The sequence below is a fragment of the Mytilus trossulus genome, chromosome 13, assembly GCF_036588685.1.
Source record: "Mytilus trossulus isolate FHL-02 chromosome 13, PNRI_Mtr1.1.1.hap1, whole genome shotgun sequence".
In the NCBI taxonomy this organism is placed as follows: domain Eukaryota; kingdom Metazoa; phylum Mollusca; class Bivalvia; order Mytilida; family Mytilidae; genus Mytilus; species Mytilus trossulus.
This window is the reverse complement of record NC_086385.1, coordinates 30,499,782-30,571,870: the sequence shown is the minus strand read 5'-3', so window position 1 is coordinate 30,571,870 and position 72,089 is coordinate 30,499,782. Positions and strand designations below refer to the sequence as shown.

The 72,089-nt window shown below is 32.7% G+C and overlaps 5 protein-coding genes across 5 annotated transcripts in view; 2 read left to right on the top strand and 3 right to left on the bottom strand.

Annotated features, from left to right (window-relative positions):
* Window positions 1–5,569, top strand: part of LOC134694235 (trimethylamine monooxygenase-like) — a 15,005-nt gene extending 9,436 nt beyond the window's left edge. Inside the window, exons 5-6 of the mRNA XM_063555235.1 lie at window positions 3,683–3,860; window positions 4,447–5,569. Coding sequence (XP_063411305.1) covers window positions 3,683–3,860; window positions 4,447–5,121 — 853 coding nt within the window. The 3' untranslated portion in view covers window positions 5,122–5,569. The remainder of the gene's footprint in view (window positions 1–3,682; window positions 3,861–4,446) is intronic.
* Window positions 5,570–21,974: 16,405 nt separating this feature from the next.
* Window positions 21,975–23,123, top strand: LOC134694234 (4-galactosyl-N-acetylglucosaminide 3-alpha-L-fucosyltransferase 9-like). The gene has a single exon (XM_063555234.1). The coding sequence runs from the start codon at window positions 21,975–21,977 to the stop codon at window positions 23,121–23,123; it is 1,149 nt and encodes a 382-aa protein (XP_063411304.1).
* A 24,224-nt stretch (window positions 23,124–47,347) lies between these two features.
* On the bottom strand, window positions 47,348–57,054 carry LOC134694886 (glycoprotein 3-alpha-L-fucosyltransferase A-like). The gene is made up of 2 exons (XM_063555990.1): window positions 56,953–57,054; window positions 47,348–49,242 (listed from the first exon to the last, which is right to left on the bottom strand). Exon 2 carries the CDS (start codon window positions 49,230–49,232, stop codon window positions 48,108–48,110), a length of 1,125 nt encoding a protein of 374 aa, XP_063412060.1. The 5' UTR covers window positions 49,233–49,242; window positions 56,953–57,054; the 3' UTR covers window positions 47,348–48,107.
* Window positions 47,520–47,993, bottom strand: LOC134694233 (glycoprotein 3-alpha-L-fucosyltransferase A-like). Its single transcript, XM_063555233.1, has one exon. The coding sequence runs from the start codon at window positions 47,991–47,993 to the stop codon at window positions 47,520–47,522; it is 474 nt and encodes a 157-aa protein (XP_063411303.1).
* An 8,493-nt stretch (window positions 57,055–65,547) lies between the features above and the next one.
* LOC134694232 (toll-like receptor 4) lies at window positions 65,548–68,097 on the bottom strand. Its single transcript, XM_063555232.1, has one exon. It carries the CDS (start codon window positions 68,095–68,097, stop codon window positions 65,548–65,550), a length of 2,550 nt encoding a protein of 849 aa, XP_063411302.1.
* Between the last annotated feature and the right edge of the window lie 3,992 nt (window positions 68,098–72,089).

Here is a 72,089-nt window from a genome sequence, read left to right as displayed (position 1 = left end):
ATACAATCCTTTAAACGGACATTTTGTCAATCGAAAGTCCTAAATTATTCAAAGCTGCAAGGAATTACACCTGGTCTAAAAATAGCAGCAGTTGGGACTCACTTTTCCTGTTGATATTTAGTAAATCGAATATTTGTTTTAACAAGAACTGTATTTTAAATCAGACCCCATAATTCCTTGGACAAAAAGCATTTAATAGTTGTTTAAAATATATTTACTCATATATTTTATATTGGTTGACAGCATCATTCTTACATAGGAAATCAATTCATTGGATTACTTATCATTTAACATTGATGAATATTTGTTGAATTATTTATCATTGTAATTTTGATGAATACTGATACTTGATATAAAAAAATCCAAGCACATACGTTGTAGGATCATAATCATGAAATTCGACATTTTACAAACTGATGAATCTTGGGTAATTTTTAAACTATTTTTTATTAAAACGCCATTTTGAATTTAAAAATTGAACAATCTTGATATGACCTTGGTTTTTAGCTTAAATTGAAATAATTTTCGACAACTAATATTCTCAAAATTAATTTTATAAACGTCATCTTCCAAACTTTTGATGAAGTTACAGAGACATAGACAGCTTTCTTTGAGTTCAGTAAACTTTATCGAATCATTGTCGTTCAGAAATGTGAAGGTTGCATTTGGCAAATACATATGCATCTATTGATCCATTTATTAAAGGCTCTATGCGGAGACAGGATGTGAAAAAGAACTCCAAAGATAGGAAATTCAATAAATGAAATGAATGTTTGTTTCAATTCATTTAAGATATCAGGCCTATAATTGTGTGTCGCAAGATGCACGTGTCTACAAACGACTCATAGCGACGCTAAACAAAATATATTCAAAGGCCAAATAAGGCATAAAGCACAAAGTTGAAGATCATTGAGGACCTCCGATAACCATTCAGATTACTTTATATGAACATGGCTCTTTTTATTCTGTTGATGTTTTTTTACCCATTTTCCGTTTCTGCTGATTAAAAAGAATAACCAAAAACATTTTAAGCATACCAACAATGTTTTGTTAAGATTAATCTTTTGGCCTTGCGCAGTGAAAATTAGTCCATCATTTTGAATACTGTAGGTTAACATTCCCCATCTTATAAAATACCCATAATGCATCAGATTTTGAAATGGCGAATTCCAAGGTTTCACAAGAAGTCCATTTTGAATCGAATTTAATGTATATTTATTTTCTATTCCCTTTATTTGTGTCAAGGTCGATGTAGTAGAAAATATCCTCGAATGCAATGCATGATGGGAACGATGCACTGTTAAAACAACGCATCTAGAGTATACATTAAAGGTTCACGGAAAAGGTTACAGAGTCAAATATATGGTTATACTATATATATGAAGGACTGAGAAAAAAACTCATCTTTATACATGAAAAAATGGTTTAAAAATGTAAGTATAGGAAAAGAAAACCGACAAGGCTATATAGATCAAATCACACAAGGATTGGTAAGGTGGTATATTTTTTAACTAAAATATAATATTGTCGGATATTAAAACATTGACATTTAAAATTCATTTTCTGTCTTTAATAATCAACTTTGGAATCCGGGACGCTACGAACCAGCGAGATTGTAATGTTGGTCCTTACCTGGAAGTTGTTCTTTTATACCATCTAGTTTTGAATTAGAATGCACTGAAAGCAATTTGAAAAGAGAATTTTCATTTTAAAAATACGTAGATTATAAAAATCTACTAAACGAAGGCTCCTGAACTTTATTTACATATTAATTGAGAATTTTTCAACTGTCTACATCTAAAAGTACGCGAAAAAAATGAATTTTAAAATGTCAGCGATTTATATCTATATGATCATTGTAATCTAATGGAACGTTCATGCATGTGATATATTGTCTACAGAATAAGTTTTAATGTTCGCAATGACTTGCTTTTGAATATTTTATGTCATCATCTTCAATAGTTATTACTACACTTCTATCTTTCCTTGTTCATTAAAAAAAGACAACCTTTCACATATTTTGGTAATGGTATAAAATCATATTATGCGCTATCCTTGCTAGAGAAGTTTTAAGAGTAAAATCTATTCTTCCCGTAATTAGCAGAGCCCTAATTGGCATTATGCTGTTCCTCACCAAATTCTGTGGCGCAAATTCAGCCATTTTGACCGGAACCCTTATGAAACGTTCACATAATTAAAAAAGAAAAAGGGGGTTTCCTACCCACGGAACCCTCCCTTCGCGTGGATCCACACATTTTATATACCTGTCCCAAGTTAGAAGCCTGTTAATCAATGGTTATCTTTGGTTGCTCTTATAAATGTTTAGTTTATTGCCTTACATTACTTTAAGACATAATGATACGGCGGTTTTGTGAATAATTGTGCACATCCTGCTAAATAAAACATGGCATAAAGCTTCCTCTTGTATTACTCATTGATTTCAAATAGGTAGGCAATCTGAAAAAAAGTGCACCACTTCCGGTAAAATCCAATATGGCGAAAACATTATACTTTTAAGATCAGTAATCGTACTTCATTTCCTTACTTTTATTATGTAAGATTGAACTATAAGTGCTAACAAGGGCATGAATCCCCTTTTACAGATAGTTACAATTAGACTTTTATTTATTACATCAGCGCATTTTTCTTAATTCAAAGTCACCTTGAATACGCCAACACGATCTTACACTGGAAACATTATATGTGCTTCCCCTTCTCGTCCGGAAATATTGAAAATTATGATATCGTATCATTTCTCGACTCCTGTATGTTTTAAGCAACATATTTCCAGTCATCACACTTATCTAACCAAATTACCGAATGTACCCCGTAACTATCTTAGGGGTATTAAAAGTCTATAATTCACCTAACATTTTGAGGGGATGCGCAATCTCTCTTTCTTGAAAAACAGATTTTACCTTATCCTTTTATATGAAAATGAAATAAACAAAGAACCTTTCGAACAAGTTAGGGTCGGTGGCATATTATGTTTCAACTGTTTGCATGCGATAAAATTTGAAAAAAATACCGTATTGCCTCCAATTTTTGAACATAAAAAAAATCGGGTATCATTTTCTGACATTTAAGTTTGAAAATTAAAAACGAATTCATTCTTTATCAATATTAAGACGGTCGAATAGCTAGTGCACAAACAAACTCCGAAACGGCGGTTACTTCGTCTTTGCTGAGCTTCATTGACTTGAGGTTTAGCAAAGAGACCATTCGTCACAACTCGGCCGATTCCGTACCTTCATCTATCTAGAAGGAGAGTGACGGACTCACCCGAGGATTGCCGATTGGCAAAATAACGTCACCGCAGTTTCGGAGGTTGATGCACGTATCACATGTATGAAAATTTCAGAAACGACTCGGGGACGTTTCAAAGAGTTTTCCATCTCACATTTCATTAAAAATAAATTAAATCGAAAGTGAAAATATTTTGCAAGCGACGAATATATATTTAAATTATTTAATAATGCAATAGTATATTATTAAAACAAAAGGTGAACTGTTTAGGAAACAAGATTAAAACTTTTTATATTTTTTTTTTATTTAATTCCAAATAGTAATAGAAATGTGAGAGTATAATTTTAAAGAAACGTACCAAAAGTTAATCATTGTGTTCGTATTTGTTTCGATTCTTATGCACGTGTTTCATCATTTTTGAAATGTACATTTACAGGAACTGTGTTTTTCCAAATGTCCCGCCTTTTCCTGGGATCGATGCGTTCCAAGGGAGACTACTCCATAGTAGAGACTATCGACAAGCTGAAGAGTTCAAAGGGCAGAATGTTGCTGTTGTTGGTTCCTCCTACTCAGGAAAAGATGTGGCTAGACAGCTTTCAGATTTTGCAGATAAGGTAAAGACATTGACAAACTACTTAAGGGCCCGAAATGGGGTTTACATAAAAGAGAATAACTTGAAAAATAAGTATTGAGAAAAATAATAAAAATAAAATTAAAAGGAACGAAAAATAGACAGCAAAACCTTAGAAACACAAAGAATAGACAAACAAAGAGATGAAGATATAGAGAATAATAAATGGTTAAAAAAATAAAACAATGAGGAATTGTTGTCTAAAAATTCACGAATAAATAATGAAAGGAACTCAAATTTCATTTTGCGGCAGAAATAAAAGAATATCGGGAAAATTCAATTGAAGAGAAAAAAGTCAGACCGAGGTAAAATTAAAAAAAAATAACAGAGAAAGTAGTATAGAGAGAAACATACCACATATTAGGGAGATATATATCAGAAGAAGACAAAGGCTCAGCGTTTTATCCACATAGCGAAATAGTAAATTCTTTAAAGACATCATTTCAAGTTTTTTGGTACTTCGTTTTACACTATCAAGCATTATATATTTGCTTGAAATAATCGATAACTGCGAACAGTATACGTTTTTTTTGTAAATCTTATTAAAATACTTATATTTATTGTTATAGGTTTATTTAACTCACATTGATGAACCAATCAAAACAGTTTATGAAAATGGAAATGTCATAGAGAAAAATTTAGGCATCCGTGAAATTAAAGAATCATCAATAGTTTTAGAAAATGGTAAAGAGGTTCACCTTGATGCAATAGTAATGTGCACAGGGTACAAATACCAATTTCCGTTTTTGTCAGAAGATATAATCAGTATTCAAAATGAGCACGTGACACCGCTGTATAAACACGTGCTACATTTGGATTACAACTCACTATTTGTTATAACATTGCTGAGAAACGTGGCAACATATCCAATCTCGTTTAACCAGGCAAGATTTGCAAGATCTGTCATAGATGGCAATGCAAATCTCCCATCTAAAGCGGAAATGGCCGAAGACATTGCGAGCGAAGTTAAATGGAGAAGTGAAAACAATATGACAGGACCAATGTGGCATTATATGGATACACTTCAATGGAATTATGATAGCCATCTTGCTGACATGGGAAAGTTCGAACCATTGTCAGAAATGCTGCAAATCTATTGGAATTTTGTAGAAAATCACAGAGAAAAAGACTTTTGCAATTATTGGAAGTACGACTACGTAATGAATGGAAAGAAATCAATTGAAGCAATCAAACGTGACGAACATCAAGAGGAAGAACATCTACCATATAGAATGGTTGTATGATTTAGTTTGATATTAGGACAGGTAGCATAGACAAAGTCGTTTTCATACTAATTCTACATTGATATATAAAGTTGACAACGATGTTTTTGAACTTCGCAATATTTGTTCATTCATCATTCATAGAATTTTTTTGGGATACAAGATTCACAATTGAGACTGACTCTGGAAATGCATCCATTATTCCAAGTGAAAAGTTTTAAAACTAGAACTATTATATCGTTGATAGAACATTTGTCATTCTGGTTACCTTTGAACTTGTGAACATGTAAATATCGTATTCCTTAAAAGTGTTTTTGAATCTCAGTTTCCATTTACCATTGTTATAAATCAAAGATGCTTCATTAAAACAGTTCACGTCATCTGTTAAAAGTCAAATAATCATAAATTTCTTAAATATTTATTTTAATTTACAAATATCATCTGACATTGCAAAGAAATTAGCATTTCATAGTATTTTGAAGTGTTTATTTTTTTTTGGGGGGGAGGGGGGGACTTGATCCAAGTTTAGAATGGAGTTATAGTGTTTGTTAAAACACAGTTGTTTTCAGAGATTTTTGATATAAAAAAACGAACCCCAGCTGGAAAATTCCATTATAGAGAAAGAAGTCACTAGTTTTTGTGTTCAGCACAAACAGATTTTGTTAAATTTGCATTCATTATTGAAGCATTAGTGATAAAATGGGTTTTCAAATTGTGCATTCAGTGCATCCTGTAATTTGTAAAATAAAATTGTTTTTATTTTTAAAATTTGTTTAATGATATGAATAAAAGAATATTCTGGTTTTTAATTAAAAATGATATAATCCCAACAGACAACTAAAACAGATATCCTGCAATCGGCAATCCTCGGGTAACTCCGCTACTCTACTTCTCTCCGTTAGATGAGGTACGGAATCGACCGAGTTGTGATGAATGAGATATCCTGACATTAGACTGGTTTTCTGTCATTTTTTAGCTCAACTGGCCCAAAGGGCCAAGAGAGCTTTTCTCATCACTTGGCGTCCTGCGTCCGTCGTCGTCGTCCGTCGTCCTGCGTCCGGCGTTAACTTTTACAAAAATATTCTCCTCTGAAACTACTGGGCCAAATTTAACCAAACTTGGCCACAATCATCATTGGGGTATCTAGTTCAAAAATTGTGTCCGGTGACCCCGCCAACCAACCAAGATGGCCGGCATGGCTAAAAATAGAACATAGGGGTAAAATGCAGTTTTTGGCTTATAACTCAAAAACCAAAGCATTTCGAGCAATCTGACATGGGATAAAATTGTTTATCAGGTTAAGATCTATCTGCCCTGAAATTTTAAGATGAATCTGACATTCCGTTGTTAGGTTGCTGCCCCTGAATTGGTAATTTTAAGGAAATTTTGTTGTTTTTGGTTATTATCTTGAATATTATTTTAGATAGAGATAAACTGTACACAGCAATAATGTTCAGCAAAGTAAGATCTACCAATAAGTCAACATGACCAAATTGGTCAGTTGACCACTTTAGGAGTTATTGCCCTTTATAGCCAATTTTTAACCATTTTTCGTAAATCTTAGTTATCTTTTAGAAAAATCTTCTCCTCTGAAACTACTGGGCCAAATTAATTGAAACTTGGCCACAATCATCATTAGGGTATCTAGTTTGAAAATTGTGTCCGATGACCCGGCCAACCAACCGAGATGGCCACCACGTCTAAAAATAGAACATAGAGGTAAAATGCAGTTTTTAGCTTATAACTCAAAACCAACGCATTAAGAGTAAATCTGACATGAAGTAAAATTGTTGATCAGGTCAAGATCTATCTGCCCTGGAATTTTCAGATGAATTGGATTATCGGTTGTTAGGTTGCTGCTCATGAATTGGTAATTTTGAGGAAATTTTGCTGGTTTTTTTGTTATTATCTTGAATATTATTATAGATAGTGATAAACTGTAAACAGCAATAATGTACAGCAAAGTAAGAACTAAAAATAAGTCAACATGACCAAAATAGTCAATTGACCCCCTAAGGAGTTATTGCCCTTCATAGTAAATTTTTAATAATTTTTACAAAATTTGTAGATTTTCACTAACATTTTCCACAGAAACTACTGTTATAGATAGAGATAATTGTAAGCAGCAGAAATGTTTAGTAAAGTAAGATCTACAAACACATCACCATCACCAAAACACAATTTTGTCATGAATCCATCTCTGTACAATGTTTAATATTAACATAGACTAAGGTGAGCGACACAGGCTCTTTAGAGCCTCTAGTTTGTTTTGCTCTGACAGACAAGCTTGGGATGACTTAGATACCCGTTTGTTGCAAGGGAGAGAACCCGCCTTTTTTGTTGTTTATTGATATAAATAAAAAAATATTCTGGTCATCCCAACAAACAATTGTGCCTGTCCCAAGTCAGGAATCTGTTTTCGATTGGTTGCCGTTTGTTGCTGTCCATCATATTTGATTTTGTTTAGTGATCTTTGGTACAGTTTGTTCATGTGTTGTTCTGTTTCACCACTGTACGAGGTTTAGGGTAGAGTTTGGCGCTAGCTAACATGTTAAAACCCGCGAAGTTCTGTATAATTATGTCTTCCCCATGCCAGGAGCCTGTAATTTAGTGGTTTTCGTCTGTTGTTGTATTTCATATTTGTTTTCTGTTTGTTGTTTGTACATAGTTCGTAAGGTTTTTGTCTCGCTTGACGGAATCAAAAAGCAAAACAGGTATGCTGTTTCCGGGGTCAACAATATATTAGTTTATGATTAGGTCTAGTTTATGGTGAACCACAAGTGGTACATTAAAGATATTTGGTATGCAGTAATGTTGTATAAGTATTAGCACATCTCATTATCATGGAGATTATTTGGCCCCGTCCCCTTAGTTATGAACTATTGACTTTGAGATTTTTACTTAGTTTTCATGTATTAGTTTGTGATTAGGTCGGTTTATTGGGAACCACTAGTGGTAAATTAATGATAATTTGTATGCAGTTGTATAAGCATTGGTCTATCTCATTTCCATGGAGATCATTTGGCCCCGCCCCCTCAGTCATGGTCTATTGACTTTGAAATGTTGCTTAATTTACATGTATTTGGCTTGTGTTTAAGTTTGTTTATAGGGAACTACTTATGATAAGTCAATGGTATTTGGTATGCAGTTGTATTAGCATTGGCACATCTCATTTCAATGCAGATTATTCCGCCATGTACCTTTAGTCATGGTTCATTGATTGAATATTTGCAAATCTTACATGAAACTCTATGACAACAGTTTATGTTTAAAATATTTTCAATTTGTTATTTTGGAGCATTTTATAGCTCGCTGTGCGTTATGGGTTTCTGCTCATTGTTGAAGACCAAACGGTGCCCTATAATTGCTTACTCAAACGTCATTTGATCTCTGGTAGATAGTTTTCACATTGGCAATCATACCACATCTTATTTTTACAAAACATAAACGATATCATGAGATCACAATTATGTCTTCAATAGACAAGTGTCGCCTAATGGGTGAAGTAGTTTATCTTCTAGTTTATCAACGCTTTCCTCTTTAAATAAACGAGGAAAACTCTTAAATGTGACTATAGACAGTCACTGACAAGATTCCTGATTTAGGACAGATGCATAAATTATGTTATCCTTGTTTTTTTCCGCATCAAACCCTCCCTTTGTTAAAATATATCTGTGGGAAACAAAACGTATCATAGACAATCCTACAATAAATATGAAAAGACGGTTAGCCCCTTATCTAATGGCAGAATCAAAAGCTCAAACACGGAACCACTGTTGTATTCCTAACTTGGTACAGGCATTTCCTTATGTAGAAAATGGTGGATCAACCCTTGTTTTATAGTTAGCCAAACCTCTCACTCGTACGACAGTCGCACATAATTCCAATAAGCTGCATTTTATAAAGCACTTGACTGGTGAAAAACGGCATTATAAATATAAACAAGAACAAATGCACAAGTAAAGGGGAGGTGAATAATACCTTACTTATATGTGGTCGCTATTCCGAAAAAAGATATGCATACTCCTGATCACGTGATATCAACCCCGGATGTTGGTAGGGTTCGAGTTCATTCGTCAAAACTCGGCCGATTCCGTACCTCATCTAACATAAGGAAGAAAGAGAGTAGCGGAGTCACCCGAGGATTGCCGATTGGGTTCGAGTTTCCATCTCCGTCATTGGTTTTCTATGTAGTGTATTGTGGACTTGTTTGTATTTTGGTTGTTTTCTGCCATAGTTATATAAAAATAAGGAGATGTGTTATGATTGCCAATGAGACAACTATCCACTAAAGTTCAAATGAAGTGGATGTAATGCATATGATGTCAGTTTCTTTTCCACTTTATAAGTTTTGAAATTCTCGTTGCTATCTCGTCTTTTTATGTTTTTTTAATTATTGGACGCAAGGTCTTAGTATATAACCTGGTAATATAAAAAGTCATTTTCCGTATACATCAGGGTCTGTGTATACTTGCGTCCATTCGTTTTTTCGTTTTGAGAAATAAAAAATGAAAAAAAAAAGTATTTTCGTTTTTCATATTTGATGTCCTAAAACAAAAATTGTAAAACGTAAATTTTTTAAAGATCACAAATGAATTTTAGTATAAATTTAAACTCTTGGAAGTTCGGGGCATATAAATGTTAAAAATAGGCCGCACAGCCCTATGTTTTATTTTGATCTTTGAAAAAAATGTAGTGCATACGAAATTTCAATCTAGGATATATAATTTAACGAAACTTCATAGTTAAAAAAATGAAAACAACACGTTTAATAATTGCATGCGTCCGAAGCACTTTTCTGGGTTTACCCTCATCAGGAACACCCAAAGCCAATCATTTGAAATCTAATGATGTATAAGTACCGAAACCGTTTGCACAGTTTTAGCCGTAAAAGGAGTACCGGAACCGTTTGCACAGTTTTAGCCGTAAAAGGAGTGTCTATATTTACAGAAGTGCAACCTTAAAGGTTAGGTAAGGTTTTGAGGTGAATGACGACATTTGTGTACTTTGTATAGAATACTACCATAAAATATTAGATGCGAAATACCGGTAACAGAACGTTGAAGATGGCGTCCTTGTACTGATAATAACATTAATAAAAGTTTTGACAAGTTTGTGATATTGAAAACCCTGGTGTAATTTTTTTCAATAACAGATATGTCTATCGTTAAAATTAAATACGTTGTTACATACACGAACTAATCAAACAAATTGAAATATATAAACACGTAAGGAATGACTGTAATATTTTTTCTGTCTTTGAAGAAATAACAAAAAAGATTTGGTGCACCCTGAATAACGCGCGACGCGGGTTATTTAACAGTGTGCACCACATGTTTTATGTTATTTCGAATAGACAGAAAAAATATTACAGTCATTTCTTATAATTTAATTCTAAATTCCATTTTAAACCTTAGAAAACCATGAAAAAAGGTTGATGACGTCACGGTCACATGACTAAAATATGTTTATGGTTTGATAACAAAATAACGTCAGCCAATCAGAAGACGCGTTACCTCCAAAATTAAATTATTATAAGATGATGCCAAGGGAAAGTCGCCATCTTAAAATTGATAATTGATAAGACGGAAGGAAAATAATCTTTTTTATCGTAAATTTTAGTATTATGCTTCCCGTTCAAGATATTTTTTCATATATCAAGATCCAGGAAAGGGCAATGAGCATATGTTACAGTGAATTTGTATAATCAGGGATTATGTAGAATTCCTGATTTATCAGGGAATATGTAGAATCACTAAAATCGTTAGTTATTATATATAATCCCTGAAAATTACCAGTGATTTTACATAGTCACTGAACATTTAAATATTTTTTCTACAAATTCCCTAATATGATTTCAGGGATTATTAATAGTTTTAGGATCCTTTGTTTGATAAAAAAAAATGAATAAAGAAAAATTGTCAATTTTTTCTTTCATATTCCTTACCAGATGAAATAATATTGCTTTTAAAAACAGGATGATCTTAAAGATATAACCAACACAGGGTTTTGAGATAAGTTGAAGACTTCACAAATTTATACATGTACGGTTTGTTTATTTTAAAAAAGCCAGCGTCAAATGGATATTCATGTTCTATTTGTAAATACATCATGTTATTTGTGGTACATGTAAAACAAATGGCGAAGAAAATTATTGAACATCTGTTTTGTGTGGTTTTTTTTTATATATTTTTTTTTATTGTTTAAATGAACAAGAAATATTTAAACTGAGTGAACTTACGCACCTAAATGAATAGAAAAACAGACAGAACTAAGGATTTACAAATAGAACAAAATTTTAGAGGAAGCTGGCATTCTCATAGCAATTCCACAAGGTAAAAAGGAAAGGGGTACCCCAAAACATAATGGCAGTTGCACTTCTGATCGCATGACCGAACAACTGAGACAAACTCCGAAACTAGGGGCATGTCCCCGTTCAAATGCATTAATCGTAAAACAAAAGGGGGGTTCCAACCCCTGCCCCCCCTTGGATCCGCGCCTGGAAACAGTGGTATTGTCCTATTTGCTACGCTACGTTAACTTTGATAGTTTAGCGAAGCAACGTCACCACGCTACGTTGATTTTGATAGTTTGGCGAATCAACGTCACCACGCTACGTTGACTTTTATAGTTTAGCGAAGCAACGTCACAACTGAGATTCATTTAGATAACAAATTAAGTTTTGGTTCATCTGGGTCCGTTGACAAATGTGTTGTTGTTCTAACAAACAATATGATCTTTCTTAGTAGATATAGAAAGATGTGGTATGAGTGCCAATGAGAAAACTCTCTATCCAAATAACAATTCATAAAAGTAACCATTATAGGTCAATGTTATGCCTTCAAAAAGGAGCCTTGGCTCTCATCGAACAACAAGCTATAAAGGGTCCCAAAATTACTAGACGTGTAAAATCATTCAAACGGGAAAACCAACGGTCTAATCTATATAAAAAAACCGAGAAACGAGAAACACGTATAAATTACATATATAACTTTTTTGTAAAATACATGAAACCCTGACGGCTTAAAATGCAAACATAGTACATTGTATAAACAAGTGACAAGAAACATAATACACGATAAACAAACGAGAAACACGTATAAATTACATAAACAAACGACAACTACTGTACAATTGATTCCTGACTTATGACATGTGCAAACATTTGCAGCGGAATTAACCGTTTTAACTGTTAGAAATTGAAAGATATAACTAAACGATTTAAAAAAGTAGAAAAAACGAAGGGTCCGTGTGCTTGTTTCCGAGATATGAGCCATTGAAAAAGGAGTAGGTTCAGTAAGACCCCTTTTTGACCCCAAAATATAGCAGTTTTACAAAATTGTTAAAATGTAACCTTTTAGTTATTTTTTGGAAAGTATAATGCCTCTGCAACATAAATATGGGCGGTTTTTGGCATTTTAATGCACATATATCGGGTACTTGCATCATTAAGTCATGCTAAATTACTGAAATCTTCACAATTTCAGAATTTCAGTTAAATTTAAGACGGTTTCCGTCTTAAATGAATTTAGCCGCATTCGTGTTCATTCTTGATATTGAAATGTAATTTGTGTTTGATGATAACTTCCATTTTTGACAAAAACCATCTGAAAAGTGACAGTTTTTTGGCATATTTGATAGATTTTTCACATTTAAGCTAGAATCGGAGCGTTTAATGAGTAAATCAGTTAAAACCTTTAACAAAAAAATAATTGAATCAATTGAAATAGACACTTAAGTGTTTAAAAAGTGTCAAAAATCTTTCGTAAGATGAACTTGAAATTTGAGGCCAAAACCGGCCCTTACCGGACCTACTCCTTTGGCGAATAAAGATTTTCTCTAGATTTTTCATACAATTAAGGGACGACATCAAAAGATAGATGTAGGATAACAAACTTAAATCAAATAGTTTGGGGGTGGGGGTCAACATTGCTGCAAGTTTTGTTAATCCAAAATCGATTTTACATTTATTCCTATTGGTCAATCAATTGTTCCAAAATTAAGTTAAGAGGGGGGGGGAGGTCAGTGAAAAAACTATGTTTTATATCCTTCATTGAACTTTTGATGTCGACCCTAACATTGCCACCTTATTCTTTAAAAAAAAAACCTATCAAAATATTAAGGATTTTATAAGATTTTCAATTATGGCCTTTTAAGCTACACGTAATAAAATTATGAAAAGAAAAGTAGAGGTTAGCGGGCATTTTTTTAATATTACTAATTGGATAAAACCAGAGGGGTCCGAATATCTGGCAAAAATTCAAAAACAAGAGGACCGAAAATTCTTTAAGCTGCATTATACAGATTAATTTTACTTGTAATGAAAAAATCGCTAACAGAAGCTAAACGTTTCAGATAATTCTGTCAGACCTGTTTGGTTTTTACAATTAATGAAAAAAAAAATAACAGTGAATATTGAATTTATTGTTCGTAATGGACAAACGAAAATCTAGGTTGGATAGGTTTGTCACTTTTCACTATCGTGTTTTGTTCTAAACTTTTGCCAAACATCCCTTGCTTGATAAAACGCCCATCATTTAGAAGTAACAGTGAAAACTGACCAACTCGTAGTACACACGACACAGCATAGCAAACTAAAGAATAAACAACACGCACCCCACCAAAAACTAGGGGTGATCTCAGGTGCTCCGGAAGGCCGGGTAAGCAGATCCTGCTCCACATGCTACACGTAATAAAATTATAAAAAGATTAGCCGAATAGTGTGGTAAGATTGAATACTATATGTAAATATTTGGTACTGAAGATAAGCAATACTCAATTAACCAAAATGGTAAAAATGCACGTGTGTTCCCTATCATAGTTATTTTTGGTATTGCGTACTACAGTAAAACCTGACTAAACCGAACCCTTTCGGGACTCGATATTTTGTTCGGTTTTGGCAGGTATTCGGTTTCATCAGGTTCACAATGCATAAAATGTGATATGATTGGTCTTCAGAACAAGTTTGGATTAGACAGGGTTTCGGTTTGTTCAGGGTTCGGTTTAATCAGCTTTCACTGTATTTGCATCCATGTCGACATATAGATTCATTTAAAGTACATTTAGAACGATCATCTCTAATCTTTGATCGATTCCATGACGATCATCTCTAATCTTTGATCGATTCCATGACGATCATCTCTAATCTTTTATCGGTTGAATGACGATCATATATCGCCTTTTATTGATTTCAAATCTAAGTTTGGGTACGGTAGGTGAAATACTAAATCAATGGTGTCGGTATGAACGTTGTGTTCGAATGTGGGAGGATGTGAATTTGATTTCAGTCGGATCAAATGTTTATTTTGATATTTATATTTGCTTACACTGCTTATCCGCTATATTATAACGTCACGCACGCTGTTCCTACAACCCGTACGATTTCAAACAGAATCTTCGAAATTTCCGCCGCAAAACAAAATAAAATGTTTACAAACACTGACCACTATAAAAACTAATTCAGTATATGTTTTCCTTTGTGTTCTTATAGCTCTTGGGCATATGCTTAGACATATCTAGTACATTTGAGGATTAAAAAAACAAAGCTATGTGAAAAAAGCGGATGTCCAACGTTACATTTTTGAACAACTGTTTTATCTCTTATGTATAGTGATCCTATTTCTTATTCTCTGATCTTTCCGGAACTTGGCATAAGCAACGAAGTGTGTCAGTTCTTGATTAAATTAAAGCCGTTCTTTTGTCGAGTTTCGTTTGACTCGGTGGCTTCATATAAAGCTGGAACAAGAAAAATGTCAATGACGTTTTTCGTTGACTTAACGGCTGAAAGGTAGTTTTATAAGTAGGCATAGCTAAAAATGTCTTAAACATGTGAGATAATTATAACATCTTCTGAAAGAACAAACATTGGCCTCATTGTTCGTGAGTTCAAAAATTATAGATTCTATAAAACCATCTCTACACAATCGTTTTTCAAGCGGTAGCCATTTTGTTCAAGTTGATATTTCATTTGTCCAAGGATTTGTATATGAAACCAAACTTGTTTACAGTGTAATTTCCCCCCTTACATGCAATTTGAGGCTTTAAACATGGAGAAATAAATTTGGAAGGGGTATAAAAATTAATAGCAAGTATCCCACTGTCAACACTAGGGACTATATTTGTGAACGGTGGTCTCGGACCATATTAGTAAGTTGAAGTGACCAATTCTAATGCTTTTTGTCATATTTACTTTTCGTTATGTTCTACCTCGCTTTGCTCGTCCGAACATAAATTATTTCTTATTCTATATAAAGAAACAACAAAGACAAAAAAATATGGCAGGAGATACACACCAAACAGTTTTAACATAAAAAAAATTTGAAATACATGTATACCGTGCAATTGAATATTAATGTCCATACATCGTGCATCATTATATTATTTATATAATCAACTCAACTGTTCATACTAATATCTACAAAAAGAAAATTCAAAGAATTAGGATTTATACAAAGCATAATGTTGACGAACAAATTTTGGTGTGTGAAATCTCGATGAAATGAAAAGGGTGCGTCAAACAGTATATAAAGTCCGAAAACCGAATTACTCAGTATTGCGCAGCAGAAATAGTCATAAGTTACCTGTTACCTGTTACCTATTCTGTACATTCCACCTTTATCAGATGAACCACTTCAGTCGGAATATCCTCTTGAAGTGTAGAAGCCCTTATATTCACTATTGGATTAAAACATCTTCTTTATACACTTATATACACCGCCACCACACTTATTTAAAAGTATTCAAACTGTATATACAAGTCTCAAAACGAAAAGAAATATAAATTTAGGTCGTTGGGTGTTTGATTTTATAATGTCATGTAACACGGTAGGTATAGTGTCCGGCTGAGAACGTATTTTTTTCGGTTGATATTAAAGACGATCAGATCGATTTACTGCTTTTTCTCAAGTATAGTAGTTTTATTCATGGCTTCATCTTATTCTGGATACAATACATATTTTTAGCACAGTCAAACTACGCTCAATTTCCTTCAGTTTTTTCAATAAGTCACAAAACATATTACATTATTAATCATATTTTACAATTTTCCACTGAAAACAGTTTGTATCCATGCAGTATTACGATATATTTAGATATCATGCTTATTACTGTTTGGAGGAGTATTGCTTTGAGAACTAGCACAAGGTTACGGATAGTTACGTCCAATGTCAAATCTGTACTTTTATATACAGATCAGAAACCTGGATAGAAGCAGCTGCATCTATAAAAATCAATCCAAATTTTTGACAATAAATGCTTGAGAAACATCCTCAACATCAGATGGCCAAACAAAATATCCAACAATGCGTTCTGGAGAAGAACCAAACAACAGCCAACAACTCAGATAATAAGAACAAGAAAGTGGAAGTGGATCGGGCAAACCCTAAAAAAAAGAGGACACAAACATCACCAAGCAAGCCCTAGAATGGAGCCCCCAAGGACATCGAAAGGGGGAAGGCCAAAAAACACCGCGCGCAGGGTAATAACAACCGAGCTGAGTAAAATTGAGAAGACCTGAAAAGAAACAAAACGAACAGCAAAGGACAGAAAGAAATAGAGAGAAAATGTAGTCAAACTATGTCCCCCTTGGGACGAAGTGGATTAAGTCAAGTAAGTCATTACGATACACATATTGATTCACTGGGTGCTTTCCCAAACGGTCTTTTGAACCGAGTTTAGGGGACTCATAATCTTTTCAATTTCATTTCATGTTATACCTTTATTTTTACAGCCAGTTATTCTTTAATTGTGGATGTAACACGTTTTCTGATTGGTCTATCAGCGATATACACAATGTGTCATGTGACCGTGACGTCATCAACGTTTTTGTCATGATTTACTCCTAAAATATGGAATTTATAATTAAATTATAAGGATTAACTGTAATATCTTTTCTGTCTATCCGAAGTAACCTAAACAAATGTGGTGCACACTTTTCAATAAGCCGCTACGTGCGTTATCCAGTGCGCACCACATTTTATATGTTATTTTTTCATAGACAGAAAAAAATATTACATCCATACCTTAAATATTACAGAGGCGAACTCCTGACGGAAAAAAGGGTGAGACAAAACTACTGAATAGCAGTGAAAAATCAGAAAAAATATCAAAAAACACAAATATTCTACTAAAAGAGGCCTCCACCCCAATAATAAAATTACAATAACAAAAGAAAACCACTTAATACGCCCATGTACTATTTCCCATTGACATTTACATTTGAATTAAATGGAATATCCAATATAAAATTAAAACAGCACTTGATTTCATCAGTCCGAAGCACTTTTCCGGAATTACCTACATCCGGAACGCTAAAAGCTGAATATTTGAAAGCCGAGGATGTATAAGAATCGAAACAGTTGGAGAGCTATTGAACTCCGAAACAGCGGTTACGTGCTCTATACTACGCTACGCTGACTTTTAGCGAAGCAACGTCACCACTGTTTCGGAGTTTGAAGAGCTACATGACCAAAAGGGACATACAAATAGCAAAATCCAACTTAGTTCAACTTTGCCTGACAATCGGCATTCCTCGGGTGACTCCGCTTCTCTAGAGGTGTAATACCAACATTGATTTTCCCCTATTAGTCTTTGTTAAATTTGCAATTTTCAAAAAAATGTGCAGAATTAAATCTTTGTTTCAAATAAAGAAATACCTGGCATGAGTAAAGTTTTATCCTGTCCAGTTCTATAGAAAAAGTTTCACATGACATTTCATTGCATATAAGAAATTAACCATCATTGGAAGTTAACCAATCAAATGTCTCCCCTTATTCTATCTGTGTACAAGGTTTAGTCACCAGGTAACCTCAAGATTACAAAATTTTCTATAGAAATCACAAATAAAAAACAATGGTATTTTGAAATACCCAAGACATATTTTTATGACACAGAAATAGTTTTACTGCAATAAAATGTAGGATTAATTACCTACAACGGTCAAATTCAAGGGAATATATTTTTAGACCTACTTTCGTATGCAACCGGATGTGACGTACCATGATTTGGTGGTATTACACCTAGATGAGGCACGGAATCGGCCGAGTTGTGACGATAGCTTTGCCTGAGTGAGTTGAAACATCAGTTTCTTTAAAAAAAAAATCTCTATAACTATAATTGGACAATTTTAGATAATTGGTAGATGGTTGCTTAACTTCCAGTTGAAAATATTTCATGCGGTTCAGGGCGAGAACAAATTAACATTTAATACTATAGGTAGGTCCTGTAGTAGAGGCCGTTCGGAATAAAGGTCGCGGAAATTAAGACTTACACAGGAAAAAGGTGGTATATCAGATAGGGACAGAAATTTTGCCTTGTAACAGGCCATATATTGACGCCTCAAATATTTTTTGCAAGAGTTCTATGTTTAGAGAGTGTGGCACTGTCTCTTCGCGCCCGACTCGGACCGGAAGTGGCTGTGTACTTGAACTTTGCTAAGAGTTGATTGTCGTATAGCTCACAAAAGTGCAATTAACAAATACTCAGCTAGTATCCTTTAATTCAAAAAACGAATATCCCGTTTCCTTTTATTCGCTATTATACTAGCTATTAAAACATGTACTATTATTGAAGCCCCATCTTGAGGTATCTATGTCAAATATAGAGACATAAACTAGTATATGTAATAGAAACATTTAAAACATATATTACAAAGTTGACAAGTAAGTTCTGCATAATTATGATTAATTTATTTCGACATTCAAATCAATCGAGCCAGATGGTTATGTCTTTTCGATGGATATGCTAACGTCATAACAATTATTACAAAAATCGATCAGATTTAAATTCAAACAATTGAAAGACTGTGTCATTTGGACTGAAAACGTCCTTTTAAGTATATATAACAAGGTAAGGCTTTTATAGTTCTACAAACAGAAATTCTTAGGCAAGTCTTGGAGTATTTTAAAATTAGTTATTTGTTTATCGTTTTTAATATATAGCTAAAACACAACTTTCAAATTATAGTTCTTAATAAGTATTTTGTATTTCTGTTATCTCAAAATTACGTACCACATGAAACAAATTCATTGGTTTTGAAGTAAAAAAAAAATAGGCCGAAGATGCCAAAGTAAGGGAATCAAAATATCATAAGCCGCAGAAAAAATAGACAATAGTATGGCACTCACCATGTTTGCTATAGCAAGTTTAAATTCAATATTCGACAAAGAGTTCAGTTCCTTTCCGAACGTACTCTGCACTACTCTAGTTTACATATATAAATAAAAATTAAACTACAATGGTACTTCAGACTTCGTTTATGTCTTTGTTCAGAATCCAAGTCGAAACTCAATTATACAAAGGCATATATTGGGTATACGTCAATCGTCTTAACTCGGCCGATCCCCTTCCTCAATACAAGGAGATTATCGGATTTACTCGAAGATTGCTGATTGAGGTAAACGTAACTCGTCTAAACTCGGCCGATCCCCTTCCTCGATACAAGGAGAGAACCGATTTTACTCGAGGATTGCTGATTGGGGTAAACGTCTCTCGTCTTAACTCGGCCGATCCCCTTCCTCGATACAAGGAGAGAACCGATTTCAATGGAGGATTGCTGATTGGGGTATACGTCACTCGGCTTATCTCTGCTGATTCCGTCCCTCGGTCGAAGGAGAGTATCATACGTCACTCGTCAAAAGTCTGCCAATCCCCTTCCTCGATACAAGGAGAGTATCGGATTTAATCGAGGATTGCTGATTGGAGTAAACGTCACTCGGCTAATCTCGACTGATTCCGTTCCTCGGTCGAAGGAGAGTATCATACGTCACTCGTCAAAAGTCTGCCAATCCCCTTCCTCGATACAAGGAGAATATCGGATTTACTCGAGGATTGCTCATTGGAGTAAACGTCACTCGGATAAGCTCGGCTGATTCCGTTCCTCGTCGGTCGAAGGAGAGTATATGATATACATCAATGAGACAGCAAACAAATGTTTAGGGTAACATGTAGTCTTCAAAAGTAGACAGTTGTCAACATAGTATGTAAAGCTTTAACGGACTAATTTGGAGAACTCGATTCTCTGAACAAGATTAAAATCTGGAAATAATGGAAAGCGAAAAATTCAAGTCTCTTAGTCCAATATGTAAATTTTTGAGAGGGAAAATATTTCATTTTTTAAACACTCTTGTGTCTTGATCGGGGTGTCTTCATTTCTGTATTATTTGATTTTTATACTATTTTTATACCATTTTTCTCTTTTCTTTATCAATTTTTAGTCCATTATTCTCTATTCTTTTTAATACCAAGGCTCCTAAATATTTAAAAATTCTTGAAATATTGGTTTTCAACATGAGTGAGTGGTGATAAAGTTCAATCACTTCTTTATATTTTAGATCATTCGCTCTATGTTGTTATGATATTATCTGGTTAGCATAATATCATTATTCCGTTGATATTTTGGTTACTTTCTTAAGACACATGTCTATATCATTCGTCACAACTCGGCCGATTCCGTACCGGATTCACCCGAAGATTGCCGATTGATGTCGATATATGACGACCATAGAAGATGGTCTAGATGGGGGCTCCTTCATTTAAGAAATTATTCATGGAAGCCATAGATTTGTTTGAAACTTACGACAAGGCCTGGGCTGTGATATTCGAATTTTACCTTGAGCGTTAGCGAGGGATAAAATTAACGAATATCACGGCCCAAGCCATATGTAAATTTACAACAAATCTATGGCTTCCATGAATTATTTCGATCCTAATAGGACAAATAAGTTCATTCAAATACTGAAGCGAGGTTGGGTATGCCGTTTGTGCCTGTTCTTAGTATAGATAAGTATAGATATATCGAGAATTTTCGCACTGTTGTTTACAAAGCGAAAGAAGCACGTCATATTAGAATTATGTATTCTGCATATTTTGGCTTTAATATTGATTCACTTATAGGGTCTTTGCATCGGAACTAAACACATTTATTTAAAAAAAAACAGTTGTTGGCATGACACGGGTTATGTTTTTCTCATATATTTTATGATAGTATGATACTAAACCCCTAACAGGAGGGATTGTGCCTGATATTCATATGATGAAGACATAATCTTTCAATCAGATTTATTGAGGTCTGGAGCTAGCATGTCAGTTAACTGTTAGTAGTCTGTTGTTATTTATGTATTATTGTCATTTTGTTTATTTTCTTTTGTTACATCTTCTGACATCAGACTCGGACTTCTTTTGGAACTGAATTTTAATGTGCGTATTGTTATGCGTTTACTTTTCTACATTGGCTAGAGGTATAGGGAGAGGATTGAGATATCATAAACATGTTTAACCCAGCCGCAATTTTGCGCCTGTCCCAAATCAGGAGCCTGTAATAGTCAACTATGATTTTTAATTTTAGTTTCTTGTGTATAATTCGGAGTTTAGTATGACGTCCATTATCACTGAACTAGTACACATATTTTGTAAGGGGCCAGCTGAAGGACGCCTCTGGTGCGGGAGTTGCTCGCTACATTGAAGACCCATTGGTGGCCTTTGGCTTTGTCTGCTCTATGGTCGGGTTGTTGTCGCTTTGACACATTCCCCATTTCCTTTCTCAATTTCATTTAATTTTTTATGTAATTTTTTTCTCTAATTTTTATATTCTAACACCCCGTCATTCTCTTTTCTTTATTTGTTGTCCTATTTTCCTTTAAGTTATTCTTTATTTTTTGACCCAATATTTTTTCAGTATTGATTCCTTATTCTTTACTTTGTAAATCCCATCCAAACCATCATATATCTTTTAAATATTGTGTACTTCACATCAATGTTGTATTGATGGCATAACATTTAAAAAAATAATTTTATTGCATTGTATCAAAATTAATTGCATTTCTCGTTTAATGAATATCTAAGACGTTGGAGCTTTGATATATTCCAGGTCTCACAAGATGCACTTTGTCAGACTTCAAACATCTATGTTTTATGGACTTTTAGCATTGATTTCAACGGGTATTCTGCTCATTACTGGTTATCTCGGTAACATAACTCATGAAACGTATACAATGTTGTGTCCGATACAGAGGGTAAAAACAAAGTCAACAGGTATTTCAGATCAAAATATATACACGAAAGTATATTCAATTACATGGATTAAACGCCCTAACGACACACCAAAAAATTTGCTTACATTCAAGTTTAGGAATTGTGAGTTCAGGAATTGCAAGATTGGTATAGCATCGGATGAAACTTCACTTGGTAAAAGCGATGCTGTGTTATTTTATCATACTAGCCTTGATGGTAAGGTTCCAAATAAGTCATCCAATCAGAAATGGGTATTCATCTCTATTGAATCTGAAACATATACAAACAAAACCTTTTTGAAAAAAGAATGGGTAAATAAATTTGATTGGGTATTCAGCTATAGACCAGATGCTGATATATCTTTTCCATACGGGGAACTGGCAAGAACAAAAATACAAACAGAGAAAAACTACAAAAGGATATTCGTTCAAAAGTCCAAAAGTGTTGCTTGGGTTGTAAGCCATTGTACTGCTGTATCAAAAAGGAACGAGTACATTCAGGAGATGAAAAAACACATAGATGTTGACGTATTTGGATTGTGCGGTAAAAAGTGTGGTTCTTCACCTTTTAACTGGAACGATGACGCCTGTTTAAAAGATTTAAGTAAAGTATATAAATTTTACTTGGCGTTTGAAAATACTCTATGTGAAGACTATGTTACTGAAAAGGCATTCCGGTTCTATCAGGACGGTTTTGACATACTCCCAGTGTACCGAGGAGCTCCGAATATACGAAACATTTTACCAAAAGGTACATTTATCTCCTCCTTAGATTTCCAATCGCCTAAAGAACTAGCTTTACATCTAAAACACGTGGGAAGTAATGAAAGTTTGTATACTAGTTATTTGAAAGCAAAGGATCAGTTCTTGTCAAGCTCGTGGTCACAACAAGAGATGTTGCAATCTCTTCATTGTTCTGTTTGTGAAAAACTCAACACAGGATATGAACGAAGCACTAAACTAAATTTACCACACTGGATATTAGAAAAGAAATGCCTTATTCCTACAGACATTTAACAACTTTACATGCAATAACGTAGTTTACATTTACACATAGGCAAAGGAACAACTGCCTCACTATATGTTTTACTGAGAAAAGTGACGGAGGAAACTAGAGAAATAAATATATGATGTACAACTTGTTTTCTGTAATAGTCCTTATTTTTGGACTTCCCTCCCCTTTACACAATTATACTTGGTTCTAAACTTTTAAACTCAGATTTATAAATTTATTCCAGCTTTATTTTCTATACAATGGAAAAAGGATACAGAAATATCATGTTAAAAGAATGGGCACATCGTATCATGTCAGGAAAAAACACACCGGTTTAAAAAAAATTCTTGTTAACATTCTCATGTTCACCAACGGTGTTTCTTTATTCCTTATAGGCTTTCGTCACAACTCGGCCGATTCCGTACCTCATCTAACAGATAGAAGGAGAGTAGCGGAGTCACCCGAGGATTGCCGATTGCAGGATATCTCATTCGTCACAACTCGGCTGATTCCGTACCTCATCTAACGGAGAGAAGGGGAGTAGCGGAGTCACCCGAGGATTGCCGATTGCAGGATATCTCATTCGTCACAACTCGGCTGATTCCGTACCTCATCTAACGGAGAGAAGGGGAGTAGCGGAGTCAGCCGAGGATTGCCGATTGTTCTAATAAGCAGACTTCATAAAGGACCAGAGAGATAGTGTCAATTAAAAAATTCTCATTGCCAACTTTAATTATCTCTTTTTGAAAGCAACAGTCTTACATAGCATATATATATATCTCCCAGTTGGTACAAAAAAACAGAACTTGTGTGTCTTATCATGATATTCTTAATAGAAAATTACTTTTGATAAGGAATAAATTAATTAAACCTTGAAAAAAAAGCTATTAGTACACATCTTTCTAGTGGCGAAAAACACACATATCGAGTACATAGATGAAAAAGAATAGGCATATTAATAATAATTATAATGTCAATTTCATGATTTCAAGGAACATAGCTAGAAAACGACCTTCAACACGATTGGTGATTTCCCATGTTTATGAATTCAAACAGATTTATTAATTTTTATCTATAATTTAAATTCCGAGATACACAGGCATGGCTCTGATCATTGTCAGTTCTTTGAACAATATGACATGAAATGCAAGATGATTTTAATTGAAAGTAAAAGGGAAAGATTTAAATTGAAGAATCAGCCGCTGGACGTTCAATGGTAACTTTTCAATAAACGACGATGCAATACAATCAATGTGGTTCTATCAATTATTTACTTAAAGTACAAGACTTTAATGTAAAAGTATAAAAGAAATACCTTAAATTTAGTGTAATTACATATTCGTTTTTTTTTCCAAATGAAAATGACTTTTGTTATGAACTGCTCCCGGTTATTAGTACCCGTCAATTCGTTACTATATTTCACAGCTCTTTTACAAAATTCGAAAAAAAAAATAAAGCAAAAATAAATGTTCCCATGGGAAGAAAAATTAGTTTCCTTGGGGAAACAATTCCCTTTGGAAATGTAGAATTTCCCATTGGAACAACTTGTCTGCAAATGTTCACATGGAAAATTGTTCCGGTGGGAACCTTAAAATTCCCATTGAAAAAGTACTTTTCCCGTTGGGAACTTTGAATTTGCTCATAGAAATGTTTAAATTTCCTATGGGAAATGTACTTTTAATCAACTTTAGTGACAACAGTAACATGTTGGGATATATGGGGAAATTTATTTTTGTTAATTATCTATCACTTGGCCAAATAATATTTCTGCTATCTTGTAAAACAACAAAGTCAGATTTGCCAATTCTGGAATAGCAAAGTTGTCCCACACAGTGTTATATGATGTGCAAATATCCTTATATGAAGTACAGCTATACGTTCTGCAAATATACGAGGAGACCTGTTTTCCAGATCAAATCATCAAGTTAACTCTCTACGCTAAGGATAGTAGACTAACTACAGTTTGAATAACTTCCCTAATGATTATTTATGCTGGGTTCGTTGTGGAATAATTCGGTATTCAAAATTCTTTGCGGTGTTTTTCCCTCATCACCATCGGTTTCTGATTTTATGCCTACTTAAAAAAAAGAAAAATCAGTAAATCTCACCTTTTCAGATCCGTTTTTTTTTACTATTAGCAATCAAAATTATGATGGTGTCTTCTTCGTTCCTTTTTTCGAGCAGTTTTTGTGGATGGAGCACAACCCTTTTAATGAATTCCATGCAGTGAAAACATGCTCGAGCGCACCGTATTTATTAAGATATTTAAACATCATACGATGGCGCAATGGGTATATTACTGCTGAAGATCTAGAAGTTGATAATTGGAAAGTTGAAATCATCGCGTTTGTCAAAGAGTTCTAGCCGGGTATCCGTGGTGTCAATATAGGGGAAAAGATCACGATAGGAAGCAGATTTCTGTCGTTTCCTTTTTCTAACATGTAAAATCAGATTCTAGCTCTCACTGATATGTGGGTAAATAAGAAACGAGACACACTCAATATATCTGAAAGTGAAGTTTGAAAGTCAAAAAGATGCTTTTTCTTTTGTTTGGAGGAAAGTTCCGTAAGAACTCTGTTTCATATGAATACAAAACAATTCTACACAAAGGAGTTCACAAAAAGTATCTACTAGAATGCATAAGTACGTCTGAGTCAGTGACAACCCTACAACAGATGTATCCATCGGATCGCCATCAATGATGGTGATACATGGCTGTGTACATAATGTATATTCGCAAATTTTTGGTTCTTCCCCCGCCGGGATTCGAACTCATGCTACTGTGGTCTAGCGGGACGGCTGCAGTGCAGGCGATTTGGTATCACGATTTCACATTAGCATGGGTTCGAATCCCGGCGAGGGAAGAACCAAAAATTTGCGAAAGCAAATTTACAGATCTAACATTGTTGGGTTGATGTTTAGACGAGTTGTATATAGCAAATTTACAGATCTAACATTGTTGGGTTGATGTTTAGACGAGTTGTATATATATATATATTATATATATAAACGAGTCTAACTTGAAAACTACGTTCAAACCTATGATTGCATCGGATAAAAACCGTAATTTTTATACGTGTGCATGGTAAACAAATTTCGTTGTAGAAGGGTCTAAAAACAGCACAAACAACATTTTCCAAAAGACCAAAAAAGTGAAAAAGTATATTTCAACAAAACGCATTTGACTAACAGGTGATGTTCTTGAACCCTGCTGACTGCCATTGGAGATTGTCAAATAGAATATATATATACAACTCGTCTAAACATCAACCCAACAATGTTAGATCTGTAAATTTGCTGTCGCAAATGTTTTGTTCTTCCCTCGACGGGATTCGAACCCATGCTTCTGAGATATCGTAACACCAAATCTCCTGCACTGTATCCGGTGCGCTAGACCACATGACCACCTTGGCCTAAAAATAAAGCTCTCGGTGGCCGGGTGTTACCTTTCCACGTCAGTTTGAATCTAGCGTCGTAATACAGTACATGATATATGAAGCATGGAGATGTTATTGTTACAGATCAGCTCAATATATATACCGACTATGTGCTGAAATATTAATATACCAAACTCAACAAGTATGTTTTCGATCTAAAAAGTCCAATAATTGTATGGTATATTCTTCGGGGTATTTGTTGTTGGAATCTTTGTGGTTCTCCATGAACTAAGATTTTAATTACCTGAAACAAAAAAATTTGTATTTAAGAATCCCATTTTTGTAACCAAAAAATGGCAATAGTAGAATAACGCTGTTCAATAGTCATAGATCGATTTAACTAAAAAACAAATCCGGGTCACAAACAAAAACTGAGGGAAACATATCAACTACAAAATGTATAAGGGGAAAAGCAGTAAAAAAAGAGAAACACTGAATTGCTACAAAAACAAATGCAAACATAAAGAAACAAAACTCTGTTTAATGAGACGATGTAATTGATCTTTAAACTGAGAATGTACCATAGAGGAGTAACGTGTAGAAAAGTCTAATAAATCTTTTATATTACTGCAAAAATAATGAGATTGCCAATTTTGTATTAGGTATTTAGAATTTAAGAATTCTCCTCTGATTGACACCGCTGATGTAATACATGTGCCTCATCATCAAGAGTTCTATAAAGTTTAGGTATCCATTATAAAGATGGAAGATTTTTATCGTTTGCTCAAATTCCAAGTTCATTAGTTGGACATTCAAAGTACTGATATTTGCATATTTAAACAATATTGTTTGCTGAAACAACATCATGTTTCTTGTGAAGAGAGAACACAGTAAACATAACCTCAGACTTGGAAGGGATAGAAACCCGTGTGATCACTGTTTATCCTGTAACTTTTAAAAATTAAGGGAGGTTTGTCAAGATGCATGGAGATATTATTCCTGGATGAACTGCGAATTTGCTTCGTATGAGTATATGTTTATGGCAGAAGAAGAGCACACTTGGTTAACCATAAGAAGGTCATGTGTCTGTTGTTAACATCGTCTTTGTTAAAATGAAAATGAAAATAATTCAGCATCATCATGTCAGTTTTACGACAGGTGTCGAATGACGTAGTTTGAGTTTAAGATATTTCCTTGGCCGCAATTTTGAAGGGATAAACGGTTGAATTTTTTATTTGACTAACTAAATTGAAGCATTTGATTCACGTAACTATAAAAAAGAAGATGTGGTGTAGTTGCCAATGAGACAATTTTTCACCAGAGACCGAATGACACAGAAATTAACAACTATAGGTAATCGTATTGCCTTCAACAAGGCCCCGAAATGATAAATATAAAACAATTAAAACGAGAAAACTAACGCCGTAATTTATGTAAAAAAAAATGAACGAAAAATAGATTTGTATCATAGCAAGAAACTAGAATCACTGAATAGCAGGCTCCTGATTTGGACAGCCACATAGATACAGCATGTGGCGAGGTTAAACATGGTAGCTTCATCCATACCCTTTCTGAACCTGGAATAGTGGTGTGTCAGTACAACAGAAGAACCAACTATACCAACTAGTTAAAAAAAGCTTAACTCATCAGATAGAAACAAATAGAAATACATAAAAAAACACAGATAAAAGAGGGACGAAAGATACCAAAGGGACAGTCAAACTCATAAATCTAAAACGAACAGACAACGCCATGGCTAAAAATGAAAAAAAGACAAACAGAAAAACAATAGTACATATGACACAACATAGAAAACTAAAGAATAAACAACACGAACCCCAACAAAAACTAGGGGTGATCTCAGCTGCTCCGGAAGGAAATAGCAGATCCTGCTCCACATGTGGCACCCGTCGTGTTGCTTATGAGATTACAAATCCGGTAAATAGTCTAATTCGGTAGGTCACATTCATGAAAGGGGAGGGGATTGTAGTTACGACGTAAGGAACATATCCGATATCATTTGTGAAACGGTTATTCATAAACACTGTCATATATGGTCATGCAGCATGTTTAGGCCATTTGTATGGCCTTGTTTACATACACTGTTGATTTGCACCATTTTCCTATACTGACCCCCATTTCCTGTGGTATATGAAATAAGTGCATTCAACATTCATTTTTATTTTCTAACCACTGTATCAAAAAAAAAATTGATTACCATCATTTTCTTCCAATCATTAGAACACAGGCATCAGTGTTTTCAGAAAGTCCTCTCCTAAATGGATGGTCCCTGATAACGTTTATTTAAATTGATGATATTACCCCTACAGTAGGAAAGCCAGTGACATTGAATACTTATTTTCGGTGGTCAGGCGGGAAAGTGTACATACGTGGTGGCACTGTACCATGTGTTATCAGCGTGTAAACAAATACGCTAATAGCTAGTGTTTCAGACAATAAATTTATCAAAACACCTTATTGTGTTACAGTATTTGCAGTTTAATGTTCATTAGAAATCTAGGTTTGATCACACGGCTGTTTAATGAGTTGCTTCGTTATTTAAATATACAATCATTATGTAGTTCTGACAATTTGTTTTTAGAATTTAGACAAACTAGCATTTAAGGTGGTACCCAACACTTTTACTAAAATTAATTTGGCTCGTTTAATTTTCATAAAATTTTATCAAAGTATTTACTTTGAACCTTTAACAAGAATATACAAATTTCAAAAACTTTGAACCAACCATTTTGTCAGAAAAATTACACTGGTTATATAGCAGTTTGACAAACACCAATGTTGATCATTGTGAAGCTTAATATTCCTTTTACAACACAGCATAATTAAAACGTTTAGCTGCCTTAACAGAGTTATCTCCCTGTAGTGTTAGGTACCACCTTAATGAGGTTTGCTACTCATATCAAAATAACAAGCTTTTCATAACACTAGTATAAATTGATAAAGGATTATTAAAGTTAACAAACGAGCAAAAACATATGTAGGTCAATGTGCTTGTTTTCAAGATATTAGCCTTTTCAATTTTGACGGGAAATGTTCTCTCTTGAGTATTTTATAGCGTTATCATTGACAAGTTGAAGTGCTTAAAAACTATCAAAAAATAACAAGGATTTTATAAGACTTTTACAAATGGCTTATAATTATACAAAGTCATCTAAAAGATTTATAAAAAGAAAAAAAATGGGTTTCAATGGGCATTTTTCTTTAGGCATTCAATTAGATAAAACCAGAGGATTCCGAAAATCTGAAAAAAAAATCTAAATAAAAACATAACAAGCGAACATCCTTAAAAAAGCTTTTTGTATCTACCCTGTCATTATTTTCTTACATAATGACAGCTGCTGCATGTAAACCTATTAAAAAGATAAACTTTGTCACTGTTTAATGCATAAATTTCACGATAAGAACTTATTAGTTTTTTTGGTCCTCCATTATCAATGAGAGTTTTGAATGACACATAGCAGTTATATTTTAAATAGGAAATTAACAGATTCAAAAATGACAAAAATTATTAATCTCAAATGGTGAAAAATAAATTAATACACAAACACAACAAAACATATACATGTACATTTTGTATTATGCACGAAACATGCATATTATGTTTTCTTTAAAATAGCTCAGCTGTTACATGTTAATTTATGCAAATTAATACTATAAAAGTAATATGTGATAAAACTAAAATATTGCTTTAACTTTATAAGATGTTTTAGAGGGACATTTTGATTAAAAGAAAACAGCCACGTAAATGTTTAACAAAATTACAAAATGGGAAATTATATAATAGACTAATTTAATTTTACTGACTTTTGACTGCAGACTCCATATTTTTTCGACACCTGGTACTAGGTCAAGTTAGAGCAACCAGAAAAAGTAAAATCGAGCTACTAATCTGTAAAACTTTGGAGAGAAATTCCTCTGAATTATGTTTTATAAAAAAACCGTCAAAATCATTGTAAAACAGTAACCCCCTAAATCCCTCACCCCTTCACGCTACCCTTGGACAGTTGTGTAACAGCATAATATAAGAACCCCGTAAAATTAGTTTGAAATGGCTTAACGCAGTAGATTGACACGAAACGCAAATACACATAGAAAAACAAAAGACAAAGAAGCAATCTGAGAGATCTTCCGGAGCACCTGAGATCACCCCTAGTTTTGGTGGGGTTCGTGTTGTTTATTCTTTAGTTTTCTATGTTGTGTCATGTGTACTATTGTTTTTCTGTTTGTCTTTTTCATTTTTAGCCATGGCGTTGTCAGTTTGTTTTAGATTTACGAGTTTGACTGTCCCTTTGGTGTCTTTCGTCCCTCTTTTACAGTTACTGAAAACTAGTTCAAACCAAATGGCAAAATTTGGAATAATTTTCTAATTTTTAGCGGCCATTTTGCTTTATTATGACGGCATCCATTACAATAGGATTATATAAGCCCCTTAAATAAAAATTGCAATATTCCAATACCTATGTCGAATGAACAATTTGTTCGCATAAACAGGTTGGGAACAAACCCCCTGAATGGGGATTATACCCCCTTACCGAAAAATAAGCCCTGCGGCAAACATTTGCCGCAAGTTTGCAGCAAACATTGCCGCAAGCTTGCAGCAAACGTTTGCTGCAAACTTGCCGCAACCATTTTACCATGCAAATGAAGTTTGCTGCAAGCTTGCGGCAAACATAATTATGCAAATTAGATTTGCCGCAAGCTTGCGGCAATTGTTTGCTGCAAGCTTGCGGCAATTGTTTGTTGCAAACTTGCGGCAAACTTGCAGGAACTACACATATATACCATAGACACATTCAATTTATCTCTTTCAAATTACACAGCAACATTTTTAAAAAGTCAATTTCTGTCTTTATACAAACAGTCATTGAAAGAATTCTTGCAAACTCGTGAGATTGAAGGGAATACATACATGAACATGCATATGAGTTTTGAAAAGTGGCAGGAGTCATTCTCAAATGACATTAATATACCTGTATTAAAAAATGAAAAAGGTAAAATCCTAAACGTGTATTGAGTATAAAGCTAGGTCATTAATTTACAGAATTTAACTTAATCTTAATAAAGATGATCATGATGGTGCAGTACATTAGTTACAAATTCAAACTTATAATCGCTTAAGTTTTTTCAATAACACAAAGTCATACATGTATATATAGTTACTTACTAAATTATGTATGATAATAACATTAATTATTTTATTAAAACATGCAGTTCTATGAATCATTTGTACTTACACAATTACATACTGATTATCCCATACATTACTGAACGAAAATGCCTCCTTAATCTCTTATATGTGAAATGCATTTCCAAACACAACCAACATGACCTAGCCACAATTTCAAATTGTTAGCATCCAGGAAGTGCCAACTAGGCATGCCCAGTCAATATTATGTAATTCCTGCAATGTTCTGGCAAACATATAGCATGGTCAAAGTTTTCTGCAATCTTGCGGCAAACATATTGAATGGTCAAAGTTTTCTGCAATCTTGCGGCAAACATTCTTCATTATTTTAAACTTTCTGGCAATCTTATGGCAAACATTGATGTTTCTGCAAACTTGCCGCAAGCTTGCAGCAATGTTTGCCAGAAGTTTGCAGCTAGCGGCAAACACCTGCAAACACTGTTTTATGTGTTCCTGCAAACTTTTTGTTTGCCGCAAGCTTGCAGCAAGTCTGCTGCAAGTTTGCGGCAAACAATTCAGTTTCATAAGGGGGTCTGTATTGAGGGATAATCCTTCTTTAAAGGGATAAAATTATCCCTCTATAGAGGGGTATTTTTGATTGCACTGGATTTAAAGCAAATTAGGGCAGAATGGCATTTTCTAGTTAAATTGGATATAATCTCTAGCATTATATGCATCAACATTTGCACTTTACTAAAAATTGAGATAACCAGTTTTCTGCTAAAGTGATAAAACCTGCAATCTATTGTATACCTATCTGAACACCTGATCAACCACAAAAGGAATTAAGATTAAATATGGCCGCCGAGCTGTCAACACCATAAAAATCAGCTCCTCAGTTTTTGCAGAATTTAGTTATTTTTTCAAAGTGCCAGTTATTAAAACCAATACCAAAGGATGAAGAAGTGAATTTGGATTCTTAATATATATGTTTTGAAGAAATTTGACGTGGAATTACTTATCTATGAACTTCTAAAGAATTTTCATTTGGATCTTTAGAGTTGAATTATTGATTTTCTATTGTGAGCAGTTATATTGACAAACAACATTATGCCTGGAGGCAATTCTTTAACAAGTAATAAAACTGGACAAAATCCTAAGGAAAAGAAATCTACTAACACTAATACTGTTCAAACACTATTGTCAGCCAGGAAGGATTTAGATAAATCAAAAGCTAGAACACAACCTAAATTACCTAAAAGAACTCATTCAGAGTTGTCTAGTGAGTCAGACAATAGCATGGACACTAGTGGATTAAATAGTCTACAAAAGGACCTTGATGAAATCAAAACAAACCTTCAGGGGATAACCAAAAAAGATGATCTTGACATACTTACAAAAGATCTTGTAAGAACCCATGATTTAGAAATAATTGTTACCTCTATTGTGACCAAACTATTTCAAAGATTTGAATCAACTATGGATAAGAAGCTAAACACTAAATTAGTAACAGTACAGAAAGAAATGCAAGAGATGCAAAACAAGTTTGAAGCCTTATCAATAGAAAATGAAGAACTTAAAAAACAAATTGACCAAACCAGAGATGTAGTTATTAAAAACAAAAAAGGCTTAGAGGATTCAACCAGAATGAAGCAAGAGGCATTAACTAGTGCAAACTATAATGAGCAATACTCTAGGAAAAACAACATCAAAGTCATGAACTTTCCCAGACGTGATGATCAGAATTTGCGATCAGACTTTATAGAAACTGTGAGAAGGGATCTTTATGTTCACCTTGAAGAGCGGGATGTTGTTGCAATCCACCGCTTACCATCAGACAAACCTGGACCAAAACCAATGATAGTTAGACTTTTCAATAGTGATGTTAAAAGAAAAGTGATGGTAGAGAGAAAAAACCTTAATAACAAAGTACGCATTAGTGACGATGTTACCTGGAGAAACATGCAGCTTATTAGTAAACTGAGAGACATGAACTGTTTTGAATCTGTATGGTTTTACAACTCTGGAGTATATGGTAGAATGGAAGATGGTTTACAACTGAAGTTTAACTTATTTGATAATATAAGGACAAGGTTACAAAACAGAAAATAGACAAAATGTATTGAAATTCTTGGTTTTAACTGAAATTAATAGAAAATGTTTTTACAAGTACTAATATTGACACCTTAACTAGTAACTGTAAAATTATACACATTTATATCAAGAAATAAGAAATAATTTAACTACTTATATTGAATACTGCTGACTCAATGTTTTCTTATTTGTTTTTGTTTTAATTTTGTACTATCTCCCTTGAATCAATATGTCCAAGTATTTCTGCTGTAGATTATGTTTATACAATAACTATTTTATAATAATAAGAAATATTGATGATAATTTATATTATATAGAAACTTTATGGTAAAATTAGTATACTTAAAACCTAGGCATATATATACAATCATGACATTTATAATGTTTAAGGTGACTTAACTTGTATTTTTTGTTATCTCCCTTGAGTCACTTATTTCTATTATTCCTATAATTGAAAATGTAAATATATACTTCTCACAATTACAATTTTAAGTGACACTTATGGCAAATGTTAATGTAATGATATTATTCTGTAAAAACTAAAAAATTGTGAAACATTGTTCATAATTATGAAAATGCTTTATCACAATTGTCATATTCAATCCATGGAATATTTTTTTAAACTTTTTCTCATTTATTTTTCTATTTTTTTTTCATTTATTTTTAAACACTCCTTTGAAAATTATCCTGTTTGACATCCCCATTCTTATTACTTTTCTGTGTTTACATCATTATTGGAAAATAATTTTTATTTCTTTCATTCAACTACTTGATGTAATTTGGATGCAATCATTTTACTATCAATGAGTTCATTAAAGATTTTGTCTGTTAATTGTCAAGGCCTTCGTAACACATTAAAAAGAAGAGACGTATTTGATATGCTGAAGTCAAAGAACTGTAATATATATTGTATTCAGGATACTCATTTTACAAATGATATACAAAACATAGTGAGATCTATGTGGGGTTATGAGTGTTATTTTTCATCTGTTAGCTCAAACTCTAGAGGTGTAGCTATTTTGTTCAATAATAATTTTGAATGCAAAGTATTGAAAGAAAAAAAAGATATAAATGGAAACTATTTAATTTTAGATATTCTTGTAGAAAATAGAAAGATAACTCTTGTATGTCTATATGGACCAAATACAGACAATCCTGATTTTTTTTCTAATATTATGTCTGTTATTGATGATTTTGAAAATGAATACTTTGTTATTTGTGGTGATTTCAATCTTGTCCAAAACCCATGTATAGATTATTGCAACTATGTGAATATTAACAATTCGAAAGCTAGGGAAAAAGTATTGGAATTTATTGAAGAAAGAAATTTGATAGACCCGTATAGAGAACTTTTTCCAGATGTACAGCGATACACCTGGAGGAAGAGAAATCCTTTTAAACAGGCTAGATTAGACTTTTTTCTTCTCACTGAAATTTTTTTAAACAGTCTAAAAAATTGTAATATACTTCCAAGCTATCGGTCAGATCACTCTATGATTTTGCTAGATTTAGAATTTAACCCTTTCATTAGGGGAAAAGGTTTGTGGAAGTTTAACAACTCTTTATTATATGATATAGACTATATAAATACTATTAAGCAAAAAATTCAGGAAGTGAAAACACAATATTGTGCTTTAGTTTATAATATGGAAAATATTGACAAAATAGATAATACAGACATTCATTTTAGAATTAATTGTCAGCTTTTGCTTGAGACTCTTCTTATGGAAATTAGGGGGAAGACAATTTCATACTCAAGCTATAAAAAAAAGCAAGACGAAAAAAGGGAACAAAATCTTCGAAATGAAATAACTCAATTAGAGGAAAGAGTTGATGAACATTCCATTAACGCATTAGAAGCAAAAAAACATGAGCTTGAAAGTTTACGAACACAAAAATTAAAAAGGGAAATTAGTAAGATCCCGTGTCCAATGGATACAGGAAGGGGAAAAACCTACTAATTATTTCTGTGGCTTAGAATCACGCAATTTTATGAGCAAAATTATTCCCAAAGTAGAGAAAGAAAATGGGGAAATTATAACAAAACAAAAAGATATTTTGAATGAAGTTAAATATTTTTATGACAATCTTTATAAAAAAAGGGATACTAAAAGTACTTTAAATGATCTTAAAAAAGACTTGAAAAATTTAAATGTTCCCATACTTTCATCTCAGGAAAGAGAAAGCTTGGAAGGTACAATTACTGTTAAAGAAGCTGGAGAAGCATTGAAAAAAATGAAAAACAACAAAACCCCTGGAACGGATGGTTTTTCAGCAGAGTTCTATAAATTTTTTTGGAAGGATCTTCAAATTTTTATTGTAAATTCTTTAAATTATGGTGCAAAAACAGGGGAACTATCTGTTACACAAAAGCAAGGGATTATTACTTGTTTACCAAAAGGTCATAAACCTCGCCACTTTTTAAAAAACTGGCGCCCTATATCTTTACTGAACACTGTGTACAAAATTGGATCAGCAGCTATTGCAAACAGATTTAAGAGTGTCCTTGATAAATTGATCAATTTTGATCAGACTGGTTTTATTAGTGGAAGGTATATTGGGGAAAATATAAGACTCATTTATGATATATTACAGTACACAGAGGAACATGAAATACCAGGGTTATTACTTTTGATTGATTTCGAAAAAGCTTTCGATTCAATATCATGGGACTTTTTGGTAAATGTTTTGAAATTTTTCAATTTTGGCGAATCTATCATCAATTGGGTTAAAGTATTTTACAATAATATCAACTCTGCTGTCATCCAGGGGGGGAACCTTTCAGATTTTTTTACTATTGGAAGAGGTTGTAGACAAGGGGACCCCCTGTCTCCATATCTTTTTATTTTATGTGTTGAGATTCTGGCATTGAAAATAAGGGGAAATAGCGACATTAGTGGTATAGAGGTCACACGGGTTGAGCATAAATTGTCACAATTTGCTGATGACACCTCTTTGATTTTGGATGGGAGTGAAAAATCTTTACAAGAATCATTATTAGAATTAGACTGGTTTGCAAAAATATCTGGACTGAATATTAACTTCACAAAAACACAAGTTATTTGGTTTGGGAGCAAAAAATATAGTACAGATACTTTATGTCCTAACAGAAATCTGTCCTGGGGTGAAACTTCTTTTAAATTACTAGGAATCAATTTTGATGTAGATCTTGAAAAAATTGTTAAAATAAATTATTCTGAAAGAATTGTACAGATTAAAAATACTTTAAAACAATGGTCTAAAAGGAATCTAACTGTTATAGGGAGAATAACTGTGATTAAGACTCTAGTCTTGCCTATTGTAAACCATCTCATTATCTCTCTGCCAAATCCTTCAGATGATATTATTAAGAGAATAAATGAACTTATTTATTCATACATATGGAACTCAACTATACATAGAGTTAAGAAGGATATTCTAATCAAAGACTATTTGGAGGGTGGTTTGAAAATGCTTGATTTGAATATGTTCATTACAGCACTTAAATCAACATGGATTAGGAGGATTTTGCAGAGAGATAGTAAATGGCAAAATATTTTCATGTCAAATATAGATAAAAGAAAGTTGTTTAGTTGTGGTGTTGATTATATTAGACAACTGTATATGAGAGTTAACAACCATTTTTGGAAAGATGTACTAAGATCCTGGGAAATGATTATTCAAAAAGAAAGAAATTTTACTTATGATTCATTTTTATCAAATCCACTATGGCTAAATAATAATATTAAGATTGGTCATAAATCAGTATTTTATCAAGATTGGTTCAAAAGTGGTATTAGATTTGTAAATGATATAGTTGACCAAAATGGATTGTATATTTCATTTGATCAATTTAAGCAAATATATAACATTAACACAGATTTTCTTAAATTTAGCAGTGTTATTTCGGCAGTGAAAGAGGCATCCAAATCTTTCCCTAAAGGATCTTACAAATTAGCTTGTCCTTTTATACCATCATGTCTACAAATATTTTTAAAACATTGTAAAGGATCAAAAGATATGTATTCTGTACTGACAAGAAATAATGTTATTCCTACTGGACAGCTTAAGTGGGTTAAAATTTTAGGTGAACAGAACTTGAACTGGAAAAAGATTTTCAGACTGCCTTTTGCTGTTACTAAAAATAGTAAATTACAGTGGCTGCAATATAGGATTAACCATTGCATTATTGCCACAAATCAGTATTTAGTTAAAATAAAATTGACTGATGATCCTTTGTGTACATTTTGTAAATCAGATAATGAGTCTATAGAACACCTATTTTGGAATTGCAATACTGCACAAGATTTTCTACAGGATATTGATAACTGGTTCCTTTCCGGTGGAATAAGTCTCCCAATGAATAAATTAAACTTTCTTTTTGGAGACTTATCCAAGATATTTCCCAACAACCCATATAACATGATTTTTCTTTATATTAAACAATATATGTATAACTCTAGATGCTTTAAAAAGAATCTCTCATTGCAAGCAATTATAATGAAACTGAAAGACATGTATAAATTAGAGAGTATGATAGCTGTAAAAAATAAAAAGATAACTGAATTTGACAATGTATGGAATGTTTTTGAAAAAATATTATTGTATACCGGCTAATGTCTTATTTGTTGTTGTTTCAATTACTTATGACAACTTAATTATAATCTTTTTTAAAGAAAATATTATTGCCATGTTATGTACTTGATCGTGTTGATGGCTGTTATGAAAGAAATATGTCTCGTAAATTTTCAATTTTTTTTTCAGCATAATTATGTGATATTAAAAATAAAGATAGGGATGTAACTGGATAATCCCTTTGAGTTTTGTTTTTATTTTTTGTTTTTTTGTTTTCCTTCTTTATTTATTTATTTATTTTCTATTTCATTTTACTTTTTTTTATTCTTTTTTATTTTTTTATCTTTTCAATAGAAAATGTAAAATATTTCCAATTAAGATTTATTTATAAAAATGACATTGTATTTATCTTTTATGTATTATATTGTATGTATATCATGTATATGTTGTAATTGTTGGAAATAAAAAAATCAAAAGTTAAAAAAAAAACAACACAAAAGGAATAGTTAACCTTTAAATTTTATGTTAAATCTAACAATAGAAATTCTGTTCAGTGAGGCATTAGTGAGTAGAATTTACCTGATCATTACAGCTTTCAATCATGGTGAACAAAATATTTTATATTTAGTCAGATAAGCATCAATCTGGGCATGTGTATATTAAAGTAAGTACATCAATTGGTGCATCAACTGTTCCAGGTTACTACCGTGATAAGTAGAGAATGCCATTCTGCCCTATTTTGATTTAAATCCAGCCTAAACAAAAATACCCCTCTATAGAGGGATAAATTTGCCCCTCAATAGAAGGATTATCCCTCTATACAGGTATAATCACCATTCAGGGGGTTTGTTCCCAACCTGATAAAGGTGTAGTTTACATGTTTTTCTGCTTCTGTCCGTAGACAAATTGACCTTGTCGACTCTGAAGTCTTTCGGCTTTTTTAGTTTAAAAATCGGAAGCGTAACCACAGAAAAATTGCTATATATAAGATCATATAAAATGACGGAAAATCGTAAAAAAGCAAGATTCAAACAAAAAATACATATACAAGAGGATATAATTCATGATTTGTTCCCATATAGGTAAATGTAACGGTTGATTTCTTCATCTGTGATATTTCACCCTGAAGATACTTTGTCATAGTAATTTTTTTCCAGACATGGTATTTCACAGGTAGATTTTTTCAGAAAGGAAATGTGTTATGCGGATAGTATGTACCGGTACATATTTGCCGTCCCATATTTAACAGAACCTTGTGAAATAGAGTCCCATTTACTACTATGTAAGTTACTAGCAAACAATATATACCAGACTATTATTGTAAAATGTGTCACAAAGGTAGAACAAATTTGCATGATTTATCAAAGGGAGGTAATTATGAGCAATTTATGTTTTATAGATAATGATATAATATATTCCTGAATCTATGTCATGGTGAAATTTTTCCTTGATTCTTATTTTTTATATATTCATTTATTTAAAAAGATGACTTACAGTATGATTTGATTAGACAGATAACATTTCACAGATATATACTATCCAGCTGTTAAAATTGCTTTTGTTCCAATATATTGTTATGCTATGATTTATCTAATTTACATATAATCAATTACTACATCTTTGTCCCCAGACAAAACTATTTACGCAGTTAAACATTTCATCATAATCAAATTCTTCCATTACTATTAACAGTAGTAATGCAACTATGGCCGTGTTCACATTGACCTAAATCCGGTGTTGTGTTAGTGTAACTCACACGTAAACTAAACACAATTGCGTTCCCATTGATAAAACTCAATGTTTACATGTAGTGTAAATCATGTTTTACCTACACACAGTCGATAGTCAATGTAGGCCTTGTGTAGGTTAAGTGTACACAACACTAGGCATTAAGGACATTAGTTTTATCGTGTATATATTTAAGGAGGAAACTATTTTTGAGTAAAATTTATATTTTTGTTAATTATAAGTTGAAACTATTTTTGAGTAAAATTGATATTTTTGATAATTATTAGTTGTCCAAATTTTACAAGATTTTTTTTTGTTAGAAAAAATTAACGTACTTTATTTACCCCTTAACAAGACTCAAAGCAGCATAACTGCCGAACCCATAAGGCAGCAACCAATTGATTTTCGGGGTGTGTGTGTGTGTGGGGGGGGGGGGGGGGGGGGCTATTATCGTCGAGTATAAAACATAAAGGCTAGGGGGTGGGGTGGTGAGCTATGGATTTTGTTTTCGAAACAAAAAATGTTTCCAGTTTTTGGCCCTGAAAATTTTTTTGTTTGTTTCACCCTAAGCTGCCACTATATATAATGCTAAAATTGGTTTCGACTTGTCACCAAAATTTGTCCTGAAAAAAATCAATAGCTCACTCCCTCTCCCCCTCCACAAAAAATGAAGTAAATAGTTGCTGCCTAATTCATTTGAAAAGGTCTTCCCGAATCGACTTGACGAACACAGAAATATTGGCCACTGGTCTTTATTCTAAAAACGATTCACGCATAAATGCATGACTTAAAAAAATGTGAGGTAAATGATATGTTTGTTTAGTATCTCATTTCCGTTAAATAACACGTAAAATAAATTTAAAAAACGATACCCTATTCCATTACCGAATACTCCTCGGAGAAGAAATACCATTTGAAACGAACAGAAAACATTAAAATGTAGTGATCCCTAACATCTCAATCCTTTTTTTTTCGGCTGTAAGTATTCTGTTGCAGCTAACGTTTTCTAATGCGTTATCCAGACATCTCTAGTATATTCAAACTACTGCAAATTATATAAAATTGCTTTCATAAAGTAAAAACCACTTAACTTAAAAAAGGGGGAGGGTTATTTTTTTTTATCTGAGTCAGATTTTTTTTCGCGCGTACGTTTTTATTCCTTTTTTTTCCGATGCTGGGGATCAAATACTTTTTCTTCAATATTTAACACTATAATAAAATTAACGGTACCAATTTTCTTGCACCAGATGCGCATATTATGTATGGGGAAACTCTTGATTCAGAATATTTTTTTTATCATCTGTATGACCATTTTTTTTTTATCATTTGGGGATCGGAATATTTCCATTCCCATACCCCCACCCCCCTTTTGAAGTAAAATGGTTGTTCCCTTACCGCTAGAAAAAATTTCCAAAAATTTTGAATTCAATTCTACGTAATGAACATTTAAATGACATATAGTTTACAAGTGGGAACAAATCTTATGTACAGGTAGCTAAACAAGGTGTATAGATGTGAACAAATGTAATGTGAAACCAGTGTACACTACACTAAACTAATTGTAAACATGTTTACTCTACACGGCGTTTGGTGTGAACACGGCCTATGTTTCTACCTTTACTTTTTAGTTTATATTTGTACTGAGATCTGAAAACAACTCACTTTTACATGTAAACCACTTACCTTATTTAATCATGACATAATTTCAAAATCACGACCTTTGAAATTACTTCTGGTTTTCTTTCTTATGTTTCATGATAATTTTCTTTTTAAAAGAATAATATTTACTTGAATATTTCAGAAAACGTTTTTAAAGAGAATTTGTGAGATTATTTTCAATTATCATGATAATCATTATTATACACTTTTTTTTGACAATTTAGCTTTAATTCAAATACACAATTATTATTTCATAGTATTTGTAAAGGATAAGTTTTTTCTATTCTAATAAATATTCAAAAAGTTCACAACCAGATAGAATTTCACGGCAAAGGAAAAAATATCCCAGGGAATTATTTTACTCCGGATAAAAATTTTAAACAACACCTACTATGACATTTTTTCCTCCGGATCAAATTTTACCCGGATATAATTTTGCTTTACATTTGTTAAACATCTTGTAGGTTAAATTTTAAAGTTAATTATAACTTTTAATTTACCTGCTTTCTTAAGTTTTCGGCCAAATTCTTTTAAAAATTGATAATTTTCATTTCGTAAAGAGTCAAATTTTAAGCATTTTCCCTTAGAATTACAATGCATTTTTGTAAATATCCGCCAAGGAAGTTTTTAAAGATAAATTAATTTTAGAAACATGATTGATTCATAGATTTTCCGCAAATCTAGAAAAATATATATTTTCAATCTTAAGCTAAGGGAAATAATTTGATTAAAAGGGTCAAAGTCACGTGGTGCTAATCATTTGAATAAAGTACCTTTCATTTTGTCATATGTCAAATAACAACTTATCTAAGAATAATGTTTTATTTCGTGTCAATTAGACCAATCAATGAATCATGTTTTACCACCTGTCAAACAGACTAATCAACGATTCATGTTTTATTTCGTGTCAATCAGTTGAGTCAAGCTCTTTTCAACTGATTTTTTTCAAATGGTTCTTACCAGCGTATTTGTTTAAGTCCGTACGGTGAACGTACTTGCAGTCCCAGCTTCGATCTTTATATTACATTATACTTATGATGGAGAAGGGGAAAATAGTTCAGGGACAGAAACGATCACGATACGGAGTTTGCTATATTTACTCTCGATCACGTCATTTTTACTCTAGTGGATAAGTACTTATGCCGTCAAAAATCATACCTCATCCCTTTATTTTCAAATTACTGTTCATATTCGGATCATGTTTACAATTACGACAAAGTGGAATATGAATGAAAACTGTTTTTAATATTTAAGGAATGACTGTAATATTTTTCCTGTCTATGAAGAAATAACATAAAAAATGTGGTGCACACTAAATAATCCGCGTAGTGGGTCGATTTAAAGTGTGCACCCCATTTTTTAAATGTTTTTTTTCGAATAATCAGATAAAATATTACATTTATTTCTCATAATTTAATTTTAAATTTAATTTTAAACCGGAGAAAACCATGAAATAAAATTGAAAAAGGAAATGAGGAATGTGTCAAAGAGACAACAACCCGACCGTAGAAAAAACAACAACAGAGGGTCACCAATAGGTCTTCAATGTAGCGAGAAATTCCCGCACCCGGAGGCGTCCTTCAGCTGGCCCCTAAACAAATATATACTAGTTCAGTGATAATGAACGCCATACTAATTTCGAAATTGAAATCAAGAAACCAAAATTTAAATAATACAAGACTAACAAAGGCCAGAGGCTCCTGACTTGGGACAGGCGCAAAAAGCGGCGGGGCCAAACATGTTTGTGAGATCTCAACCCCTCCCCCTATACCGCTAGCCAATGTAGAAAAAGTAAACGCAAAACAATACGCACATTAAAATTCAGTTCAAGAGAAATCCAAGTCTAATGTCACAAGATGTAATCAAAGAAAATAAACAAAATGACAAAAATACATAAATAACAACAGACTACTAGCAGTTAAATAACATGCCAGCTCCAGACTTCAATTAAACTGACTGATCATGAAAGATTATGATTCATCATATGAACATCAGGCGCAATCCTTCCCGTTAGGGGTTTAGTATCATACCATCATAACATATATGAGAAGAACATAACCCGTTTAATGCCAACAACTGGTTTTTAAATAAATGTGTTTGGTTCGACGCTTTACATCCAAAATTAAATTATTCGAGATTTAAAATACTAGACGTATAATACAAAATAATCGATCGATCAATCGTATTGACAACGTTGTTTACAACAGACACATGACATTCTAATGGTAACCAACTGCGCTCTTCTTCGGCTATAAACATATTCTCATACGAAGCGACTTTACAGTCCATCCAGGAATAATATCTCCATGCATCTTGGCAAACCTCCCTTATTTTTTAATAGTTACAGGAAATTTTTGATACCTTTAACATTTAATAGCACTAGATTGCACAGTGGTCATAATTATCTCATTTATCTATAAAAAATATCCAAACCTCTCACTTGTATGACAGTCGCATCAAGTTCAATTATATTGACAACGATGTGTGAACAAAACAAACAAACATAAAAGGTAACTCATAAGTTATTCATAGATGTTTCAACCTAACAATTGGTAGAAATATACCAGGATACTGATCAATGTAGTTGATTACTATGCTAAAACAGTTACAGCGTGAGCTACATGAGCAAAGACTTGATTCGTTATCTGAATGGATCGAAGCGGTTCGGTCATGCATTCAATGGTGCACAAAATCAAGGATAAACAATGATCACAGAGGTTTCTATCCTTTTCAATAAGTCTGAGGTTACAGGGGCGGATCCAGCCATTTTAAAAAAGGGGGGTCCCAAACCAGGACAAAAAAGGGAGAGGGATCCAACCACATGTCCCAAATCAAATGCATTGATCGTCCAAAAAAAAGGATGGGTTCCAAACCTCCGGAACCCCGACCCCTGGATCCGCTTTTGGTTTATGTTTATTTTGTTCTCTCTTCACAAGAAACATGATGTTGTTTCAGGAAACAATATTGTATATAAAATAATATAATAAATATACAAGTATCATTACTTTGAATCTCTAACTAACGAACTTGGAATTCTGATAAAACGATAAAAATCTTCCTTCTTTATAATGGATACCTAAACGTTATAAAACTCTTGATGATGAGACACATATATTCCATCAGCGATGTCAATCAGAGGAGAATTCTAAATACCTACTACAAAATCCTCTAATTTCGTTTCATTTTTTTTTGGCAGTAATAAAAGATTTATTAGACTTTTCTACACGTTACTCCACCATGGTACATGTAAGGTTTAAAGATCGATTACATCGTCTCATTTAAACATAGTTTTTCCTATATGTTTGCACGTGTTTTGTGAGCAATTCAGTGTTTTGGTTTTTTTACTGTTTATTCCCTTATAGTTAAATTGTTTCCCTTAGTTTGTGTTTGTGACCCGGATTTGTTTTAATTAAATCGATTTAGGACTCTTGAACAGCGGTATACTACATTTGCCTTTTTTGATACAAACATTGAATTCGTAAATACAAACTTCCTTGTTTCAGGTAATTAAAAATCTTAGTTCATGGAGAACCACACAGATTCCAACAAGAAAAACACCGAAGAAGATAGCATAAAACTATTGGCCTTTTTAGATCGACAACATACTTGTTGAGTTTGGCATATTGATATTTCAGCACACAGTCGGTATATATATTTATATTCTAGTAGATACTATTTGTGCACTGCTTTGGGGAGAATTGTATCGTGCGTACAGAACCTTCATTCAGACAAAAGAAAAGGCATGTTTTCAATTTTCAAACTTCACTTTCAGATATATTGATGATATCCTGTTACTTATTTATCCACATATCAGTAAGTGCTAGAATCTGATTATACCTGTGAGAATAAGGATACGACAGAAATTATACAGTCTTCTTGCTATCGTGATCTTTTCCCCTCAATAGCAATTGACACCACGGATGAACGGCTAGAACTCTATGACAAACGCGATGAAATTCAACTTTCCAACTATCAACTTTTAAATCTCCAGCCGTAACATATGTACCCATTGCGCCATCGTCAGATATTTAAACATCTTAATAAATACGGTGTGCTCGGGCATGTTTACACTGCATGGACACCGATGTTGATGAGAGAAAAACACCGCAAAGAATTTTGATAACCGAATTATTCCACAACGAACACAGCATAAATAACCATTAGGGAGGATATCAGAACAGTAGTGTCCCTACTATCCTATGCATAAAGAGCTAAATTGATGATTTGATCTGAAAAACAGGTCTCCAGGTATATATGCACACCAGAAAAGAAGTGTAGCTGCACTTCTATTCAGCATATTTTCACATCATATAACACTGTGAGGGAAAACTTTGCTATTCCAGAATTGGTAAATCTGACTTCTTTGTTTTACAAGATAACAGAAATACTTTTTGGCCAAGTGATAGAGAATAAACAAAAATAAATATCTCCATATACCCCAACATGTTAATGATGTCACTGTTATCACTAAAGCTGGTTAAAAGTACATTTCCCATCAGAAATTAAAAAAAAAATCCCATAGGGAAATTCAACTTTCCAATCGGAAAAAGTACTTTTCCAATGGGAATTTTAAGGTTTCTATCGGAACATCAGTTTCCCATTTGACATTTGCAGACATCCTTTTCCAATGGGAAATTCTAAATTTTCCTAGGGAATTTTTGTTTCCAAGGAAACTCATTGTTTTTCACATGGTAACATTCATTTTTCGTTTATTTTTTTTTCGTAATTTTTACAAGAGCTGTAAAATATCGTAACGAATTGACGGGTACTAATAACCGGGAGCAGTTCATAACATGTTCATTTGAAGGAAAAAAAACCCTGAATATGTAATTACACTAAATTTAATGTATTTCTATTATACTTGTACATTTAAAGTATTTTATTGTAACTAAATAATTGATAGAAACACATTGATTGAATTGCATCGTCGTTTATTGAGTAGTTACTATTGAACGTCCAGCGGCTGATTCTTCAATTTTAATCTTACTTTTACCATTGTTTACTTTCGATTACAATCATCTTGCATTTCATGTTATATTGTTCACGTAAATGATCAGAGCCATTTCTCGGTATTTATTTTATAGATAAAAATTAATAAATTTCGTTTAATGTACATACATGGGAAATCACCAATCGTGTTTAATGTCGTTTTCTAGCTAATTTCCTTGAATTTATGAAAATGACATTATAATTGTTATTAATATGCCTATTATTTTTCATCTACAAAACTCGATATATGTGTTTTTCGACACTAAAAAGATTTGTCCTGATAGTTTTTTCAAAGTTTAATTAATAAATTCCTAATCAGAAGTAAATTTCTATAAAGAATATCATGATACGACACACAAGCTCTGTTGTATCGTAACAACTGGGGTATATGTTCTCTTTGTAAGACTGTTGATATAAAAAAAAAAAAGAAAATGAAAGTTGACAATGACAATTCTTAAATTGAAACTATCTTTCTTGTACTTTATGAAGTCTGCTTATTAGGAATAAAGATATAAAAGGAACACCGTTGGTGTACATCATAATGTTAAAAAGAACTTTTTAAACCGTTGTGTTTTTCCTGACATGATACGACGTGTCCATTCATTTAACAAGATATTTCTGTATCCTTTGTCTATTGTATAGAAAATAAAGCTGGAACAAATTTATCAATCTTTATTTAATAGTTTAGAACCAAGTATAATTGTGGTAAAGGGAGGGAAGTCCAAAAATAGGGGCTATAATAGAAAACTAGTTGTACATCATATCTTTCTTTCTCTAGTTTCCTCCCTCACTTTTCTCAGTAAAACATTTAGCGAGGCAGTTGTCCCTTTGCCTTTGTGTCAATGTAAACTACGTTATTGCATGTAAAATTGTCAAATGTCTTTAGGGATAAGGCATTTCTTTTCAAGCATCCAGTGTGTTAAATTCAGTTTAGGGCTTCGTTTATACCCTGTGTTGAGTTTTTCACAAACAGAACAATGAAGAGATTTCAACATCTCCTGTCGTGACCACGGGCTTGACAAGAACTGATCTTTTGCCTTCAAATAACTAGTGTACAAACTTTCATTACTTCCCACGTGTAAAGCTAGTTCTTTAGGCGATGAAAAGTTTAAAGATGAGATAAAGGTACCTGTTGGTAAAATGTTTCTTATATTCGGAGCTCCTCGGTACTCTGGGAGTATGTCAAAACCGTCCTGATAGAACTTGTATGCCTTTTCAGTAACATAGTCTTCACATAGAGAATTTTCAAATGCCAAGTAAAATTTATAAACTTTATTTAAATCGTTAAAACAGATATCACCATTCCACAATGAACACTTTTTACCGCAAATTCCAAATACGTACATGTTGTATATCATATATTGCTTTCTCTTTCCCCACTTCATTTTTTTTGGTAAAATATATAGTGATGCAGTTGTCTCAACGCCTCAATTTGAGTTATAACATTGCATACCATATTGTTAAATGTCTGTGGGAATATGGCATTTCTTTTCAAGTATCCAGTGTATTAAATTCAATTTAATGCTTCGCTTAAACCCTGAGTTGAGTTTTTCACAAACAGAACAATGAAGAGTTTGCAACATTTCCTGGTGTGAATACGAGCTTGAGAAGAACTTATCTTTTGCTTTCAAATAACTAGTGTACAAATTTTCATCACTTCCGACATGTTTAAGATATGAAGCTAGTTCTTTAGGCGATGAAAAGTCTAAAGAGGAGATAAAGGTACCTTTTGGTAAAATGTTTCTTATATTCGGAGCTCCTCGGTACACTGGGATTAGGTCAAAACCGTCCTGATAGAACCGGTATGCCTTTTCAGTGACATAGTCTTCACATAGAGAATTTTCAAATGCCAAGTAAAATTTATAAACTTTACTTAAATCGTTGAAACAGGGGTCCTCATTCCACAATGAACACGGTTTACCGCACAATCCAAATACGTCAACATCTATGGTTTTATTCATCTCCTGCATGTACTCGTTCCTTGTTGATGAAGAATTGCAATGGCTAACTACCCAAGCAACATTTTTCGACTTTTGAAGGAAAATCCTTGTGTAGTTTTTCTCTGTTTGTATTTTTGTTCTTGCCAGTTCTCCGTACGGAAAATATATATCAGCATCTGATCTATAGCTGAGTACCCAATCAAATTTATTGTCCCATTCTTTTTTTTTTTTAAAGCTGGTGACTGTATATGTTTCAGACTCAACAGAGACGAATACCCATTTCTGATTTGCTGACTTAGCTGGCACCTTAAATGTACCATGAAGGCTAGTATGATAAAATAACACAGCATCGCTTTTACTAAATGAAGTTTCATCCGATGCTACACCAATCTTGCAATTCCTGAACGCACAATTCCTAAACTTGAATGTCAGCAAATATTTTGGTGTTTCCTGTGGGCATTTATTCCAAGTTATTGAATATATTTTCTTGTATATATGTTTATCTGCAATTTCTCTTGATTTCGTTTTTACCCATTGTATTGGAAGGATATTTTCGAGATAATAATTAATGAACAATATGCCAGTGCCAATTGACACCAGTGTTAAAAGTCCATACAACATGATTGTGATCTGAGAAAAGTGCATCTTGTTAGACCTGAAATATATTAAAACGATATATCTTAGATATTTGTTATACTAGAAATCTGATAATTTTGAGAGAAACAATTAAATAAAATAATGTCTACACGAAAGAATTTCATGTCAATATGACATGCATATGATTGAGAAATAATTGATGCAAAGCTATACTTTATTGTAATTTTAACATGAATAGGCATTATATTCGTCATAATATTTGTCCGAGCCAATATAATGCCTACCCATGTTACAATTACTATAAAGAATAACTTGCATCAATTATTTTAATTCGACGCATGTTATGTTTTTCCCCAGAAGGAATGGTTTTGAACAGCCAACAACACGCAGCAGTATCTATTCAAATATGTAAATTGCGAATTGTAACACATTGCAGTCATTGAATATATAACTACATGTTCATCATTTAAAAGATTAAAAGTATTTCAAGATAATGAAATACATGAAATGCATGCCTATTTGATGAAATTCCAGTCAGCTGTCTACAAACAATAACTTCAAACACAACCGACAAAGCAACACGAGTCGAACAATATATTAAAAGGAATAAACTTCAAATATCTACTTCTAATATGACTATACAACTCATCCATCTTTATTTTGCAGCATTCATCTTAATAACGTTATTTATAAACGATGGAATGTCTATTGTGTGTATATAAAGGTACACGTCCTAATTTGGCGACATATTTAGGAAAAGATGATTCAAGAAAAAGAAACTGTGATTAATTAATGGGCTGATATCACAGCAATGGTTAATAGGTAAAGGTTATAGGCTTGGAATTGTATCGATTATTGGTAAGCCAATCAAAACGCTTTAGTAATCGAAATCTCTTGATCTCATTTCTAAACTGGTTGGAGAAAATCGGACTATTTTAACAAATATCTACTAGTATTCAATGTAACTTATAGAATATTGAAAGAAAAAAAAAAAAAATAATAGTATTTATATATTTTAGTCTTAGATGTCTAGTTTAAAAATAGTTATTATTTAATAGTTATAAATTTTCAATTATTTTACATGCCTAACGTTCATATTTCATGGATATTGGTCATGATTTATAAATCTCAGAACTGTCAAGTAAAGTAAAGACACAATTCAAAATGTTTAAAATATGTCAAGCCATACTGAGAAAAAATGAGAATGTCAAGAATATGTCGAGAATTTCAAGACAGTATTCAAATGTCAAGAATTTGTCAAGAATTTTGTAAGACCATATTCAGAATATCGAAAATGTCGAGTAAAATTTCATACAAATTTGATATAAATGAGAATTGGTCAAGAAAATTAAGACATAAGTTACTTTTGGAGAGTGTCGAGTAAAAGTTCATGCAAATCAAGACAAAAACTGGTCTTTTCAGACTTTTTTACTTTTGTAGTGCATATAAACGCGTTTTTCAGTTTTTAGATGTATATGTACATGCATGTTGTAGCTGTAGCAAAACTCAATCAATCAGAGATGTGTGGTTGGAGTTCATAATTGAAAAATGCCCATTGCATTTTTTGTGGAACTTAATACATACGATGATGTTGAGTTATATTGCATTCTTTTGGATGACACGTAACAACAATCAATGTCGGCACCACCAGATCGCGTGAGATTTGACACGTGCACGTTGTACACTGCGTCGCTGCATATAGTAGACCAAAGAGAACGACGATACGTATATGTGTCAGTGCATGCACCGTCGTTAGTGAGAGAAATTTTTTGAAAACATATTCTTAAGTTATATTTAATTACATAACTTTTTATTGTTGTATTACATTGTGTAATCATGAAAACTTTTGTAATTTGATCTGTTTACATATAGTTGTTCATTGAATCTCGTTTTAGAGGAAATAAAGAAATGTGGAACAATTAGAACTCTTAAATTAAAAGAAAAATCGGGAATAAACTTTTATGATACATGTGATAATAATAAATTAGTTATTCTGATATTATCAACATTGTTTTGTTTTTTCAAATTATATATAAGCAAAACGACCCTGACTCGGCTTACCGAAAGATTGGTCGGTTAATCTATATTGAGTATGCGGCTATATGAGCGGTTGGTCTGTTGATAAGGTGTTATCAATAAAATCATTGCAAGGTTAGTATGTTTCATTGTAAAATTTTTAAAAGTTATTTTTATCACAAAAAAAACCCATTCATGTCTGGCAAAAGAATTCAGTGTATTGAATCTATCGGTGTAATTTTTTTTTTCTAGCTTTGAAAATTATGAATTATTAACATATAAAAGGCCACGAAATCACGAATGCAAAACAATTCAAACGTGAAAACTAACGGCCGAATTAATGAACAATAAAATTAAAGAAACACATATCATGTATAACAAAGCAACAAACGGCAAATACAGGTTTCTGACTTGGGACAAGCACATACATATAGAATCTTGCGGGTTAAACATGTTAGCGGGAGTTCAATCCCCCGTTATCTAGAACAACGGTACATCAGTACAACAACATGTTCGTGAGCATTCAACCCATCCCGAAGCTGGGACAGTGGTGTAACAGTACAATTATTATAAACATAACAACCTGCACAAATCATTTGCAATTAGAATTAAAAAGATCGGTACGAGACACACACAAAAACTAACAGTAGACAACAAGCATCGTCATAAGAGTATATGCAATTACTGGAAGTTTGCTGAAAGCTGATTAAAACTAGCACTGAAATAAATCTTGTTCTCCCAGACAGAGTTATCAATCAGTACACAACGCGGCAAAGGATTTAAAAAAAAAACCAGTCCGAGAAACGTTTGGTTAACGTTGTATATAGATGTAAGAAGATGTAGTTTGAGTGCCGATGAGACACATCTCGATCCAAGTCATAATTTGTAAATGTAAACCATTATAGATCAAAGTAATGTCTTCAACACGAAGCCTTGACTCACACCGAACAGCAAGCTATAAAGAGCCCCCAAAAATGTCTAGTCTAAAACCATTCAAACGGGAAAACCAACGGTGTCTTATCTATTTAAAAAATACGATATTCCTGCATATAAATCCATATATATATACAATGAACGTTTTTGAAAGTGGACCGAACGTTTTGACCATCAAATTTTCCGATAGAAATAAACTAGTGACCACAAGATTTTAACAGCCAGTGCAGGACTCGCACGAACGCCAGATTTAGTTAAAGGTTGATATATTGACGCGGTTTGTAATTCATGATCACACATATTTAGAAAGAAAGGGGGAAAATCCAAACACTTACCGGCTAATCACAAACGTTGTTGCAAATAAACTCAAAATAAAATACCAGGACTAAATTTAGTATATACGCCAGACGCGAGTTTCGTGTACAAAAGACTCATCAGTGACGCTCGAATAAAAAAAATGTCAAATTATCCCCCCCCCCAAAAAAAACCCAAAGAAGTTGAAGAGCATTGGGGACCAAAATTCCTAAAAGTTTTGCCAAATACAGCTAAGGTAATCTATGCCTGAAGTAGAAAAGCCTTAGTATTTAAAAAAATCAAAATTTTGTAAATAGTTAATTTATATAACCATATCAATGATAATTCATGTCAGCACAATGCTGAATACTGGGCTGGTGATACCCTCGGAGTAAATAAATCTCCACCAGCAGTGGCATCGACCCAGTGGTAGTAAATAAACTCATCATAGATACCAGGACTTAATTAAGTATATACGCCAGTCGCACGTTTCGTCTCCAATGACTCAACAGTGACGCTCGAATAAAAAAAGGTAAAAAATGCTCCCAAGAAAAACGACGTTGAAAAGCATTGAAGACCAAAATTCCTAAAAGTTAATTTATAAATATAACTGTTTCAGACCGTATGAGTATTTGGACCGTACGCGTACGGTCTTGACCGTATGCGTACTTTTTCAAAATATTCCTACGGTCGGATCGTTTATAAGTTTATAAGTTACAAATGCATATAGTTGATCAACACAACTCAACTATCAAATTAATATAAAAAAAGTTCAATTGTAATTCAAACAAACACTTTATATTTTAACTTTGTTTAAACGCGAATTAAATCTGGTAATCTCTTGTCGATCAGTAGTACATTACTTGAACTATGATCACTGAAATTGAAGATATCCGAAGTAAACATAGTGTGGGAGGACATTTGTTTTATAATATTTAGCAACTTTACCAAAACATGCAAATGCAAAGGAACATGCATAACAAAATACTTGAAAATGTGAAAAATATTACGTTACTTGAATTGTGTCACCTTGGCCGAGAGTAACACAATAGGATTCAGATATACAATTAAACAAACATTTAATTTCAATTGTTCGTTTGTTCATTTTATCTATCTAATTGTAATAAATTATCAATAACAATTTGCAAAACTAAAAAAAAGATTGTGATAAACGCTTGTTTTAATTAAACCCATATGATCAAATAACATGTATGGTCAGTTCGTACTGGACCGTACGCGTATGGTCGGACCGTACGAGTATACGCATACGGTCCGGACCGTACGCGTACGGTCCAAATACTCATATGGTCTGGAACATTACCATATCGATGATAATTCATGTCAGCACAAATTTGACCTGATGACGTCAAAGAATTTTCTATAATGCAATTATTGCATATAAATAAAAAATGAATAAATATATTGCATTCATATAACATTTTATACCAACTGAATATAAAAATGCATTTAAATGAAAATTTTATCATTTGAATGAAAAATTATGCCATTTGAAAAAAAAAACCATATTGCAGTTAAATGAAAAATTATACCATTTGAATAAAAAATATTGCATTTATATATAAATGAAAAAATATACCTTTCAAATAAAAAATATTGCATTTAAATAAAAAAATAAACCTTTCAAATAAAAAAATATTGCATTTAAATGAAGAAATATACAAATTGAATAAGAAATATTGCATTTATATGAAAAATGTGAACAATACCATGCCATAATTTGCGGAAGAATTTGGCGAAAGAAATATATATTCAACGATATATTTTCGGCCAGTGCAGGCCTCGCACGAACGCGTTTAGTTAGCGGGGTGATATTTTTACGCGTTTTGTAATTGTTGGTCACCCATGTTTGGAAAGAAAGTGGAGAAATCCAAACAATTACCGACCAATTACGAACGTTCTTGCAAATTTGACCTTATGACGTCAAAGGATTTCCCATAATGCAATTATTGCATATAAATAAAAAAAACTACTATAACAATTGAATAAGAAATATTGAATTTAAATGACATGTCATATCAACTGACTAAACAACTTGCATTTGAATGAAAATTTTACCATTTGAATGAAAAATTATACCATTTTGAAAAAAAAATATTGCATTTAAATGAAAAAAAAAGCCTTTTGCATAAAAAGTTATTGCATTTAAATGAAGAAATATAAAAATTGAATAAGAAATATTTCATTAAAATGAAAAATATCAAATGTTTGCGACCAATACGATGCCATAATTTGAGGAAAGATTTGGCGAAAGAAATATATACAACGATTTATTTTCATCCATCTTGTTTATTTACTTTTTCGGGTTTCGCGGACTTCACCTGATCGTACAATATTTGGAATTTACGTTTAACTCGTTTAGATTTTGACAGAATATCAAATTGTATTTAATAGCTATCGACAACAAAGGACTAACCAATACATGTGCTGCTTGTATTGTTTGACAACATGAAATGGTTGAATGGCTTTCGTCACATGTCACATAAAGGATTAATTAACCACTTTGCGACGGACGTGTTCGAATAATTCCAAAAAATTGTGCCCAATACGGTTAAGGTTATCTATTCCAGGGATAATGAAATCCTTAGATAATACTTTGATTTTGAATTAAGGTAGATCATAAGTATATATTTTTTTAGACAGAATTTTCTTATAATTTGCCAAAATGAAGATTTTACTAAACTTTTGTCAAAAATGTAATAAAAGGTATGGGTCACCGTGCTATTTTTTTAAGCAATGAGTCGTTGAAAATTGCCTAAATTTAGTTAGTTTGTTCATGAAAAAACACATTAGTGTGCATAAAAAAAAATTCAATGAGATAGAACTTTGAAATAAGTTGTCAGAAGATAGGTTTCATAATATGTTTTAAAAAAATAATAAGAAAATATGGTGTCACCGAACTTGTTTTCTTGCTACAAGTAAAAAAAAAACCACTATTATCCCAGTATAAAATATTGAGTTATCTCTCCTCAAACGCCTCATTTGAAAAAAATGATTTTAAACCAAAATAAATTGAAAATTGTTAAAATAGTATGAATAACACAATAAATTAACAAGCTTCTTCATATAAATAAGCAGTATAACATTATATTTCAAATATGTTTCTAAATTTGCAGATTTATGCAAATAAATAGACCGATTTAGTACTCTGATTGTCCAATCAAAGATGGCGGTCCACAATGAATCTACCTTAAAACGGCCAAAACACGCGGTGTATACTAGTATCTTCTGGCTGATACGATATTTTAAACTTAGACTCGCAAGGGATGATAATAAAGTCATCCTTTCTACAATTTTACGGGCAATATTGCATAGGATTCGTATTATTCAGTATTTAGTTTAATATGTTGTGTTTTGCATGTTTTGGATACTCTTTTTGTTGTTTTTTTGGGGTTAGGTTTTCCATTTTCTTTTTTTTATCCTTAATCTTGATTATCCCTTAAGTGTCATATCTTCTTCTTTCGCGAATGAAAAAAATAACATGTATTGCCTTACAAGATGGCCGGCATGGTTAAAAATAGAACATAGTGGTGAAATGTAGATTTTGGCTTATATCTAAAAAAAAAAAAAAACAGAGTATTTAGAGCAAATCTGACATGACTAAAATTATTCACCATGACATTATTCAGAACGAAATATGAAGAAAATATTTACAGATAAAATTGAATAAAAATATTACAAGTAGTATATATAGGAAAGGTAAGTACGTTTTTAAAATAATGATTGTACATTCGAACTTTTACGTAATACCACAATCAAAATCAAAGTTATATTTTCCTTTAACAAATAGCATATTTTCTCAAATACTAGTACCGTGTGTTCGATTCTGTTTTCGAGAATAATATATATCAAGACACTTAAGTTCAAACATTTGGATGCATGGAATGCATAAATACGTTGAAATTATAGGCGTCATCTGATCATAAATATAAAATTGAAAAACAAGTAAAACAACAAACCAACCAAACTCAAAGAAAATTACAAAACGGAGAGTCATATATCATGCATATCAAATACCAAAAGCAAAATATCAAAAACATGAAACGAATGGATAACATCTGTCATATTTCTGACCATGTATAAACATTTCAGGATGTAGAAATTGGTGGATTAAACCTGTTTTGATAACCAGTTAGCTCACTTGTATGCCAGTCGCATAGAATTTCATTATGTTGACAACAATTGAATTAGCTATAAAAATGTGAATCTTAGTATACTTTCTGTAAAAATAACAAAAAGGTTTTAAAGGAGTTGATTAACAATTATTCAATACTGTATAAATATGCGTGTGAATATGCACAAAAGACAAAAAACTTACTTTACATATGTCGAACAAAAGATACTTCTGGGTAAATTGAAAATGCAGAAATCAATACTTTCAAGTAAAATTTCCAATGGTGTAATTAAACAAACTGCTTCTAAAATTATGACCATTTTCGGACGATAAAAAATATACTTTAATTGGTGAGCTATAACTTCAGAGTCCCAGAATGTTTTCATGACTTACCATTAGTTCCGATCAACCGATTTAGAAAAAAAGTGTGTCTCAAGATTGTCCTAAACGTATGACTTCGATAGGCGAGCCTCACAACGTGTTACCATGTAAGACATGCGTGGAAATGATTTATGATTTATGATAGACCTTATATAATCATTAGACATGTATCATAAGAATATTTATTACATAAACAGACGACATATAATTACGTCACATGATGTCTTGATGGATGTTTCATGAAGCTACACCTTTTATTTCTTATACTTACACCAAGTCTATTGCAACCAAGTTTCAACCACAAGAGAGTTTAAGAGGCTTTTAATCTAAAAGATACAAAATCCAAGCCTCCAGATTGCCCATGTGCATCGTCACAATACAATTCCAGTCCAGCTGGTCAAATTATTACTTGTAACTTTGGCATCGTTAACAATGAACAACCAAGAGAGTTGTTAACCAAGGGACCAAAATATGGAATCACCCAGCCCATCAACTGGAATAAGAATTTCAAGTTACTGATGGATGCAGTTGAGGACTATGCAAGAAAATGGGTAAAGCGCGAACCAGACGAACCAGAACTTGACACTTTGTCTGAATGGATCAAAGCTATTCAATCATGCATTCAGAGGCGCATACAACAACTACGATGTAATATGAGTGCTAGAGTTTCTAACCCTTTCAAGAATCTGGAGGTTGTGGATGCTTTGTCCTTTTTGCATGACAAATATGTCGTTGATCCAGCAGATAAAGCCTCCAATAATATTGTCTTCATATATAAAAAACATTATTTGCAATGTCTCACTACAGAGCTTGGAATTGATAAAACTACTGGTAATCCTACATATTCTTTAACATCATTTATCAAAGAGGAAATGTTACAAAATCATAAATCTGTCCTTCCTTCTTTTGGTATCAACATCAAGGAAAACGAAGAAAACTTGCCTTCATTATACTGGTTACCTAAATTACACAAAACTCCAAAAAAAGAACGATACATAGCTTGGTCTTCAAAATGTTCGACTAAACATCTTTCTGAAGAACTGACTACTATTCTTTCGACAATTAAAGATGGGCTTCAAAAATATTGTGAGGAGAAATATTCTACCAGTGGTGTTAACCAGATGTGGATTCTCACAAATTCGAAAGATCTACTGCTTAACATTCGATCACAATCTTTGCAATTTTGCAGCAACATAAAAACTTTTGATTTTTCTACGCTATATACTACTATTCCCCATGCTCAGTTGAAAGATCGACTACACCATCTCATAAAACAGAGCTTTTTCTATAAAAATGGAAATCGTAGATACAAATTTCTTGTTTTGGGTTACAATATTTCATATTTTGTAAAGAATCACACTGAATCTTCCAGCAAATATACTGAAGATGATATTATCAAAATGCTGGACTTTCTGATCGACAATATATTTGTTGAGTTTGGGGGATTTATATTTCAACAAACAGTCGGTATTCCAATAGGTACTAATTGTGCACTCCTGCTGGCTAATTTGTTTGTGTACTCGAATGAAGCAGAACTCATTCAGAACCTTCTAAAAGACAAAAAGAAAAAGCACCTTGCGAAATTCATTAATTTTACTTTCCGATATATTGATGATGTTCCATCATTGAATAACCCATATTTCAGCCAATACTTATATGCATCTCATATATCCCAGTGAAGTTGAAATTAAGGATACTACTGATACTAGAAGGACTGCTTCATATCTTGATCTTTTCCTCAATATTGACGTAGATGGACGACTTCACACGAAAATATATGATAAACGGGACGATTTCAACTTCCCAATTATTAATTTTCTATTTCTCAGCAGTAACATACCCTCTGCCCCTTCGTATGGTGTTTATATATCATTTATACGTTATTCTCGTGCTTGTTCACACTATACGGACTTGATATACAGGAGTGTGCTCCTTACGCAGAAACTGCTCCAACAAAGTTATGAGGAGGACAGATTAAAATTGACACACCGTAAATTTTATGGATATAGTTTTTAAGTTAGATTTGAAACAAACCGAACATAGCTTTATAGTATAAATAATTGCTACCTTAGTTTGCTATAAATAAGTATTGAAATGTGCATTGTTATTAAATGCAATATCAGTATTTAATCTTAAATCAATCCTAATTCTATCTAATTCATTCTAATGTGACGTCATTTTTCATTTTTTGATGATCTGTTTTTTAAATTCAAATGACGTCATTTCTTTTGTCATTTTTTACAGTTTCAAATATGACGTCACTTGGCGTTGAGGTTTAAACTTATTAGGATGTGTCTACTTTTTGTGTTGCAAATGTCTGGTTATGTAATGTATTTCAGTTGTTTCTTGTAATTAGTTAATACTCCAGTTTTATCATGTACATATTTTGTATAGTCATTTTATAAAATTTACTGTTTGCAAAAGTATAAATTATTATAAATAATAGGGATGTTTTGGTAACTAGCAGAAAACCCTTGACGTTTTTGGCACAAATTTTTTGATGTTTTGGTCCTCGATGCTGTTCAACTTTGTGCTTGTTTCGGCTTTCAAAACTTTGTATCTGGGCGTCACTAGTAGTCTTGTGTGGACCAAATGCACTTCTGGTATATTAAAATTTTGAACTTTTTGCCTTTTGTTGGCTGAATTACATGGGACAACGCTAAAGTAAACGTTTTTCGGATAATCTGTGAATAATATTTTTATTCTTTCGGTATCATAATGTGAAAATTTAAGAATCAATTTTTTTTTCGTGTATAATTTTAAATATTTATTTCAGCATTTCTATAAAATATTTCCCATCAAATATTTACTTAACGCTATTTTTCGGGGTAGTAGCAATATCTAACGTTGCGTCTTACTGAATCATATTTTTAAAGTACTCTATTTCTGAATGGATGAAGCAACGACACCACCATTGCCTTAAATGATGGAGTAAAAAACTCAGTAATTCAAATGAATCACACGTGAAATTTTTCATGTTATTTTCACGTGAACTTTGCAAAAATATGAAGGTATTTTTCGTGATTTCAAGTAAATTTTAGAAAAAATATGTTATTTTAATAATGTAATTTTTAAAAATTACGTGCATTTTACGTGTACCAAATTCCGGTGATTTATGCATGAACTATTATCATAAGATTCACGTGGAACCAACCAGTATAAACAAGTTTCAAGTATTTCAAATGACAATTAACACTTAGACTATAGCCATACAGTAGGATAGTAAATGAACAAAAGACAAATAAATCAGAAACATGCATGGATCACGCAAAAACGTGCAGGGTCGACACCGGATTAATGGGAGTTTGTTTCTTGCAAGAAATTCGCCGTGAAAACAATTTGAATTGAAGGCAAGCCTTTGTTTCAACTTTGTTTTAAAATTTCCAACATAAGGCTGTTACGGCCCTGGTCAGTGTTCTTAAGCATCACATATTTTTCTTTCATTTTATTGTTAGCTTTCTTAAATAAATATTTACATATTATAGACTATTATTTTAATTATTTCTTTTCTGTTCAATTTCGGTAAAACACTATTTCTGATTTGCTTTTTTATAAATTTTAAATGTCTATTTCTTTTTCTTCCTCGTTTTGAAACCCTGGTTTTGTATTTCCACTGACTGACCAGTTCAGTAAAAAACAGCTGCTTTATGTTTGCATAAATGTGTTTGTAACCAATCTAACATGCTATTATTTCCATATTTTTTATTCCGTGTCTATAGATAGTCTCGATCGGGGAGACACGATTTATTTTGTCTGTAGGTTGCTTGGCTAGCGTAAACTTATCGATTTACCTCATACTTTAAATTTAATTTTATTTAGTTTTTTGGATTTAATTACCTTTAATTAAAGGATGCGAAAAGATATATTAATGTAACTTTTTCAAAGTTCAAGTTGATCAATTATTGATTTAAGTGAATAAATCAAATTTATTTTCTCGAGGAATACATCAAATAATGAACATATGTATGGTTAGGTATACTGTTCCCATGTTAAATAGTATACAAATCCTAGTTCTTATATTATAGTAATGATTATTCATCGGCGAAAAAGATAGTATCTTTATTGTGTTCGAAGTTTATTGTGTTGGAAGAATCGTTCAAGTGTTTTATTTTCTAAATTCTATTTATTTATTCGGACATCGTAGAGTTAAAAATTCTTTTTTTTTTACCATATTGGACTTCTTATTGTGTATTGAATTGAAACACGAACGCGGACCTCGATGAGAACACCTGGATTGGAAGTTTGAAAATGTTCCGACCAATGAAATTCATTTTACTATGTAACGCGAACTTCAACGAAAGCACCTAGATGAAATATTGTGTATTGAATTGAAAAATGAACGCGGACCTCGATGAGAACACCTGGATTGAAAGTTTGCAAAAGAAACAGAGAAACGGAAATATACAGGAGTACCTCAAGTTGTGTAAGTCATTGCAATGGACCATACGTTACTTACATGTCACAAGTTTTCATAGCACTCAGCAAGTTTTGAAACAAATATGTGAGATAAAGATCTACTGCATTTTGGCAAATTAAAAATATGTTAAACATCTAACTATTTTATTTTTTAAAAGATTCAGAAGTTTTGAATTTTTTAAACCGTGCATCAATATTTTATTGTTTTTATTTAAATTCCTTATATGTTACGTGTATTGATTATTCATTTGTTTAAATTGTGAAGTATATGACTTTGATAAGAATACACGCATTTATATATATAAGTCGATAAAGTTTGAAACAAATAAACGAAAGATACATCGATGTTGTCTTGCTTGAGTGATTTACCTCGGGTCGCAACACGGTTTAAAACGAAATAATACCAGTTTGAAATAGTTTAAATGGCCTATTTGTTTGACGTAACTTACCGCCAACTTGATTTAAATTGAACGACTGCAAGCGAATCTATTTGACTGACATTAAAATGATTTGATATGCATTGAAATAAATTAAAAATGATTTTTAATTTTTGTCAATCTTTATCAAATGTCGATTAATCTTATTTAAACAGCGTTAATGCGTTTTTGTCCGATCAAGTTAAATTCGGGTTACTAGTGCCGGCCACGTCCACTTTTATTTTTTGTCTATCTGATGAGTTAAGCCTTTTTCAACTGATTTTTATAGTTCGTTCTTATGTTGTTCTATTATACCACTGTCCCAGGTTAGGGGAGGGTTGGGATCCCGATAACATGTTTAACCCCGCCACATCATTTATGTATGTGCCAGTCCCAAGTCAGGAGCCTGTAATTCAGTGGTTGTCGTTTGTTTATGTGTTACATATTTGTTTTTCTTTCATTTTTTACATACATAAGGCCGTTAGTTTTCTCCCTTGATTTTTTTTACATTGTCTTATCGGGGCATTTTATAGTTAACTATATGCGGTATGGGCTTTGCTCATTGTTGAAGGCCGTACGGTTACCTATAATTGTTAATGTTTGTGTCATTTTGGTCTTTTGTGGATAGTTATCTGATTGGCAATCATACCATATCTTCTTTTTTATATTGATATATATCAGGAATGTGTCTCTCTCATGCAAAGCTCTGATTCCTTTCACGGATTTAGTTACACATTTTGGACCTTTTGGATTATAGCTCTTCATCTTTTATATGCTCTTTAGATTTTAAATATTTTGGCCACGAGCATCACTGAAGAGACATGTATTATCGACATGCGCATCTTGTGCAGGTAAACTGGTACCGTCACTTTAAGTTGACAAAAATCACTGAACGAAAATCAGTGTGCCGAAAAATTCGACACATTAAACTATTATAAAGGATATTGTACAGTTACCTATGTTTTTGATAGTCACATGTGGAATCGAATCAAATAACAAGCTACGTGGAAGGCGTGGTGTAGTGGTTACTGCATCGGACTACCACTACAAAGATTCCTGTTTCAATTCCCGTTCCGAGATGACAATTTCAAAGACTGATTTTTGGGCTCACCCATGACACCATTTGCGAGTATGGTCATTAGGAAATGTTCATAGTCCGTCGGAAGGGGACGATAAATGTCTGACCTTTGTTAAAAGAAGGCCAAAGATCTTGCACGTAAAAGACACCCTTGAAGATTTCGAAAAAGAGCAGGCTTATGCCGCTACAAGGCAACACTCGCACCGGCAAAGTTGAAAGGGATTAATATAAGTTGCAAAACTTATTTCCCAATCCACTATGAATAAATATATTTAAACTAAACTAATAACAAGCTACACTGATTGTATTGTTAAAAGTAACATACATGTCATGAAAGTTTATGGAGAACTGGTACATGTATACATATATACAAGTCGAATGTTCGAAATTATGTATATCATACAATATCTAAACATAATTGGTTCCTTTATTTATCCCTTATCAAAATCTACTATTGTTAATAAAAGCTTGTTATTTTGAAATTTATTAGCGAACTTCCTTAAGTATTCTTAACGTTCTAAGGGTATTTTGAGTTGATATAAGATGTACTGTTTTTAGTATTGCATACATGAAAGTAAGTTTGAAAACATAGGACACCTTCGGCTATTGATAAAACCTTTTGTTGATATCTAAATGCTGTTTCGTGAATAGGGCTACTGTCGGTTTAAGAAGACAAAAATCACTGAACGAAAATCAATGTATTGATAAATTCTACATTTATATAAGTATACTGCACAGCCGGAAAACACTTGTCTATGTTTTCTAATAGTCACTTGTGGAATCAACCAAATAACAACCACTTTTGATACACACCTTTATTGTTAAAGTTATTATACATGTCGCGATAGTCTATAAAAAACAGATACATGTATACATATATACAAATCGAATACTCGAAATTATGTAAATCATACAATAACTTAACATATTCAATTTCAATTTTAAATTGCATAAACAAAAGAGCAATCAATTTTTTTTTGGACAAAAATGTACCGAAATGTTATCATGGTTATGTGAACTAAGGTGTTTTGTTGTTTCGTTTTAGTTTGCTTTGATGATGGATCTCAAAAGAGGGACGAAAGATACCAAAGGGACAGTCAAACTCATAAATATAAAACAAACTGACAACGCCATGGTCAAAAATGAAAAAGACAAACAGAACAACAACAGCACACATGACACAACATAGAAAACCAAAGAATAAACAACACGAACCCCACCAAAAACTAGGGGTGATCTCAGGTGCTCCGGAATGGTAAGCAGATCCTGCTCCACATGCGGCACCCGTCGTGTTGCTTATGTGATTACAAATCCGGTAAATAGTCTAATTCGGTAGGTCAAATTCATGAAAGGGAAGGGGATTGTAGTTACGACGTAAGGAACATATCCGATATCATTTGTGAAACGGTTATTCCATAACGGTCAACCAACTCGTGATGGCGTCCGTAAAATTTACGAGGGGATGATTTCAACTTCACCATTTGGAACTCTTGATTTAATAGCTTCCTTGTGAGCAGTAACCCTCTATCAAGAAAATCATGATAGGAAATGCAAGCACGGGAATATCGTATCAATTGAGAGATATATACCCCGTATGCAGGTGCTGCTGGAATGTTGCTACTTAGAAATGGAAAGTTCACAATTGGAAAGCTGAAATCATCTCTTTTGTCGTAAAGTTTTGTCTTCAACCGACCCTCATTGTCAATTTCTAGATGTAAGTCAAGATATGAAGCTGACTTAACTGTATCTGTAGTATCAACTTAGTCAATAGTGAAGGCTTTTACTACATTAATATTTTATATGTCACTGTATTGGTACTTTTTTTTCCTTGACTCGGTTTTTTGTTTAAAACAAAATATAATTCATTTGTCATGTTTGCACCACTATCTCTCTTGGCAGATTTACAAAACCTGTCCATCTGAGTTTTTATTTTGCATGCTTTTATAGCTGACTATGCGGTATAGCTTTGCTCATTGTTGAAGGCCGTATGGTGACCTATAGTTGTTAATTTCTGTGTCATTGTGGTCTCTTGTGGAGAGTTGTCTCATTGACAATCATATCACATCTTCTTTTTTTTTTATATAAGTTTCAATCCCACATTTTTATAGCATTATCAACATTTATTAAAAAAATAGCTTCTATTTACATTCATGGTAACTTTAAAATTATATCACAATTGTAAGGTGTTGTTTTACCTATAGAACGTTTTCCATGCATTGCGTAATCCAAATAACTTTAATTGTAACGAACATATCAGCAACTATTCTTCAATCTATTGATGATATGATTGCTATTCATTTGAAGGCCTTTAAAAAAGCAGCTTTCTTCAGCTTTAACTTCAATCGTAAAATAGTTTAAAAGCTGACTGCTATGGGATAAGGTACTAGAGCGTGAAAAGAGGCGTCAACAAATTAACATTGACAATTTCGAATCCTTATATTTCTTTTGCAAAACAAATTCGCCAAAATTATCTTCTGCCACAATGTTAACATAGTTGAGGTGTTTAGTTGTTTTTAAGAGAACTGTTCACAAGAATTTCTATTATTTACAAGAATTACTTGGTTTTGGAATAATTGAAGTGGTACACAACACTTTATATACTGCTCCGAGTCCTGCAGGTTATCTTGGAACATAGTTTTCCACATTGATGTAGACTAAGTGCTCAACATGCATGTACTCAAATTGTACCGGATAAATCTACATTGAAAGAGTTTCTTTTACCTTCTCCCAGAATACTACATCACCATAATCGTCGTTTGGGTATTCGATGTATGATTTTGACTGGACAAGTTCTAAAAAGTTTAAGGGAAGATCTTTTGATGACAACTGTTCTATGAACACAAGCAATATTATGTTCTCATTACTTCGCGAGTAGATGCTTTCCATTTTTGCCATATTGAATTCAAACAAACACCAGTTTGACGCTAGAAAATTTCGCGACATTATCACGACCGTTTTACGGCTGTTATGGATTGCAGAAGTTATATTGGTTGCAATTTCTTTTCCAGGTGTGAAATCTCGTTTATGAACACAGCAAATCATATTTCCTTCTTCTTCAACGTGTTTGAGGAATTTAGAATGAACAAATATGGCGTCGTCGTCAGCGTATGAAATGAACGCATCATATAGGTAATCGTTGTCGTCTATTATAGGTTTGATATATCCTTGATGCTTACTTTTAACTATGTAATATAGATATCGAATTTTCCATCTATAACGGTAAAGTAATCCTCCAACTATTGCTGCCGCAAAAATGACCACCCATGATGCCACTGCCACAATTGTTGTCGTATAAGACGAACAGTTCTTCTTTAGCTGGTCGTAAACTGTTAACGATTCATTCAGATGCATTTTCATTGAACTACATTCTTGATTAAACATGTTTAAAAGAACTACTTTTGTAGTTGTCATCCATTTAATGAAGTCAATTGAGTCACATGTACAATAGATAGGATTTCCAGTCATATCAACAGTTAAGTGACGCACGTGTTTTTTCAAATCATCCAGTTGTTTAGTAAAGGAATCTTCTAAGATAGATATTCTATTATCAGATAAATCTATGTTTGATAGTTTAGTCATATGCCTTATTTTAAGTTTTACATGCTCAAGCATGTTTCCGCTCAAATTTAAAGTTCTTAAATTCTTTTGAGATTTAAATATTTCAATAGGCAAATTTGAAATTCTGTTATCGGCTAAATTCAGAGTTTCGAGAACTGTTAGTGCCGAAAATGTCTCTCCGGTATGGTCATCGGGTAATACAAAGCCCAACAGATTATTTTGTACAAGTAATATGGTCAAATTTGGCCCTTCAATAAAAAATGTTTTTGAAACATTAGAGCAAAAGTTATTCGACAAATCTAGATATTTCAAATGTTTCAGATTGTAAATAGGTCCTTTCCAATAATAAAACGTATTAAAAGAAGCATCGATATATTCCAACAAGTTGTTTGACAAAATTACCTTCGGAAAGTAATATCTTAACTTGCATTGCCTGAAATGAAATCTCTTTAATTGATAAGGGAGCAACAATGGTTTTGATTGGTCATCATAATAAGTTTGAAGGGGGTCAACTGAGTTTATTTCTTTTATACTGGGTTGGTATATATGTGGTTCCCTGCCACAAGATGGAGTATCCGAAGATATAGCATCACATTGTTCGTCTTTGTCCTTCAGATAATGCGACATTCCCATGAAAGATATATTAACTTCATGAACTGTCACTGAAAATATGTCCTGGATATATTCACCGTATGTGAATTGGTTGTCTGCAATGGATAACTTTTTCATGGTTTTTGGTAGCATACTCAGTGCACCTTGTTCAACTAGTTGCAGTCGATTACTATCTAAATGGATCTCAGTTATCTTTGTTTTCCGGAGATTTTGAAGATGGCATTTCAATAGTTCTGTATTTAAGGAAAATGTTTGATGAATTTTATTTAACCTAAGAACTCTTATTGAAGTTGACTGTAGATCATATGTTATATTTATACATCCAGTAAACTTTAAGCATCGGTTATCAGAGAGATCAAGAAATTCCAAATGTCTTAGGTGTTGGAAAGTTCCTCTATGAATAACATTTATTCGGCATTTACTCAAGTCTAAAAATTGCACATATGGAAAATTTTCAAATGTTCCAGGTGTCAAAACTTTCATCAAACAACGCCCAGAATACCCAGAAAAATCGAGATTCGTAAGGTTTCTCAAAGCTTTGAACTCCTTGCCAAAATATGTCTCACGATCAACAAAATCAATCTTCAGAGTATGAAGGTTTGTTAGAAATGAAATATTGAATGCAAAACAGTTATTAGAGTTATTTTTCAAATCAAGATACCGCAATGACACCAAAGGTTCAAAAACAACTTTTGATTGGGAAACTGTTGAACTAAAATTATTTTTATTCATTATTAATGTTTCCAGTTTAGAAACACCTTGAAATGATTTGGAGTTCAATTGGTTTATGTCGTTTTCTGACAGATCTAAATACAATAGCTGCGAGTTGTATTTAAATGCTCCGTTGTCAACTTTTTGGATACGATTCTTTGCAAGAGATAAATTTGCTACATTTCCAGGAATCAAAGGTATAGTAGTTTTATTTCTTCCAGAACAATCTGCTTTTACTAAATTCTTCTTCATATAAGAACATTTACAACTGCCGTCGAACTTACATTGGAATGATTTCAAACTATAAACTACTTGGACTATCAGCAACAGAAAGGCAAAATCGTTTCTGATGTTCTTCCAAGCCATTCTTTTGAGAAAATGATATACTGAAATACATTTAAAAAAATATTAGTACTACATATGTGTATAATGTTTACTCCTTCTGTCTCTATAAACATTTTCATCAATTTGAAATTTCGGTTAACCAATAGCATTCAAACACATTTTGAGTTTCTATTTAAAAGGCCGTACTTTGACCTACATGTGTAGTTCATGGTTTACATTATACAAATGCTGCAGGAAGCACATTACCCTCATTCCGTTACACATATGTTCTATGTCTCCTTGTCGTAACTACAACCCCCATCCCTTTTCATGAATGTAACCTTCCAAATAAGACTATTTACTGGCTTTGTAATACATGAGCAACACGACAGGTGCTACATCTGAAGCAGGACCTGCTTAAACTTACTGAGCACCTGAAATCACCAGTTTATGATGGGGTTCGTGTTGTTTTTGTACCCCTTTTTGTGCCATTTTGTGCACGCATCATGGACAATATGGAATTGATGCGAATGTCGTACAAGTGAGAGGTTTAGCGCTTTAAAACAAAGTTCAATCCACCATTTCCTACATTTATAAATGTCTGTTCCAAGTTAGGAATTTAATAGTTGTTGTCCATTCGTTTGATGTGTTTTATCATTTGATTTTGTCATTTGATTAGGGACTTTCCTTTTTGAATTTTCTACGGAGTTTATTTTTATGATTTTACTTTTTAGCCGAACAGAACAACTAAAACGGTCTAAGATTAACTTCTAATGGGTCTTTTTCAAGTGTTTATAATCTAAACTTTCGGTTATTAAAACGTTTCAAAGTTCTAAATTACAGCCCTTCTGGTAATAGTCATGATGCCTTATTGATATGTTCAGTTCAGTTCGGCAGTTTTGAAGAAGACAATAATTTTATAGCTCATTGGTTACGTAATTAGTTTAAAATATTGTATTTACCAAGTGTACTGTAATTTAGAACATTCATATGTAACAAAGAGGCGGTTTGAAGACATACAAGATAATGGCAAACATAAAACTATACTAACAAATGCAAATACATACCACAAGTAACTCGATTTACGCTTATTATCAATATCTGTAGCCACACAATTAATCCACTCATGCACAAGTCTGATTAAAATATCTGGATAGTGAATCATATATTGCTTTTCAATTTCTCAGTGAATATAAGGAAGCTTGTATCGGAAAATATAAAATTGATCTTATTAAAATCTGTAAATTTATGATGTTTACTTATAAGTTTGATACGAAACAAATGCAAGGAACATTAGTTATTAAAGCATTAATTTATGACTTTAACTGTATAGCCATATAAAAAGATTGAGTTTGTAGAAACTAAAATTTACAGGTTGAAATTATTGTAAGCTAAAAATGTCAACTGGGTAATAATTTATTCAAAGCAACTAAAAGTAACATACAATACTTTTAATAATTAGGCGTAAACACATCGATAAGAATATGAACGACGAATTAAAGAAATACAACAGTCATTTGTTTATGAAAAGGGGAGACCACAATTACAGAGGGAAAATGAAAAACACAAACAGACAAACAATAGTAGACCTGACACAATATAGAAAACTGAAGAATTAACACGAACCCCAGCAAAAACTGGTGGTGATATCAGGTGCTCCGGAAGAGTAAGCAGATTCTGCTCCACATGTGGCACCCGTCGTGTTGCTTATGAGAGAACAGATAGGTTTACTCCTAATCAGATTACTATCAACCTATTAATAAAACACGGCTAGGGAAAAAAACAACGTTAAAGCTTCGCCTTACGCTCGATAAATTAAAACCAAAACCGCATTCAAAAAGCAAAAGGGAAGCAAAAAGAGAAGAAATTAAAAATGAAAGATATTTAAAAACTACCAAACACGGTATAAGAAACAAAGTATATAAGAAAACACGGGAGACTTTCCGACGTTTAACAATGAAAGGAGCAATATCTTCAATATATTGAATATATTCAAAGCTATCAAATGATCGAAATTATTGGTAAATAACGAATGACCTGATTTATATCAAGACACTTAAAGAAACTGAACACGTTAGACAGCAAATAAAAATATCTACTGGACTATTTAGGCCCTAATTTGAACAATAATACAATAATAAACAAGTGTTTCATTGTCTGTGATGCAACTATCCATCATAGACCAAATGGTGTAAATGTAGGAAACTAAATGAAATCTCAATATTTTGATTGACTTTAAATCAGATAATCGAATTATTAAACCGGCGTATTTACATTTTCAAACAATAGGCTTAAACCAAACGATCGGGAATAAAACGATCATAGACGAATTATCATGCATGTTTTCGTTAACTAGTCTTTTTTACTGTTTATTTTTAGAGTATTCACATACATTCAGATCCGACGTAAACGATTGAAAGTACATTTAGTGACACCGTATAACATTGCCAATTTTTCCCGATATTCATAATGTTTGTACCTCACTCAATAATAATTCGTTGCTTTCCTATAGTGTTTGAGATAAATTTCTGCAGGATTGCAAATTGTTAAATCATATTTTGTACTTATAGTAGCAATACGGCGGGTACCACATGTGGAGCAGAAACTGTAACTTCCAAATAAGGATCTGGGCATTGCTCTCATTCCACATTGAATATACTCACCCCATAAATATTCTATTAGAGGTTTCCCGATATGCTGCGTATCAGGTACGGTTGGTACGTAACACAACCGTTGATGCTGTTTTGGAGGCATTTAATGCACGAAATTATTGTATTCTTCATGATGAAAATAAAGAAATCAAATTGCATATCAGCGATAAAAACCTGAATCTTTTATTTTTTTAATATTTCACTGCTTATTTAAAACCTTGCTTGTGATTTTGTACGATACCATTTTGTGTACAAGAGAATAAATCAAACATTCCTTATTGGAATTGAAATGTCTTGACCTTCATATTCTAAATATAGACTTACATTTCTGTTTGACTATGTTTTTGTTTTGTGTATATTTAGAAAATTTTTAGAATAAATTGGAATAATTAGAAATTATTTATTGATAATATCTCAGGGGCAGATCCAGCCATTTTAAAAAGGGAGGTTCCTAACCCAGGTCAAAGGAGTGGGGGGGGGGGTCCAACTATATGTCTTTATTTAAATGCATTGATCGGCAAAAAGGGGGTTCCAACCCCCGGATCCCCTGGATCCGCCAATATATTTTACTGGTGTTTGTATAACTAGTACATGTTATAACTCATAACGGTAAATTGTGTTCACTTCGCATTAAACTCAATTTTATCAATTAGGCTATCTTTTCGATCAATGGAGCAACATTTTTCTTAAAAACGCAACACACATTGTAAAATTATCGATCTATCTTTTTCCATATATGTTGTCACTGAACTTTTCGGTGGATGTAATTATTAAAAGAAATGTTCATTATAAAAAAAATGAATATAAATATTATGACAATAACGAAAACAATTTCTTGCGTCAAAATATTTATCTTCACGATATTATTTCATTTAGTTCGTTTATTTTTATTTTGTCACTAGATATTGTTATTACATTAATATTTGTAAATATGGTCTCGAAAAATTTGTGTATTGCACGTGCCTGCGAGTATTATTTATAATCAACAAGTTAAATAATATCCATCCATTATTCCTTTTGTTTGTCATACATCAATTCTAAAAAAAACGTCACACAATACAGCATATTTTGTTCACTGGCAATAATTAGACGTTAAATTTACACTTAGTCTAATGCAATATAAATAAAAAATTGAGAAAGGAAATGGTGAATATGTCAAAGCGACAACCACCCGACCATAGAGCAGACAATAACCGAAGGCAACCAATGGGTCTTCAATGTAGCGAGAATTCCCGCACCCGTAGGTGTCCTTCAGCTGGCCCCTAAAAATATGCATACTAGTACAGTGAAAATGGACGTCATACTAAACTTCGAATTATACACAAGAAACTAAAATTTAAAATCATACAAGACTAACAAAGGCCAGAGGCTCCTGACTTGGGA

What these genes read in the sequence shown, in the direction of transcription:
- LOC134694234 (XM_063555234.1), top strand. Translation starts at nt 21,975, where the DNA reads ATGCACTTTGTCAGACTTCAAACATCTATGTTTTATGGACTTTTAGCA.
- LOC134694233 (XM_063555233.1), bottom strand. Translation starts at nt 47,993, where the DNA reads ATGTACGTATTTGGAATTTGCGGTAAAAAGTGTTCATTGTGGAATGGT.
- LOC134694886 (XM_063555990.1), bottom strand. Translation starts at nt 49,232, where the DNA reads ATGCACTTTTCTCAGATCACAATCATGTTGTATGGACTTTTAACACTG.
- LOC134694232 (XM_063555232.1), bottom strand. Translation starts at nt 68,097, where the DNA reads ATGGCTTGGAAGAACATCAGAAACGATTTTGCCTTTCTGTTGCTGATA.